Source organism: Scyliorhinus canicula, chromosome 23, assembly GCF_902713615.1.
Source record: "Scyliorhinus canicula chromosome 23, sScyCan1.1, whole genome shotgun sequence".
NCBI classification, from domain to species: Eukaryota; Metazoa; Chordata; class Chondrichthyes; order Carcharhiniformes; family Scyliorhinidae; genus Scyliorhinus; species Scyliorhinus canicula.
The window spans coordinates 22,678,578-22,750,287 of record NC_052168.1 but is presented as its reverse complement, the minus strand read 5'-3'; the positions used below and the strand labels follow the sequence as shown (position 1 = coordinate 22,750,287).

Sequence of the window (71,710 nt, the reverse complement as noted above, 5' to 3'; positions counted from 1 at the left end):
TACAATTACGCGGAGGGCCCTGTTACCGTTGCTCAGGAATCAGCACCGTGTCTGCTGCGAAATGAAAACAAAAATGAAAATCGCTTATTGTCACGTAGGCTTCAAATGAAGTTACTGTGAAAATCCCCTAGTCGCCACATTCCGGCGCCTGTTCGGGGAGGCTGGTACGGGAATCGAACCTTGCTGCTGGCCTGCTTAGTCTGCTTTAAAAGCCAGCGATTTAGCCCAGTGTGCTAAACCAGCCCCTTACCAGCCCCAACTGCTAACGAGTATTGAGGCATGGGGGTTTGGAAATCCCCTCTCCGATCCACTTGCCATGACAAAGCTATACTCGTCTTTAACATTCCTATTTTATTAAAATGGGGCTGGTTTAGCTCACTGGGCTAAATCGCAGGCCAGCAGCACGGTTCGATTCCCGTACCAGCCTCCCCGGACAGGCGCCGGAATGTGGCGACTAGGGGCTTTTCACAGTTAACTTCATCGAAGCCGACTCGTGACAATCAGCGATTTTCATTTCATGTATCTCGGTGAAATATTTTGGATGGTTAAGAGTTAATTTGTTTGTTTTTTTAACCTCCTGATTTTGCGAATGGGCGCAGACGGGAACGGCCTTAGATGTCAGCTGTGGGCTGGGAAAACTGGCCTCGCTGAACAGTACGAGTAAGTTTGGTTTATCGGTCTGGATGGGGCAGAGATTAGGATTGCGCCCTCAGTCCTGAGAGCAGAGAAATTCACTGGACACCTAAGCGGCCAACGAGGTCGCTCCCTCGCCCCGGGTTGCCAACCCTCTACGCTTGTCCTGGGTCCTTCTGGGATTAGAGACCAATCTACAGAACACGGCTGCCTGCAAAACCAGGAGAACAATCATCGGTGTATTTACATATATATCATGGCTCCGTTTCTCACCTTCAGTCTTCATCCCATTCTGTTCCGTGTGATTGGTGATTGATTGGTGTTTGTTGAGGGTGTCGGAATGCTGGGGCCACTAGCTTTTCCCGGTGGCTTCGGTGGAACAGCTTGGCTCATTAGATTGGATTGGATTTCATTAGATTTATTGTCACGTGTACCGAGGTACAGTGAAAAGTATTGTTCTACAGTCCAGACAGATCGTCCATACATTAAAAAAAACATAGGACGTACGATAAACACACAATGTAGACATCAGTAGAGACGTTGTGTGAAGAGATCAGTTCAGTCCATCAGAGGGTCATTCACGGGTCTGGTAACAGCGGGGAAGAAGGGGTTTTTGAATCTGTTAGTGCGTGTTCTCAGACTTTTATCCTGCCCGATGGAAGGAGTTGGAAGAGAGAATAACCCGGGTGGGAGGGGGTCTTTGATTATGCTGCCCGCTTTCCCCAGGCAGCGGGAGGTGTAGACAGAATCAATGGATGGGATTGTACTTCTCCCTTGTCTGTCACGCTGCGCGATCAGAATCTGTTCCTTTGGTTGGAGTATTGTCGGCCCAGAATGCTTCTGTTTTCTACTCTCTTTTCGAAATAAATTAGACGTGACTGTTTGATTGACAGTCAGGCTGAGAGACCTTTCCCTACCGGTGTGGGTATGTGGGCCAGTGGCCAGAGTGGGCCATGAGGCTGGAGCCAAGGGCTGCAGAACCATGATGCCTCGGGGGATGTAGAGTTCACGGCCTGTGCCTCGTCAAAAGCTGAAGGAAGCAAGGTTTCTCCTGGAATAAATGCTGCCCAGATTACAGTATATAAACTCTCCCAGCAGCCTCGCCCAACACTGGGTGGGTGAAGTAATTACAGAGAGAGGTTTGGGGAACAGAATGGATCTCTCACTCTGCCTTCCTTGCCAGAAACGAGGTGGCCAGGGACATCCATCACTTCCCCATTTTTATGTATATTAATAAAACTATTAAATATATTGCTCGCTAATATTCAATAAGTTAGTTAATAGATAAACCTGGTTCAGTTAAGTGTTTTTCTGCAACCATTTCTTACCTTAAAAACTTTCCAAGCAAGTTGCAAACTTTGGATATTATGTAATAAGTAATAGCTGCTTCAAACGCGTATTCTTTCAAATAATGTTATACTGTCAACAAGATTAAGTGGATGGTAAGGAAACTACTTAAACGATATATCATGAAGAAAAGAGGAATAAGACTAATCATTTTCAGTTCAGCTTAAGCACTGGTTTTAGTGTTTGGTTGCCGGTGAGAATGCACGCTTGAGTGAAATTAATAGGAGGCCTTGAATGTATTTGGGAATCCAAAGAACGTAGGGTTAAAAATGAGGAGCCGGCTCCTGGTGTCACCCGTGGCCTCTCGCCTCGGCCTCCTGTCCTTTCCAGCTTGGATGGTGGAGGTGAGGTTAAGATTTGGCCTTTTGCCGCGATGCCTCCTGCAGTCGGATAGCCTGCTGGCTCAGACGGGGGCATGCCGCCCAGGGCCCCGTGGAACCCCCAGCCCCCTCCCGTCTTCAGGAGGAACCTGTGACCGGGTACGAGAGGGGGGGGGTGCACAGGGTGACCTCGAGGAGAAAGAGGGCGGAGCGGCAAATTTTAAATGTATTCCCAGTGTTGAACAAAAAAATCTGATTAATTTATCGTGCATTAATAGTGCCAGTTCAGGTTTGTTCAGATTTGGTGGGTAGAATTAATTATAAAGGGTGATTAGAGAAACTGCGATTATGAGATTCGAACAAGCAAATCATGGGGGAACCTTTGGTGAATTGATAATCAAGGAGTATGAATTTAAGATCGTTACTAAATGAACAGAGAGATTAGGACAATGTTTTTCAGAAGGTTATTGAGATATGAATTGTCCTCCCACAATTGATTTCACAGCAGACGTGGAGAATTGTTACATTTGGAAGGATAAAGGGAGAGAGAAATGTGCCCCAGGGAGTCGGCAATGGCTCAAAGGGGCTATCCAAACTCCAAGGCCTTTGGAGGTTAAGTGAGGCAGGACCTCTGCCCCCCCCCCCCAGCAAATCTCAGACGCCTGGTTTGATCTCGATGCCAATAGGCGAGAGATGTGTGCGGTCGGGGAGTGGCGGAGATTAATTAGACAATGTCACTTCGAGCACCACTGGACATCCACAAACAAGCCAAAATCCAGTAAGAATTGCAGGGTTGTTCATCCAGACAGGGGGGGGGGGACTCATCAAGGAATCCCCCCCCCCCTCCCCACACCCCCAAACCAGCCAGCACTGAGGGGGCCCCCTCCCCCTCCCGAGTGCCAGCACCCCTTCCACCCACCCACTCGCCAACTCTGGGCAAAGGGGTTCCATCACCCACTGAGCCATTTCAGTGCTATTTTGGGGTTGAACGAAGCTGCCCACCGTCAAACCGGATGGGAGCGGGGAAAAGAGGGGGATTTATTTGCTTTTTTTAATTGTTCCATCCCTAAACTGATAGGTTCAACCTGCGAGAGAGAGAGAGTTCTGCTGTCGGAATCGGTGTCTGTCATCTGAACGACTGAGACCGTGGCAGCACCGTGTGCGTGGGTTTCCTCCGGGTGCTCCGGTTTCCTCCCACAGTCCAAAGATGTGCGGGTTAGGTGGATTGGCCATGCTAAATTGCCCTTAGTGTCCTAAAAAGTAAGGTTAAGGGGGGGTTGTTGGGTTACGGGTATAGGGTGGATACGTGGGTTTGAGTAGGGTGATCATTGCTCAGAACAACATCGAGGGCCGAAGGGCTGTTCTGTGCTGTACTGTTCTATGTTCTATGTCACGAGTAGGCTTCAATGAAGTTACTGTGAAAAGCCCCTAGTCGCCACATTCCGGCGCCTGTCCGGGGAGGCTGATACGGGAATCGAACCGTGCTGCTGGTCTGGTTTAAAAGCCAGCGATTTAGCCCGGTGAGCTAAACCAGCCCCTGAATGGGAGACCCCTTATTCTGGGATTCCCCCATGAAGGGAAACATTCTCCCAGCCTCTACCCCGTGGGGAGGCAGTGGTGTAGCAACGTTGCCGCTGGACTGATAATCCAAAGATGTGCGGGTTAGGTGGATTGGCCGCGATAAATTGCCCTTAGTGTCCAAAATTGCCCTTAGTGTTGGGTGGGGTTACTGGGTTATGGGGATAGGGTGGAGGTGTTGACCTCGGGTAGGGTGCTCTTTCCAAGAGCCGGTGCAGACTTGATGGGCCGAATGGCCTCCTTCTGCACTGTAAATTCTATATAAATCACCAAGTTAGGGATGGGGGGGGGGAGTTGAGAATGAAACAGGATCCGTACGAGGAACCCCTTTGTCATCCTTCAGCAATGCTCAGAACCTCTGGATTCCCATTTCAGTCACGGTTTGCTGATAATTAAGATCGTATTTACGATGTTTTTGAATATGTATAATTCATAGAAAGTACCATAGTGCAATAATGTGCTGGGAGGGGGCCATCTGAGAGTGGACAGGATGTTGACACGCTCTGCCCACTTTGAAACTATCTCGTTCCAATGGGACACTGGATGGTCGAACTCCATCCTAGATTGAGGAGGGTAAATAGCACTGACTCACTCCGGGGTCTGTGCTGATGCAGGCACTGCTTATGATGAAAGAAAATGTATAACCCACAAAATCATCGAGGATCAGTATTTCAAATAATCCGAACAGGATTGTGGAGGCCAGGTGTTTGTGAGCAGTGAACTGTAACCTTACTGGATGGGGTGGGTAAAGATTAAAGTGTTATTTATGTGTCCGTGCCTACAGAGAAACCTGCTTAAATGGTCACTAGGAGCCTAAACCACCCCTCGATCAACTGATGTACGTTGTTTGCCAAGCGCAGTGTTAGCCGAGATTCACACCGTTCAGGAGCAGGCCATTCGGCCCATTACCAACCCCACTGCTATTTAACCCAACACTGGGGTTTCTACTCTCTTTCGAGTATTTATGTAATTCCCCTTTTGGAACTTCACATCGATCCGCTTTCGGATTTTAATAACGCCTTCCCTTTTTTTTAAAAGAACCCACAAAATCTCTCTTCTCTGCTTCTTTCACTAACTCTAGCTGCGATGCTCGTCGGTTTGCCTAATCTCCTCCCTGCCAGGATTGTGGAGTTTCGCACATCCGGGGAGTTGGAATGTACTTTAGAAAGAAAGTTGGCGGCGCAGTGGGTTAGCACTGCCGCCCCACGCCGCCGAGGACCCGGGTTCGATCCCGGCTCTGGGTCACTGTCTGTGTGGAGTTTGCACATTCTCCCCGTGTCTGCGTGGGTTTCGCCCCCACAACCCAAAGATGTGCAGGGCAGGTGGATTGGCCACGCTAAATTGCCCCTTAATTGGAAAAACATAATTGGGTACTCTTAAATTTATTGAAAAAAAGAAAGGAGCAAATCTCTGTGGCCTGGGTGACTGGGCTGTTTTTTTTTAAATTTAGATTACCCAATTATTTTTTCCAATTAAGGGGGCAATTTAGCGTGGCCAATCCACCTACTCTGCACATTTTTGGGTTGTGGGGGCGAAACCCACGCAGACACGGGGAGAATGTGCAAACTCCACACAGACAGTGACCCAGAGCCGGGATCGAACCTGGGACCTCAGCGCCGTGAGGCGGATGTGCTAACCACTAGGCCACCGTGCTGCCCGACTGGGCCGTTTTTGCTCGACGTCCTCTGACTGGGTGGCTCAGCGAGTTGGCATCCTTCCATCTCAGCAAGGCCTGTTGGGAATGTAGGCCTCAGGCCTCCGAGCCTTGGTGAGGTCAGACGAGACCGTCTGTTGCAACTCCAGGTCTGCCAAACACGAGGCTGTCCCCTTGAAATAACCTCAGCTCTGGGTTAACCCTCCGGAGTAATGGGATTAATCCGATTACAAAGGGCACACTTTAAATTCAGACCCACAGGTGTCTATTTGATGCAGGTTTGACTGTACGTTCGTTGATTCCGCACGGTGTTATCTGTATTAATGGTCTAACTGTCGGGGCAATCCCTCGGAGACGCCCCTCTTTCAGTTCAATAAATGTGTTTCCTTTTCACATGACCTCAGATCTACTTGCCTGAAATCTCATCATCATTAAAATCACTCATTACTCGGTATTTCCTTTAAGACTGGAATGAGTTCTTTTATTTTTCATGATTGACTTCTCAATGTATATGAATATTCCCGAGATCAAGCTCATGGTTTACGGGGCAGCAGTGAGACCCCCGCTCTCCCCACACACAGACACACACACACCCAGGCTCCCAGATGGGTCGGAGACGTGGCAGCCAACAACAGGCACCTCAGTTCATCGGAGAAAGGGGCCGGATCCTCCCGATCCGGAGTCAGGATAGAGAGGTGGTCCGGAAAAAAGCCGACCTCTCCCTGGCCAACGTGCTCAGTGCTAAGACGTTAATCAAGGCTGGTGAAAGCTGAGGGTGGCACAGTGGTTAGCACTGCTGCCTCCCAGCGCCGGGGACCCGGGTTCAATTCCAGCCTCGGGTCACTGTCTGTGCGGGTTTCCTCCGGGTGCTCCGGTTTCCTCCCACAGTCACAAAGATGTGCGGGTTAGGTGGATTGGCCGTGATACATTGCCCTTTAATTGGGTTAAAAAAAAGAATTGGATACTTTTTTTTAAACGTTAAATTTAAAAGTCTTTCTGATAAGGAACCGTCCCAAAATACCTCACAAACACTTAAAAGGCAGAAATTGCAAACTCCACAAACGGTCACCTGAGGTCGGAATCGAGTCCCTGGCACCGTGAGGCAGCCGTGATAATAGCCATGCTAACCATCGTGCTGCCCGGGTCCCTGGCACCGTGAGGCAGCCGTGATAATAGCCATGCTAACCATCGTGCTGCCCGGGTCCCTGGCACCGTGAGGCAGCCGTGATAATAGCCATGCTAACCATCGTGCTGCCCGGGTCCCTGGCACCGTGAAGCAGCCGTGATAATAGCCATGCTAACCATCGTGCTGCCCGGGTCCCTGGCACCGTGAAGCAGCCGTGATAATAGCCATGCTAACCATCGTGCTGCCCGGGTCCCTGGCACCGTGAGGCAGCCGTGCTAACCACTGTGCCACCCTCCCGGTACTTTAAAAAGTACCTGAATCTGCACCTTAAGTGCTGTCAGCTACATGGAGCGGGTGCAGGAAGGTGGGATTATAATAATAATCTTTATTAGTGTCACAAGTAGGCTTACATTAACACTGCAATGAAGTTACTGTGAAAATCCCCTAGTCGCCACATTCCGGCGCCTGTTCGGGTACACAGAGGGAGAATTCAGAATGTCCAATTCACCTAACAGCACGTCCTTCGGGGCTAGTGGGAGGAAACCGGAACACCCGGAGGAAACCCACGCGGACACGGGAAGAACATGCAGACTCCGCACAGACAGTGACCCAGCCGGGAATGAGGTAACAGTGCTAACCACTATGCTGCTACACTGTCCTTCAGATGGGTCGAATGGCCTCCTGTGCTGTAACTTTTCTATGGTTCTATCCTATGAATGCTTGTGGGGGGGGGGAGAGCGCACGTGGAAATCAGCAGGTCAGGCAGACCTGCAGTGGGTTTCCCAGCATCGTGGCCAGCGGACAGCGTGAAATTGAATTGACACGTGCGCTCATCAAGGGGCTGGTTTAGCACGCTGGGCTAAATCGCTGGCTTTTAAAGCAGGCCAGCAGCGCGGTTCGATTCCCGTACCAGCCTCCCCAAACAGGCACCGGAATGTGGTGACTAGGGGCTTTTCGCAGTAACTTCATTTGAAGCCCACTCGTGACAATAAGCGATTTTCATTTCGTTTCTTAAGATTGAAACATGGCTCAATAGGTTATCCTCGGGTAAGAACTGTGACTGATAAAACGGAAATGTCGCCACAGATCCACTTTCCCCTTTGAGGGGGAGGCTAGCTGACCGAGGGGGGGCGGCGGGGGTTATAAATTTAGAGTGCCCAATTATTATTTTTTTCCCAATTAAGGGGCAATTTATTTTTCACTGTACCTCGGTACACATGACCATAAATAAAATCCAATCCACCTAACCTGCACATCTTTGGGTTGTGGGGGTGCAAACTCCACTGGGACGGTGAGCCAGGGCCGGGATTCGAACCCATGTCCTCAGTGTCGTAGGCAGCAATGCTAACCACTGTGCCACATGCCACCCCTGGGGGAACCACTGCACCTCGGGCGAGGGGCACGGTTGCGAAGGATGGATAACCTCGGCCTATGCAGGAATTGAACCCCCGCTGTCGGTGCTGCTTCGCATCACAAGCCAGCCATCCAGCCAGCTGAGCTAAACCAACTGATGGGATAGTGGCCGCACCAACGCAGAATGGAAATTCTGGAAATTCCAACTCGAGGCTGAATGTTGCAGTGAAAGAGCTGGTGCAGTGTCTGGATTGGCCAGCAGGTGGTGCCTCGGTTCACTGACCTCATCACGCCCGACAGCATTTCAGAATCGTTCAAAGCAGAAGCTGTAACTATTTTATTTTTTCTCCCTTCTCCCATCTTTCCCGACTCCATGCCGGGTGAATTGTTCCGTGGCCAGCAGCACGTCTTTGTCCGACCCTAACAATCAGCCAGAGGTCAGGGAAGTGAAGTGGTTGCCAGGGCTGTTTGACTACAGCAGGCATCACATTCAAGTTCTAACCCTGACACCTCCAACCCCCTCCACACACACACATTCGTCTCATGTTTTTTAAAATAAATTTAGAGTACCCAATTATTTTTTCCAATTAAGGGGCAATTTAGCGTGGCCAATCCACCTACTCTGCACATCTTTGGGTTGTGGGGGCGAAATCAACGCAGACACGGGGAGAATGTGCAAACTCTACACGGACAGTGACCCAGAGCCGGGATCGAACCTGGGACCTCGGCGCCGTGAGGCAACTGTGCTAACCGCTGCGCCGCCGTGCTGCCCATACGCGTTTCATGTTGATCACTGGGACGTAAACCCAGGCTGACCCAGGAGGGGCTGCGATTGTTCGTAGCGGGTTTGCCGCCAACCCAGGTAAGACCAGGAAATGAAACGCAGAGAGGGAATCACAGGCCAGAGTTTGTGTGAGTCAGTGCATGAACTTCCTGAGCTGACAAGCGGTATGTTTGCCATTTTATTTATTACTCCCATCAACCCACTCAAAGTCGGACCCCTGCGTGTGCGTGCGTGTATGTGCACGCGTGTGCGTGTGCATGCATGCGTGGACGTGGGTGTGCCTGCATGTGTGTGAACGCATGATAAAAGCGAGTGACTGCGGACTCTGGAATCTGAAACAAGAACAGAAAATGCTGAACAATCGCAGCAGGTCTGACACTGTGGAGATAGAACGGGAGCTAACGTTTGGAGTCTAGATAACTCTGTCAAAGTTCCAGTCACCCAGACTCCAGACGTTAGCTCCTGTTCTCTCCCGACCCTGTCAGACCTGCTGCGATTGTTCAGTATTTTCTGTTTTAGTTTTGAGTGTATGTATGTGCGTATATATGTGCGCGTGTGTGTCCACATACAAAATGCCCTTGGGCTGTGTTGGCGTGAGGGGCTGTCAGCCCCACATCTGCTCATTCCACTCAGCACCTGGGGCCACTGGAAGGGTTGGGTTTAATGTGCTGTTCACATGCACACATTGAGATTAACGCCTCGGTTGTTGAGATGGGAGAGAGAGGCTCACTGCGTTTACAGAACGTACAGTCCTTCAGCCTCAACCTACTGAACTACAACTGCTCATGGGGTTGCCAAGGTCATCACAGCAACAGGCATCCCGGGCCTTGGAGCTGAGGGTCACACAACCAGAGGCTCAGTGTCATTATTAGGAGGGGCTTGTCCCTGAGGAGGTTTGACTGCCAACTTGTCGACAAGTTTCGAAACCCAAGTGTTGAGTTGTAACATGTAAAATTAAACCCTCGGATATGTCCATACACGTTGACATTGTTACACCGTGATGGGTTGAAACCTTCCTTCCTCTTGTGCCGTTCTCGCGGGATGGAGGATGTTTTGCTTCCCCGCTGGGGTTCTGAGGCGGCTGATAAATCCAATGCACGATCTGCAGACTCTGCGGGGCAGGTCGATGGGTTTGTGCGCTTCCTCCAATCCCTCGACTTCTCTGCACATTCCCGACGGTGTCTCTGTGATGAACGGTATTAATAACTGCTGTAAACGGTACCTGACCTTTAATACCTTGCCCCTTTAAGAGGCTCGGAACCCTGGGGGACTCCGCCTCTGGCTACGCCCCCAGGAAACGGTATATAGGATAAGGCTCCATGTGGTGAGCACACTTCTCTCGGATGCTGTTCAGTTCTCTGTAGATTAAAGCCTTTTGATTACCGACCTCGCTCTCGCGTCGTAATTGAGGGTGCCTCAGTCTCCCAATGTGTTCACCCGACCTGCCCAAATGAGCGCCTGCCATTTTGGTCAGTCACAAGCCAGGAACTCCCTCGAGTCACCGGGGACACGCTCTGGAGCCCTGCGTTCAAATCCCACCATTGGCAGATGATGAAATTCAAATTTAATAAAATCTGGAAATTAACAACCCATCTGGTTCACTAATGTCCGTCAGGGAAGGAAATCTGCCATCCTTACCCGGTCTGGCCTACACGTGACTCCAGACCCACAGCAACATGGTTGACTTAAATGGTATGGGGCTGGTTTAGCACAGGGCTAAAGGGCTGGCTTTTAAAGCAGGCCAGCAGCGCGGGTTCAATTCCCGTACCGGCCTCCCTGAACAGGCGCTGGAATGTGGCGACTAGGGGCTTTTCACAGTAACTTCATTTGAAGCCTACTTGTGACAATAAGCGATTTTCAAATGGCCGAGTCAGCCATTCAGTCCAAGGGCTGAGATAATTTGGGGTGGGCAATAAATGCTGGCCCAGCTAGTGACGCCAATTTGTAAGAATGTTAAAAAGGCTGGCTTGGAAGAAGATGCTTTTATTGCCTCTGGGTTTTACAGAAGCTGCAAAGGCGCTGTTATCGGTACTTCGCCAGTGTTTGAAGGTTCCTGCTGTAGGTTGTGTCGTGTCGTTCACCCTGGGGGGTAACACGGATTGCACACGATGCAATTAACTGATCAGGGGTACAGCAAACGTGGGCGTTGGTTCAATATGAGTTTTATTGAACTCACGTAACGAAGCACACAGCTGCCTGTGGGTTGACTCTCTACTACTCCAAGTAAACTAAAGCTAACTACCTAAACCAGGCTAGCTCTGAGCCAGGTGTAGGAGGTGTTGAATGATTTGTACACCCTGACTGTCACTGTAGCTATCGCCAGTGGAAAGAGGCCGAGTGCTGATGCCTCGCGTGTTTGATAGGTGGAAGCCCAGGGGGGCTCTGGTGTCCCCTCTTGTGATTGGTCGTGTTCTGTTCTGCATCTTGATTGGCTCACCTGGGTGTCTGTCACTGCCTGCTTTTACCTCATGATGTGAATGGGCGCAGATTATGACAGGTTGCCCCCTTTCCCCATGAAGCATTTAGGGTGCAGGGTCACTACTGCCCAGTAAACCATAAGCTTCATCTGTGGTTTAAAATCCTGGTCCTCTGATACCCTTCCCACTTTGCTGAAGAGTGAGCTGCTACTTCCGAGGCCTGAATCATACGTCAGGGGCAACGGCGCATTCCTTTGCATGCTCAGAGAGATGGAGGGAGCCGCAGGTTCATCTCATTCGGCCTCCGGTATCCTGGTAGTTAGAGTTAGGGTTAGGGTTAGGGTTAGGGTTAGACGATACATCGATAAAGAAGTTATTGTCCAGTCAGAGCAACCAATCTCTCCCAAGTTAGTCTCAGATAATGTATCCAACGTTATCACTTTCTGAAAGGAATCTATCTCAATTACATTAACAAAAAATTTCTTCCCACCTATCCCTTGGGAGCCCGATCCACAGATACACCACTCATTCACTAAATCAAATGTTGGGCCCCAGCTGTGTCAGGGTTCGGTTTTAGCATAAAATCTCTTCCCAGTTTCTGCAGATCATTTGGAAGCGGATGCCACGGACTTCCGATGGAACGATGGAAATCTGAGGTGGGCTTAAACAGCAGATGTGCAGGAGTACAGATATCTCAGAGAGCTGTACAGATATGATAGGAATCCTACAGTGCAGAAGGAGGCCATTCAGCCCATCGATCCTGCACTGACCCTCAGAAAGAACACCCGACCGAGAACATAAGAGCTAGGAGCAGGAGTCGGCCATCTGGCCCCTCGAGCCTGCTCCGCCATTCAATGAGATCATGGCTGATCTTTTGTGGACTCAGCTCCACTTTCCGGCCCGAACACCATAACCCTTAATCCCTTTATTCTTCAAAAAATGATCTATCTTTATCTTAAAAACATTTCATAGAATTTTACAGTGCAGAAGAAGGCCATTCGGCCCATCGAGTCTGCACCGGCTCTTGGAAACAGCACCCTACCCAAGGTCAACACCTCCACCCTATCCCCATAACCCAGTAACCCCACCCAACACTAAGGGCATTTTGGACACTAAGGGTAATTTATCATGGCCAATCCACCTAACCTGCACTGTGGGAGGAAACCGGAGCACCCGGAGGAAACCCACGCACACATGGGGAGGATGTGCAGACTCCACACAGACAATGACCCAAGCCGGAATCGAACCTGGGACCCTGGAGCTGTGAAGCAATTGTGCTATCCACAATGCTACCGTGCTGCCCGAATGAAGGAGCCTCAACTGCTTCCCTGGGCAAGGAATTCCATAGATTCACAACCCTTTGGGTGAAGAAGTTCCTCCTAAACTCAGTCCTAAATCTACTTTCCCTTATTTTGAGGCTATGCCCCCTAGTTCTGCTTTCACCCGCCAGTGGAAACAACCTGCCCGCATCTATCCTATCTATTCCCTTCATAATTTTTTATCTTTCTATAAGATCCCCCCTCATCCTTCTAAATTCCAACGAGTACAGTCCCAGTCTACTCAACCTCTCCTCGTAATCCAGCCCCTTCAGCTCTGGGATTAACCTAGTGAATCTCCTCTGCACACCCTCCAGCGCCAGTACGTCCTTTCTCAGGTAAGGAGACCAAAACTGAACACAATACTCCACGTGTGGCCTCACTAACACCTGAAAATGAAATGAAAATCACTTATTGTCACGAGTAGGCTTCAAATGAAGTTACTGTGAAAAGCCCCTAGTCGCCACATTCCGGCGCCTGTTCAGGGAGGCTGTTACGGGAATCAAACCATGCTGCTGGCTTGCTTTGGTCTTCTTTCAAAGCCAGCGATTAGCCCCGTGAGCTAAACAGCACCTTATACAATTGCAGCATAACCTCCCTAGTCTTAAACTCTATCCCTCGAGCAATGAAGGACAACATTCCATTAGCCTTCTTAATCACCTGTTGCAACTGTAAACCAACTTTTTGCGACTCATGCACACTTAATTTTTCAAATTAAGGGGCAATTTAGCGTGGCCAATCCACCTAGCCTGCACATCTTTTGGGTTGTGGGGGCGAAACCCACGCAAACATGGGGAGAATGTGCAAACTCCACACGGACAGTGACCCAGAGCCGGGATTGAACACGGGTTCTCGGCGCCCTGAGGCAGCAGTGCTAACCACTGCGCCACCATGTTGCCCACATCGCTCACACTTTACTGTGAATCGGTCCTGGTGTCTTAATAAAAAGCAGGAAAGGTCAAGGGACGGTCAATTCCAGCGCCAGAGGCCTGGGGTCCCAACACAAAGTAAATTAAGCCATAATTTGTATAAAGTTTCTATGATGTTTGGCCCTTGACTGATCCAATGACTTACGGGCGACAGATTGGTAACTGTTTATTTATAACAAGAGAAATAAGACATGCGCTAATTATAATAGAATAATGGGCAGCTAATCGACTACTCCCCCCTTTTGCCATCCCACCCTCTACCCAAACGCACACAGGGGGAGGGGTAAAAGTATTCGGAATTAAGATATGGAATTGAAGATAAGTGTCCTTGCTTCGGATGTTGAAGTTGTTTTTTCAGTAGGCTGAACTTCCTGGAGCGATTGGATGACTGATGAGGATCTTCTGGCTGTAACATTCAGTCCGAATCCCCAGACTGTGGGATTCCCTCTGGGGAGTCACTTTAACTTTTATTAATCCGGGCCTGTATTTGTTTTTTTTTTAATTTTTAAAAATATATACGACAGATCGATATGGTTGTTCAACATCCAGTGACAGATGAATAAAATTTTCTCCAATATTGACAAGACATCAACTTAACATTGCCAGAAGGGATGCCACACCTGTTCGGTTCTTGCAATAAGTCTCAGTTCCTTAGGGCGGCGTGGTAGCACAGTGGTTAGCACAATTGCTTCACGGCTCCAGGGTCCCAGGTTCGATTCCCGGCTTGGGTCACTGTCTGTGCGGAGTCTGCACGTTCTCCCCGTGTGTGCGTGGGTTTCCTCCGGGTGCTCCGGTTTCCTCCCACAGTCCAAAGGTGTGCGGGTTAGGCTGCAGAGACCAAATTCAAAGAGACTGATACAACGGTCATCTATATTTCATAAGTCAAGTCCGACTACAGAGTTTCCTTGTCTGCTCGGCCAAAGGACCGGCAACCTGCTTTGTAATTCTTAATAACGGGACCATTAACAATCTCAGAAGCCCAAAGGAATGTATAGAACTTTGTCAAGGTGGAGAGGTGAGGGTCACGCGATTCAGAAAAAGGGCTCTGTCCTGGGTTTGAATCCGTAGGGCGGCACGGTAGCACAGCGGTTAACACTGTTGCTTCACATCTCCAGGATCCCAGGTTCGATTCCCAACTTGGATCAATGTCTGTGTGGAGAGGGCAGCACAGTGGTTAGCACTGCTGCCTCACGGCGCCGAGGACCCGGGTTCGAATCCCAGCCCTGGGTCACTGTCCGTGTGGTGTTTGCACATTCTCCCCGTGTCTGCGTGGGTTTCGCCCCCACGACCCAAACGATTTGCAGGATAGGTGGATTGGCCACGCTAAATTGCCCCTTAATTGGAAAAAAATAATTGGGTACCCTTAATTTTTTTTTAAATGTCTGTGTGGAGTCTGCATGTGGTTCCTCCGGGTGCTCCGGTTTCCTCCCACAAGTCCTGAAAGACGTGCTGTTAGGTGAATTGGACATTCTGAATTCTCCCTCTGTGTACCCGAACAGGTGCTGGAATGTGGCGACTAGGGGCTTTACACAGTAACTTGATTAATATACAGGCCTTTGCCCTGTATATCGTTATTTCTTGATTGATTAGTGTTAATGTAAGCCTACTTGTGACAATAAAGATTATTATTAATCTTTCTACTGGGACTTCTAAACTTTGATACTACCACCTACAAGATATTTCATCTCCACCTGCTTATCCCATATTGGAGGTTGTTGTGGGAAAATCAACCACTTCGGGAGTCAGACTTGCTGTGTTCAATCAGTGCAGTTTATTGTTACACGAAGCTTCGGGAGAAAGCGTACGTACCCCGCGGTACGATAGCCAACTGTTTGAATGGCAGTCATTCATTTTATACTTTGAGTTCACAATGAGTCCAGATACAAAACAATGATCACCTTGTTATCTTTAAACATTTTATAGATTGTGTATCAGTATTTGTAAGCGTTTTGCCATTTACACATGGTTATAGTTAAAGAGGTCAAACAGTTTTCAGGTAGAGGCAGGAAAGCAGTATCGATTGTCCCTTTGTTTTAGCAAATGGCCCAAGACATTTGTATTAGCATATCATTGTGTACACCTTGGCTGAAGTCAGCTTTATTCAAGTGGTGTCCTGCATTTATGTATTTCTTAATCTTCCTGTCTGGCTCCCTTTGTCCTGGATCTGTTCCTATCTGTCCCACTGGCACCCCGCTGGGCTCCAGGTATCAGTTATGTTTGCTTTATTCTCTGTGTCTCCATCTCGTGTGCCAGGCAGCCATCATCTGTGCCAAGAGCCCTTCTGAACCATTTCCCACTTCAGAGGTCACCTCAACTGGAAAAGTGAATTATCCAGCATCAGCCTTCAACCTGCCCACCTCTGTGAAGGAATACATCATTGGACTTTGACTCAGGACTTTGGGCTCTTTGCTCTGTGGCCTTTGCCCTGTATATCGTTATTTCTTTAGCTCTCTTTTATTGAATAACTGCACAGGGGGCTATATAGTGACACCCACTTCCTGTTTTTTGTGTGTGTGCAAATAAACTGACCCTCTCAGTTTGCCCTAACTCAAGTTTGCTATGGCGGTGTGAGGGGAAATCAGGGCTGTTTTAAATTAAACTCGGTCCTGTCCAGAACAATTCATTGGGAAAATAATTCATAATGCAGAATTCATTCCAAATCTAAAGCTGCTTATTTAAAGCTAGACAATAACTCCATTCCTTAAAACACTAGCTTCCCATCTCATTATTACACATTGCTTAATCAAAATGATCATTTGTTCCCAATTTTCTGCTTGCTGAAATGGAGTTTCAATTATTCCGAGCAGATTGTTACAGATGTTCAGTTGAAAAATTAAAATCGCTTATTGTCACGAGTAGGCTTCAATGAAGTTACTGTGAAAAGCCCCTAGTCGCCACATTCCGGCGCCTATCCGGGGAGGCTGGTACGGGAATCGAACCGTGCTGCTGGCCTGCTTGGTCTGCTTTAAAAGCCAGCGATTTAGCCTGGTGAGCTAAACCAGCCCCTAAAAGTTCACACCTGTCACTCCATGCCTCTGTTTTCAGTCTGCCCTCTGGCCACATTACACAGAAGATACCAGAACAGAAACAGAACATTTTGGCCTAAACTGTCCGATTGTTCATTTGAACTGTGGTTGATTGTGTGGGTCTGGTAACTGATCTGTGCTCACTGTGCTTGAGTAGTCAAGCCTGGGTGCTGACTTCGAGCACAGTAAACAAGCACCACAGAAGCTACTAGAGGCCGAGCTGTGGGCACGTGTGGAGACATTTTGTGATTTCCCCCCCCCCCCCTCCTTATTTTCCTACTTCTTCTCCAACCGTCCCCTACCCCTGGCACCTCCTAGTTCTGGTCTCCCCCATGAGTAGAAACGCCTTTCATGATAATTTTGTCCTCCCAATTCTGGCATCATTCCGGTAAATCTTTTTTCACATTTTCTCTAAGTTCTCTATTTAAAATTTTTTTTAGAGTGCCCAATTAATTTCTTCCAATTACGGGGCAATTTAGCGTGGCCAATCCACCTAACCTGCTCATCTTTGGGCCGTGGGGGCGAAACCCACGCAGACACGGGGAGAATGTGCAAACTCCACACGGACAGTGACCCAGAGCCGGGATCGAACCTGGGACCTCGGCGCCGTAAGGCTGCAGTGCTAACCACTGTGCCACCATGCTGCCCCTTCTCCAAGTCCTCTATATCCTTTTTATCGTATGCAGACCAGAAACTGTGCACAGTATTCCAAGTGTGAACTCGCCACACCAAACCTCCTTCGGCGGCATCTTCCAAACCCACGATCACTGCCATCTAGAAGGTCAGCAGTCACATCACCAGCAGGAGGCCCCCCTCCAAGTCACTCACCACCCTGACTTGTGGGCAGCAGGGTAGCATGGTGGTTAGCATAAATGCTACACAGCTCCAGGGTCCCAGGTTCGATTCCCCGCTGGGTCACTGTCTGTGCGGAGTCTGCACGTCCTCCCCGTGTGTGCGTGGGTTTCCTCCGGGTGCTCCGGTTTCCTCCCACAGTCCAAAGATGTGTGGGTTAGGTGGATTGGCCAGGCTAAATTGCCCGTAGTGTCCTAAAAAGTAAGGTTAAGGGGGGGGGGGGTTGGGTTACGGGTATAGGGTGGATACGTGGGTTTGAGTAGGGTGATCATGGCTCGGCACACCATCGAGGGCCGGAGGGCCTGTTCTGTGCTGTACTGTTCTATATCGGCCGTTCCTTCACTGTCGCTGGGTCAAAAACCTGGAACTCCCTCCCTAACAGCACTGTGGGTGTACCTACACCACACGGACTCAATAAGCGGGTTCAATAAGGTGGCTCACCCACCACCTTCTCCAGGGGCAACAAGCGATGGGCAACGGAGGCTGGTCTAGCCAGCGACGCCCACAAACTGTGAAAGAATTTTGGGAAGTGTCAGGTTTAAAAAACATGGAGTGTGATGTGAATCAGATTTACACTGCACAGTGACTCAGTCTGAGTCTATAAGCGTGGTTCAGATGTACTGACATCCAAGTGATCTTGGTACAGTGGTATTTCTATCTGCTTTGCCACTTCTTTGCCAGTGTTAATCAGCCTCTCCATTTGATTTCCTGTGACTGCAGATAACGCACTCCCCTGAGTCGAGGCTGAACAGATCAATCTCACGCTGTGACTCGGAGCTGTACTCGCCTGATGCTGCGGTACAGGAAGGAACCCTGCGTGGGTCACATTGTCGAACACGAGCTGGATGTACGACCAGCATTTTCATTAGCAACCGCCCACTGCACGAAGCAGTAATTGTGTTTGTAACACTCAGTGCGTGACACAAGAGCTATGCCTCACCCAGAGTGCCCCAGAGAGAGGCACAGGGTGGCACAGTGGTTAGCACTGCTGCCTCACAGTACCTGCCACCCGGGTTCGATATTCTATTCTCGAGCGACTGGACTGAAATGAAACCCGTCACAGGGATCTAACTAATTAAATCATCCCTAAATACATAATCTCCTAAATCAATCCAATTTAGTCCTAATGGTTTGAGAAATCATCTTCTATCATTACATTCATCTCTACAACCTACAAACTGAGTTATTGGCAGACACAAACTACACGCCATGACCATGGGCTGGGGCTGGTTTAGCACACTGGGCTAAATCGCTGGCTTTTAAAGCAGACCAAGGCAGGCCAGCAGCACGGGTTCGATTCCCGTAACAGCCTCCCCGAACAGGCGCCGGAATGTGGCGACTAGGGGCTTTTCACAGTAACTTCATTGAAGCCTGCTCGTGACAATAAGCGATTTTCATTTTCATTTCATGAGGTGGACACCAATTGAAACTGCGACAGAAATTTCTTGATCCGGAGAGTGGTTAGACTGTGGAACCCGCTTCTACATGGAGCGGGTGTGGTTATAATAATTCCTCATTTTTTAAAAAATAAATTTAGATTACCCAATTATTTTTTCCAATTAAGGGGCAATTTAGTGTGGCCAATCCGCCTACTCTGCACATTTTTGGGTTGTGGGGGTGAAACCCACGCAGACACGGGGAGAATGTGCAAACTCCACGCGGACAGTGACCCAGAGCCGGGATCGAACCTGGGACCTCAGCGCCGTGAGGCGGTTGTGCTAACCACTAGGCCACCGTGCTGCCCCTATAATAATCCCTCATAATCTTCATTCGTGTCACAAGTAGGCTTACATTAACACTGCAGTGAAGTTACTGTGAAAAGCCCCTAGTCGCCACATTCCGGCGCCTGTTCGGGTACACAGAGGGAGAATTCAGAATGTCCGATTCACCTCACAAGCACGTCTTTCGGGACTTGTGGGAGGAAACCGGAGCGCCCGGAGGAAACCCACGCAGACACGGAGAGAACGTGCAAACTCGGCACAGACAGAGACCCAAGCCGGGAATCGAACCCGGGTCCCTGTCGCTGTGAAGCAACAGTGCAGATGACATTCAAGGTAGAGTTGCAGGAAGAGCAGGGGTGGCACATTAGCGCTGCAGCCTCTTTTAAAAAGATGCAGCGTTTCTTTTAAAACATATCTGCAGCAGTCACACACACCAACCCAGGTTTTAAACCCTTACTGCGCCCAATACAGATAGGACCATGAAATTCATACATTCATCACACTGCCTCCTGCCGACGAGAAACACGCGGCGGGGAGGCTGGGGAATCCGGTCTGCTGCTTCCATTTAAAGCCGGATTCTCCCGCGTCCTGATATTCTCCGCCCTGAGGCAGCGTGAGACCGACGGGAATCACTCCTGGTTCCACCGCCAGTGACTGGAATTGATGTCCAAGCTGGGGGGGGGGGGGGGCTCGGAGGACATTGGGATCGCCCAGGTGGTCGGGGCCATGGCAGAGCAGGGCACCCTGGCAGGTGCCAACCTGATCATGCCAGGTTGGCACTGCCGAGGGATGGGGCCTGAAAGGGTCAAGGCGTGAAGGGGGTCATGAAGGAGGACCTGGCCCATAGAGGGGTGTCGCTCACCTGGACGGGAGAGGTGGGAGGGTATGAAAGGAGATGGATCAGGGTGGGGAGGAGACAAATTCCAGTGACCCTTGGGGGGGGGGGAGGGGTGCGGAGATATAAGGGGGTTGGTGCTCGCGTGGGCTCACTGACCCACTCTCGGTGAAGCTGGGCTTGCCCACTCCAAAACAGCTTCTAACTGTGGGTTAACCAGCTGGGGTTGGTTTAGCTCACTTGGCTAAATCGCTGGCTTTTAAAGCAGACCAAGCAGGCCAGCAGCACAGTTCGATTCCCGTACCAGCCTCCCCGGACAGGCGCCGGAATGTGGCGACTAGGGGCTTTTCACAGTAACTTCATTGAAGCCTACTCGTGACAATAAGCGATTTTCATTTTCATTTCATGAGGTGGACACCAATTGAAACTGCGACAGAAATTTCTTGATCCGGAGAGTGGTTAGACTGTGGAACCCGCTTCTACATGGAGCGGGTAAGGTTATAATAATCCCTCATTTTTAAAAAATAAATTTAGATTACCCAATTATTTTTTCCAATTAAGGGGCAATTTAGCGTGGCCAATCCACCTACTCTGCACATTTTTGGGTTGTGGGAGCGAAACCCACACAGACACGGGGAGAATGTGCAAACTCCACACGGACAGTGACCCAGAGCCGGGATCGAACCTGGGACCTCAGCGCCGTGAGGCGGTTGTGCTAACCACTAGGCCACCGTGCTGCCCCTATAATAATCCCTCATAATCTTCATTCGTGTCACAAGTAGGCTTACATTAACACTGCAGTGAAGTTACTGTGAAAAGCCCCTAGTCGCCACATTCCGGCACCTGTTCGGGTACACAGAGGGAGAATTCAGAATGTCCGATTCACCTCACAAGCACGTCTTTCGGGACTTGTGGGAGGAAACCGGAGCACCCGGAGGAAACCCACGCAGACACGGGGAGAACGTGCAAACTCGGCACAGACAGAGACCCAAGCTGGGAATCGAACCCGGGTCCCTTTCGCTGTGAAGCAACAGTGCAGATGACATTCAAGGTAGAGTTGCAGGAAGAGCAGGGGTGGCACATTAGCGCTGCTGCCTCTTTTAAAAAGATGCAGCGTTTCTTTTAAAACATGACTGCAGCAGTCACACACACCAACCCAGGTTTTAAACCCTTACTGCGCCCAATACAGATAGGACCATGAAATTCATACATTCATCGCACTGCCTCCTGCCGACGAGAAACACACGGCGGGGAGGCTGGGGAATCCGGTCTGCTGCTTCCATTTAAAGCCGGATTCTCCGCCCTGAGGCAGCGTGAGACCGACGGGAATCACTCCTGGTTCCACCGCCAGTGACTGGAATTGATGACCAAGCTGGGGGGGGGGGGGGGGGGGGGGGGGGGGGGTGGGGGGGGGGGGGAGGGGCTCGGAGGACATTGGGATCGCCCAGGTGGTCGGGGCCATGGCAGAGCAGGGCACCCTGGCAGGTGCCAACCTGATCATGCCAGGTTGGCACTGCCGAGGGATGGGGCCTGAAAGGGTCAAGGCGTGAAGGGGGTCATGAAGGAGGATCTGGCCCATAGAGGGGTGTCGCTCACCTGGACGGGAGAGGTGGGAGGGTATGAAAGGAGATGGATCAGGGTGGGGGGTGGGGGGTGGGGGGAGACAAATTCCAGTGACCCTTGGGGGGGGGTGCGGAGATATAAGGGGGTTGGTGCTAGCAAGGATAGGGGTGCTCACTGACCCACTCTCGGTGAAGCTGGGCTCCAAAACAGCTTCTAACTGTGGGTTAACCAGCTGGGGCTGGTTTAGCTCACTGGGCTAAATCGCTGGCTTTTAAAGCAGGCCAGCAGCACGGTTCGATTCCCGTACCAGCCTCCCCGGACAGGCGCCGGAATGTGGCGACTAGGGGCTTTTCACAGTATCTTCATTGAAGCCTACTCGTGACAATAAGCGATTTTCATTTCATTTCAATTGTATGAAACTACGGGATTGTTGTTAAATACCACCAGTTAACTAATGTCCCTTCGGGAAGGAAATCTGCCGTCCTTACCCGTTCTGGCCTACATGTGACTCCAGACCCACAGCGATGTGCAGACTCTTACATGCCCTCAGACATTGTGGGTGGACCGACACGAACGAGGACCACAATCGTTCAAGATGGTCACGTCGATTGAATGTTTGACAAAAATCTTTTGTTTTTTAATAGGGGGAGAAACAGTTCACATTAATGGAACGATTGAGAACAAGACGGCAGAGATTTAAGGTAATTGGCTAAAACAGCAGCGGAGACACAAGGAAAACTTTTCACACAGCGAGCGGTTAGGATCCGGAATGTTCTGTCTGAGAGTGAGACAGATTCACACAGCGAGTGGTTAGGATCCGGAATGTTCTGTCTGAGATTGAGAGAGATTCACACAGCGAGTGGTTAGGATCCGGAATATTCTGTCTGAGAGAGACAGATTCACACAGCGAGTGGTTAGGATCCGGAATGTTCTGTCTGAGACTGAGAGAGACAGATTCACACAGCGAGTGGTTAGGATCCGGAATGTTCTGTCTGAGAGTGAGAGAGACAGATTCACACAGCGAGTGGTTAGGATCCGGAATGTTCTGTCTGAGAGTGAGAGAGACAGATTCACACAGCGAGTGGTTAGGATCCGGAATATTCTGTCTGAGAGAGACAGATTCACACAGCGAGCGGTTAGGATCCGGAATGTTCTGTCTGAGACTGAGAGAGACAGATTCACACAGCGAGTGGTTAGGATCCGGAATGTTCTGTCTGAGAGTGAGAGAGACAGATTCACACAGCGAGTGGTTAGGATCCGGAATGTTCTGTCTGAGAGTGAGAGAGATTCACACAGCGAGTGGTTAGGATCCGGAATGTTCTGTCTGAGAGTGAGAGAGATTCACACAGCGAGTGGTTAGGATCCGGAATGTTCTGTCTGAGAGTGAGACAGATTCACACAGCGAGTGGTTAGGATCCGGAATGTTCTGCCTGAGAGAGAGAGACAGATTCACACAGCGAGTGGTTAGGATCCGGAATATTCTGTCTGAGAGAGACAGATTCACACAGCGAGTGGTTAGGATCCGGAATGTTCTGTCTGAGACTGAGAGAGACAGATTCACACAGCGAGTGGTTAGGATCCGGAATGTTCTGTCTGAGAGTGAGAGAGACAGATTCACACAGCGAGTGGTTAGGATCCGGAATGTTCTGTCTGAGAGTGAGAGAGATTCACACAGCGAGTGGTTAGGATCCGGAATGTTCTGTCTGAGAGTGAGAGAGATTCACACAGCGAGTGGTTAGGATCCGGAATGTTCTGTCTGAGAGTGAGACAGATTCACACAGCGAGTGGTTAGGATCCGGAATGTTCTGTCTGAGAGTGAGAGAGACAGATTCACACAGCGAGTGGTTAGGATCCGGAATGTTCTGTCTGAGAGTGAGAGAGATTCACACAGCGAGTGGTTAGGATCCGGAATGTTCTGTCTGAGACTGAGAGAGACAGATTCACACAGCGAGTGGTTAGGATCCGGAATGTTCTGTCTGAGAGTGAGAGAGATTCACACAGCGAGTGGTTAGGATCCGGAATGTTCTGTCTGAGAGTGAGAGAGATTCACACAGCGAGTGGTTAGGATCCGGAATGTTCTGTCTGAGAGTGAGAGAGATTCACACAGCGAGTGGTTAGGATCCGGAATGTTCTGTCTGAGAGTGAGACAGGTTCACACAGCGAGTGGTTAGGATCCGGAATGTTCTGTCTGAGTGGAGAGAGACAGATTCACACAGCGAGTGGTTAGGATCTGGAATGTTCTGTCTGAGAGAGAGACAGATTCACACAGCGAGTGGTTAGGATCCGGAATGTTCCGTCTGAAAGTGAGACAGATTCACACAGCGAGTGGTTAGGATCCGGAATGTTCCGCCTGAGAGTGAGAGACAGATTCACACAGCGAGTGGTTAGGATCCGGAATGTTGTGTCTGAGAGAGAGACAGATTCACACAGCGAGTGGTTAGGATCCGGAATGTTCTGTCTGAGAGAGAGACAGATTCACACAGCGAGTGGTTAGGATCCGGAATGTTCTGTCTGAGCGGAGAGAGACAGATTCACACAGCGAGTGGTTAGGATCCGGAATGTTCTGTCTGAGTGGAGAGAGACAGATTCACACAGCGAGTGGTTAGGATCCGGAATGTTCTGTCTGAGAGTGAGAGAGATTCACACAGCGAGTGGTTAGGATCCGGAATGTTCTGTCTGAGTGGAGAGAGACAGATTCACAGTGTGGAGTCTATACGTTCTCCCGGTATCTGCGTGGGTTTCCTCCGGGTGCTCCGGTTTCCTCCCATTGTCCAAAGATGTTTAAAGTGGAGATGAGGAAGAATTTCTTCTCTCAGTGGGGAGTGAATCTATGGTAGTCTTTACCGCAGAGAGCTGTCGAGGCTGGGTCGTTAAGTATGTTCAAGGCTGAGATAGATTTTTAATTCGTGAAGAAATTGAGTGTTGTGGGGATTATGGTGGGAAAGTTGCGTGTTATCATATCAGATACTTTTTAAAAAAATTTCAATTAAGGGCCAATTTATTTTTGTTTTATAAATTTAGAGTGCCCAATTCATTTTTTTTTCCCAATTAAGGGGCAATTTATCATGGCCAATCCACCTACCCTGCACATAGAACAATGAACAAAGAGAAGTACAGCACAGGAACAGGTCCTTCGGCCCTCCAAGCCCGTGCCGACCATGCTGCCCGTCTAAACTAAAATCTTCTACACTTCCGGGGTCCGTATCCCTCTATTCCCATCCTATTCCTGTATTTGTCAAGATGCCTCTTAAATGTCACTATCGTCCCTGCTTCCACCACCTCCTCCAGCAGCGAGTTCCAGGCACCCACTACCCTCTGTGTAAAAAACTTGCCTCGTACATCTCCTCTAAACCTTGCCCCTCGCACCTTAAACCTATGCCCCTTGTAATTGACTCCTCTACCCTGGGGAAAAGCCTCTGACTATCCACTCTGTCTATGCCCCTCATAATTTTGTAGACCTCTATCAGGTCGCCCCTCAACCTCCGTCGTTCCAGTGAGGACAAACCGAGTTTATCCAACCGCTCCTCATAGCTAATGCCCTCCATACCAGGCAACATCCTGGAATGTGCAAACTCTACATGGACAGTGACCCAGAGCCGGGATCGAACCTGGGACCTCAGCGCCGTGAGGCTGTTGTGCTAACCACTAGGCCACCGTGCTGCCCTAGATGTCTGTTTCTAACTTCCCTGCATCGAGTGCAGTCCACATCGATCCAACCTGCCTAACACATCAATGCCATCAGCCCCTGGGGACTTATCTACCGTAATATTTTTCAAGACGCCCAACACCTCGTCTTTTTGGATCTCAATGTGACCCAGGCAATCTACACACCCTTCTCCAGACTCAACATCCACCAATTCCTTCTCTTTGGTGAATACTGATGCAAAATATTCATTTAGTACTTTGCCCATTTCCTCTGGCTCCACACATAGATTCCCTCCCCTGCCCTTCAGTGGGCCAACCCTTTCCCTGGCTTACTCTCTTGCTTTTATGTACGTGTAAAAAGCCTTGGGATTTTCCTTAACCCTATTTGCCAATGACTTTTCATGACCCCTTCTAGCTCTCCTGACTCCTTGCTTAAGTTCCTTTCCTCCTTATATTCCACACAGGCTTCGTCTGTTCCCAGCCTTCTAGCCCTGACAAATGCCTCCTTTTTCTTTTGACGAGGCCTACAATATCTCTCGTTATCCAAGGTTCCCGAAATTTGCCGTATTTCCTTCTTCCGCACAGGAACATGCTGGTCCTGAATTCCTTTCAAGTGACATTTGAAAGCCTCCCACATGTCAGATGTTGATTTACCCTCAAACATCCGCCCCCAATCTAGGTTCTTCAGTTCCAGCCTAATATTGTTATAATTAGCTTTCCCCCAATTTAGCACATTCACCCTTGGACCACTCTTATCCTTGTCCACCAGCACTTTAAAACTTACTGAATTGTGATCACTGTTCCCGAAATGCTCCCCTACTGAAACTTCTGCCACCAGGCCGGGCTCATTCCCCAATACCAGGTCCAGTACAGCCCCTTCCCTAGTTGGACTGTCTACATATTGTTTTAAGAAGCCCTCCTGGATGCTTCTTACAATCTCTGCCCCGTCTAAGCCCCTAGCACTAAGTGAGTCCCAGTCAATATTGGGGAAGTTGAAGATTTTACTTGTTTCCAAAATCTGTATACCTATCTGCTTCTCTATCTCCCGCTGGCTGTTGGGAGGCCCGTAGTAAACGTCCAACATTGTGACTCCACCCTGCTTATTCCTGATCTCTACCCATATAGCCTCGCTGCCCTCTGAGGTGTCCTCTCGTAGGACAGCTGTGATATTCTCCCTAACCAGTAGCGCAACTCCGCCAACCCTTTTACCTCCCCCTTTATCCCGCCTGAAACATCTAAATCGTGGAACGTTTAGCTGCCAATCCTGTCCTTCCCTCAACCAGGTTTCTGTAGTGGCAAAAACATCATAGTTCCAAGTAGTAATCCAAGCTCTAAGTTCATCTGCCTTACCCGTAATACTTCTTGCGTTAAAACATATGCACATCAGGCCACCAGACCCTCTGTGTTTCACAACATCTCCCTGTCTGCTCTTCCTCAGAGCCACACTGGCCCTATTCCCTAGTTCTCCCTCAATGCTTTCACCTTCTGACCTATTGTTGCTCTGGTACCCACCCCCCTGCCATAGTAGTTCAAACCCTCCTGTGTGACACTGGCAAACCTCGCGGTGTTGTGTTGGTGAGACCCACACAGACACGGGGAGAATGTGCAAACTCCACACGGACAGTGACCCAGGGCCGGGATTCGAACCTGGGTCCTCAGCGCCACTGTCCCAGTGTGAACCACTGCGCCACTGTGCTGCCCTCATGTCCCATACTTTGGGCCGTTTTGAAGTGGGAACCAATGTGCAGAAACGCTGCCGCAGGAGGCCACTTGGCCCCTCGTTACTGTGCTGGCCCTCCCCCGAAGGGCTACTTCCCATGGCGGAATAAATAAAATGAGCCAGGAGCCAACTTGGTTGCACTATTGCAAAAGGTGCTTTGCAATTCCACCCTGCCCTCCCACCCCCATTGCAGCCAGCCCCCCCTGCAGCCCAGCCCCCCTGCAGCCCAGCCCCCCAGCAGCAATGCACCAAATGCAATCTCAGCCACTCAGTCCCAAAGTAGGTCAACCTCCTGCTCAGGCTGCACGTGTCCTGCCGCGTGACGTATCACGGCCCGCCCCCTGACGCGTCATCGCCCCGGCCCGCCCCTCCCCGCGCATGCGCACCACCGACGGCCGGCGACGTTATGCTAATGAGGCGTTATATAACCGCCGCCACTTATCAGAATGAGGGGGGCGGGCGGCGTTTCCAGAAACAATGAATAAATAAAACTCGGCACCCGAAGGGAATTCAAACCCGCCGACTGAAATAAAACAACAAAATAAAACAACTCTATCCACCCCACCTCCACTCTCTGGACCAATGGAAGCCCGCGCCGCTGCATAGATTATGGTAATTACCTTGGATTAATTATGTTAATATATCCCAAAGGGCCAATCAGGGTGCTGCATGCTGATTGAGTTGCTGAATATGCAATGAGGCGGACGGCCGACGCTGCCTGAGGTGAAATCCCGCCCGGTCCCCGATCCCCACAGCCAGCCGGCCCGGTCCGCACCGCACAGCCGGCCCGGTCCGCACAGCCGGCCGGGTCCCCACCGCACCGCCGGCAGGGTCCCCACCGCACAGCCGGCCCGGTCCGCACAGCCGGCCGGGTCCCCACCGCACCGCCGGCAGGGTCCCCACCGCACAGCCGGCCCGGTCCGCACCGCCGGCCGGGTCCCCACCGCACCGCCGGCCGGGTCCCCACCGCACCGCCGGCAGGGTCCCCACCGCACCGCCGGCCGGGTCCCCACTGCACAGCCGGCCCGGTCCGCACCGCCGGCCGGGTCCCCACCGCACCGCCGGCCGGGGTCGCTGACCGGCCGAGAGGGAGATGCACCGGAAGAAGCCGCTGGGCGCCGAGCGGGAGGCCGGGGCTTTGCCCCCCGCCGCCTTCCCGCGGGTCCTGAAGAATCTGATCGAGAACCCGCCGCAGAAGCTGCTGGAGACGCGGCAGAGGCCGGGTGAGGCTCAGTAACCAACCCCCCCCCCCCCCCCCCCATACCCCTCCCCCCCCCCAACCCCCCTACCCCCAATACCCCCTACCCCCAATACCCCCTACCCCCAATACCCCCTACCCCCAATACCCCCTACCCCAAATACCCCCTACCCCCAATACCCCCTACCCCCAATACCCCCTACCCCCAATACCCCCTACCCCCAATACCCCTACCCCCAATACCCCCAATACCCCTCTCCCATACCCCCACCCAATACCCATACCCCCTCTCCCCAATACCCATACCCCCTCTCCCCAATACCCATACCCCCTCTCCCCAATACCCATACCCCCTCTCCCCAATACCCATACCCCCTCTCCCCAATACCCATACCCCCTCTCCCCAATACCCATACCCCCTCTCCCCAATACCCATACCCCCTCTCCCCAATACCCATACCCCCTCTCCCCAATACCCATACCCCCTCTCCCCAATACCCATACCCCCTCTCCCCAATACCCATACCCCCTCTCCCCAATACCCATACCCCCTCCCCCCAATACCCATACCCCCTCTCCCCAATACCCATACCCCCTCTCCCCAATACCCATACCCCCTCTCCCCAATACCCATACCCCCAATACCCATACCCCCTCTCCCCAATACCCATACCCCCTCTCCCCAATACCCCCTCCCCCAATACCCCTCCCCCCAATACCCCTCCCCCCATACCCCCCAATACCCCTCCCCCCATACCCCCCAATACCCCTCCCCCATACCCCCCAATACTCCTCCCCCCAATACCCATACCCACCGATACCCCTCCCCCCCAATACCCAACCCCCCCCCCATACATCCCCCTCTTCCCCCCCCCCCCCATACATACCCCCCAATACTGGGCAGAGGCCGGGTGAGGCTCAGTACCCCCCAACCATATCTCTTCCCCCCCCCCATACATACCCCCCACCCCCATACCCCTCCCCCCCCCCCCAATACCCATACCCCCAATACTGGGCAGAGGCCGGGTAAGGCTCAGTACCCCCCCCAACACACACACACACACAATACCCCTCAACCAATACCCATACCCCTCCCCCCAATACCCCTCCCCCATACCCCCAATACCCCTCCCCATACCCCCAATACCCCTCCCCATACCCCCAATACCCCTCCCCATACCCCCCAATACCCCTCCCCATACCCCCCAATACCCCTCCCCATACCCCCAATACCCCTCCCCCCGCATACCCCCAATACCCCTCCCCCATACCTCCCAATACCCCTCTTTCCCATACCCCCAATACCCCTCCCCCCTCCCCACCAATACCCCTCCCCATTCCCCCATACCCCCCAAAACCCTCCCCCATACCCACCAATACCCCTCCCCCCCATACCCCCCAATACCCCTCCCCCCCATACCCCCCAATACCCCTCCTCCCAAATACCCCATACCCCCCAAAACCCTCCCCCCATATGCCCCAATACCCCTCCCCCCATACCCCCAATACCCCTCCTCCCAAATACCCCATACCCCCCCAATACCCCTCCCCAATACCCCCATACCCCTCCCCATACCCCCCAAACCCGGCAGAGCCAGGGTGAGGCTGAATACCCCCAACACCCCTGAATGCACGCCAGTAACCCCGACACCAATACCACCGCCAATACCACCCAAACCCAACACCCCCCCCTCCAGTAACCCCAAACACAACACCCCCCCAGTAACCCCAAACCCAACACCACCCCCCCCCCCCCCAAAACCCAACACCCACTCCCCCAATACCCCCCAAACCCAACATCCCCAAATGCAACACCTCCCCCAACGCAACAAAACCCCCCCCCCCCCCGGAAGCAACCCCCCCCAAACGCAACCCCCCCCCCAAACGCAACCCCCCCCCCCCCCAAAAAAACACCTGTCCTCTGACTGACCTCCCCTTAAAACCTGGTCTCTGGCCCACACTCCCATACTGTTTTTGGAGGGAGGGGGGCAATCCGTAACCAAATCAGACTCTCTGGCTCCGTGTCCTCCTCCTCTCCCCTTTCCTCTGGGTGAACTATATTATTTTGTTCCGGATGTGGTGAAACTGAACATGATGTGGTGCAAGGTGATTGTTGTGGGATAGGGTGGCACCGATGCTGCCAGTGCTGCTAAGCTGATGTCTGTAAAATACTCAATTATATTTGAGCTCTGTTTGGCTGATAAATGGTGTTGGGTTAGCTCGCGTTGGCTTGCTGCAGGAAACCGAGTTGGCTTAAATGTTTTTTTTTCATGATTGGGGGGGGATGTGACGCGTGGTGGGCCACAGGGATCAATGCTTGGATGGAGTTGTTTTGGTATCAAGACTGGTACAGGTTTGGTGGGCCGAAGGGCTTGTTCCTGTGCTGTATTGTTCTTTGATGGCACTGCAGGTGTGGTTGTAAAATTTGCAGGCGACAACATAAGACATCGGTGCAGAATTAGGGCAATCGGCTCTTCGAGTCTTCCACTCGGCCCATCGACACCAAGGTAGGTTGGAAAGTAAATTGTGAAGAGGACGTAAGGAGGCAACAAAGGGACAGGGATGGGTTAATTCAGTGGACAAAAGTCTGGCAAATGGAGAATCATGTGTGTAAATGTGAGATTGTCCATTTTGGTAGAATAGGATTAAAAAAGTATATCATCCAAATGGCGAGAGATGACCTGTAGAGGGACCCGTGTGGCCTATTTTATGAATGGCAACATTTTTTCTCTTGAGGGTCGTGACTCTTCCTCAAAAGGCAGTGGAAGCAGAGTCTTTAAATATTTATAAGGCCGAGCTGGATAGATTCTCGATTAGCAAGGAGGGGGTGAAAGGTGATTGGAATTTAGTTACAATCAGATCATGTGAAGCAAGGCTCCAATCGTTTGATTACTTCAAGGGCTGTTTTTGAGGTGGGGTGGGGGCGATAGAGAGAAACCGCCCAGTTTAAATTTCTCGAGAGCCACATTTGGGTTTCCAGAGGCGACTTTATGGGTTTCGGGGGCTCCTTTCCCCACTGAGAGCAAAATTGGAAGAAAAGGGGTCAGCAAGGCTGGGCACTGATGGAAGAACATTGTTTCCCTACTGAAAGATGTTGCAAAAACCCACTCCACAACCCCTTCTCTTCCCTCCCCCCCCCCCCCTCAACTGTAGCTCTCCCAAGCTCCTTTGCCACCATCTCACACATTTCCCCCTCTTGTCTGCTCCCCCCACCCCACCCCATCCTTTAATTTATAGGAATAAATCATGGCAGGACAGCTCCAAGACGTGGTCTGCTCCTCTTGCTCCATGTGGCAGGCTGGGGACAGTTCCAGTCTCCAGGGTCAGCATGTGTGCAGGAAATGTCTCCGGTTACAGCTCCTGGAAGCTTGAGTTTCAGAGCTGGAGCGTCGGCTGGAGACGCTGTGGAGCATCCGCGAGTCGGAGAGCATTGAGAGGAGGTCACACCGCAGGCTCAGACTCCGCCAGACAGAGCAAGAGAGCGAGGCAGGCAGTGCAGGAATTTTGGATACTGTTGAGGGGAATGGCCTCTCGGGGGGGGGGGGGGGGGGGGGGCACAACAGCCAAACTCGTGGCACCATGGTTGGTTCTGCTGCAGAGGGGAGGGGTAAGAAGTGTGACGGTGCAAAAGTCATAGGGGATTCAATTGTAAGGGGAATAGACAGGCGTATCTGTGGCCACAAACGAGACTCCAGGATGGTATGTTGCTTCCTTTGCTTGGGTCAAGGATGTCTCGGAGCGGGTACAGGACATTCGGGAGGGGGAGGATGAACAGCCAGTGATTGTGGTACACATCGATACAAACCACACAGGTTTAAAAAAAGGGATGAGGTCCTAAAAGCTGAATACAGGGAGCTAGGAAGGAAGTTAAGAAATTGGACCTCGAAGGTAGTGATCTCAGGATTATTACCGGTGCCCCGTGCTAATCAGAGTAGAAATGACAGGATATATAGGATGAATACGTGGCTGAAGGGATGGTGTTGGGGAGGGTTTCCGATTCCTGGGGCATTGGGACTGGTTCTGGGGGAGGTGGGACCTGTACAAACTGGACGGGTTACACCTGGGCAGGACTGGAACTGATGTCCTCGGCAGGGTGGGGGGCTATTTGCTAGAGCTGTTGGGGAGGGTTTAAACTAATGTGGCAGTGGGCTGGGAACTGATGTCGGAAGGTAGTAAAACAGGGACAGAAACAAAAGGCAGTAAGGGGGAAAGTGTAAGGCAGAGAAGCCATAGTCAAAAATCAAAAAGGGCGACAGTACAAGGAACAGTGACTGAGGGGAGCTCAGTAAATAGGCCCAGTAATACTAAAAGGAATAAAATGGGAAGTAAAATCATAAATGGAAAGCGACGCAGCAGGTTGTTACATGAAGATATGGGTTCAACGACAAGGAAAATTAGGAGAAACATTAAGAGGAAAAATAACTTGGGAGAGGTTACTGAGCAAGGTGTTAAGATTCAAAACCGAGTGGGCAGCACTGTGGGTTAGCCCTGCTGCCTCACAGGTCCCAGGTTCGATCCCGGTCTGGGTCACTGTCCGTGTGGAGTTTGCACATTCTCCCCGTGTTTGTGTGGGTCTCGCCCCCACAACACACAGATGTGCAGGGTAGGTGGATTGGCCATGCTAAATTGCCCCTTAATTGGAAAAAATGAATTTGGTACTCTAAATTTTTTTTTTTAAGATTCAAAACAAGAGGTAAAAGCCAACATAAGTGTACTTTACCTGAATGCTCGTAGTATTCGGAATAAGGTAAATGAGTTAATGGCGCAAATCATCGTGAATGACTGATTTAGTGGGCATTACTGAAACATGGTTAAAGAATGGTTACGACTGGGAGTTAAATATCCAAGGGTATCAAACTATTCGGAAGGACAGAGTGGATGGTAAGGGAGGTGGTGTAGCTCTGTTATTTAAGGATGACATCCGGGCAATAGTAAAGGATGACATTGGTGCTATGGAGGATAAGGTTGAATCCATTTGGGGAGTATTACGGGATTTGTATGGGCGCATGGGACTCCGAGGGTGAAAAGGGTGTTTTTGGAGCGGGGCAGGGATAGGGGGGAGCTGGCACTGCCCAATCTCTGTGGGTACTATTGGCTGCCAACGCAGCGATGGTGCGTAAGTGGGTAATGGAAGGGGCAGCATGGAAGAGGATGGAGATGGTGTCCTGTGTGGACACGAGCCTGGAGGCGCTGGTAACGGCGCTGTTGCAGCTCCCTCCACCGAGGTATACCACTAGCCCGGTGGTGGCGGCTACCCTCAAAATTTGGGGGCAATGGAGACGGCATGGGGAGGAGGTGGGGGGCTCAATGGAGTCCCCGATACGGGGGAACCACCGGTTTGTTCCAGGGAGCATCGATGGCGGATTTCTGGGCTGGCACAGGGTAGGTATTAGGAGGTTGAGGGACCTGTTTGTGGATGGAAGGTTTGCGATTAGAGGGGAGGTTTGGGCTCCCCCTGGGGAACATGTTTAGGTACATGCAGGTTAGGGCTTTTGCCAGGCGGCAGGTGGAGGGGTTCCCTCTGTTGCCCCCACGTTGGGTACGGGACAGGGTGCTCTCGGGGGTGTGGGTTGGAGGAGGGAGGATTTCGGACGTATACTGCGTAATGCAGGAGGTAGACGAGGCCTTGGTGGAGGAATTGAAGGGTAAATGGGAAGAGGAGCTGGGTGAGGAGATTGAGGAGGGGGCGTGGGCGGATGCCCTGGAGAGAGTGAATTCCTCCTCTTCCTGTGCGAGGCTTAGCCTCATACAGTTCAAGGTGCTGCACAGGGCCCACATGACTGGGACGAGGATGAGTAGGTTTTCGGGGGCGAAGACAGGTGTGCTAGGTGCTCGGGGAGCCCAGCGAACCACGCCCATATGTTTTGGGCGTGCCCAGCGCTGGGGGAGTTTTGGAAGGGGGTAGCAAGGACGGTGTCGAGGGTGGTGGGATCCAGGGTCAAGCCAGGCTGGGGACTCGCAATTTTTGGGGTGGCAGTGGAGCCGGGAGTGCAGGAGGCGAAAGAGGCCGGTGTTCTGGCCTTTGCGTCCCTAGTAGCCCGCCGGAGGATCTTGCTTCAATGGAAGGATGCGAGGCCTCCAAGCGTGGAGGCCTGGATCAATGATATGGCGGGGTTCATAAAATTGGAGAAGGTGAAATTTGCTCTGAGGGGATCAGTACAGGGGTTCTTTAGGCGGTGGCAGCCTTTCCTGGACTTCCTGGCGGAACGGTAGGGAAATAGGCCGGCAGCAGCAGCAACAACCCGGGGGGGGGGGGGGGGGGGTTTGTTTGGTGGGAGGGAGAATTGTGCCAATGGGTTTGTTGGATGTAGCGGGTGGTATCTCTTTCCTTTTTGTTGTTTGTTTTTTTTGTTTGTGTAGTTGGGTGGTTGTTCTTGGGTTTTTACCATGGTTGTTTTGTTAATATTGTTTTGTTTATATTTTGTGAAAATCTTAATAAAAATGATTTTTAAAAAAAAAGTTGAATCCATTTGGGTGGAAATCAGGAATGATAAGGTGAAAAAGTCACTGATAGAAGTAGTCTATCGGCCACCAAATAGTAACATTATGGTGGGGCAGGCAATAAACAAAGAAATAACTGATGCATGTAGAAATGGTACAGCAGTTATCGTGGGCGATTTTAATCTACATGTCGATTGGTTTAACCAGGTGGGTCAAGGCAGCCTTGAGGTGAGTTTATAGAATGTATCCGCGATAGTTTCCTAGAACAGTATGTAATGGAACCAACAAGGGAACAAGTGGTCCTAGATCTGGTCCTGTGTAATGAGACAGGATTGATTCATAATCTCATAGTTGGGGATGCTCTCGGAAGGAGCGATCACAATATGGTGGAATTTAAAATACAGATGGAGTGTGAGAAGGTAAAATCAAACACAAGTGTTTTGTGCTTAAACAAAGGAGATTACAATGGGATGAGAGAAGAACTAGCTAAGGTAGACTGGGAGCAAAGACTTTATGGTGGAACAGTTGAGGAACAGTGGAGGACTTTAAACTAGAGATTGGGGGGGAAGGGAAAGTCAGGGAACCAAGAGGTGAAGGAATCAGTGGGAAGCGTAGCTGCTTAGGATTACAAAAAATCATGAAAAGACAGAGCTCAGGAGAGGTTACGATAGTCCCCATCTCACAAAATATGACACAGTGTATGGAAAGGCTCAGTAAACCAAGGTCCACCACACTAAGAAAACAAAAAGGGACAGTCAATAGGGAATTAAAGGTGCTATATTTAAATGCCCGCAGTGTACGGAACAAGGTAGATGAGCTTGTGGCCCAGATTGTGACTGGCAGGTATGATGTGGTAGGCATCACAGAGACGTGGTTGCAGGGCGTTCAGGACTGGCAGTTAAACATCCAGGGATTTACAACCTATCGAAAAGACAGAGAGGTGGGTAGAGGGGGCGGGGTTGCCTTGTTAATTAGAAATGAAATTAAATCAATAGCACTAAACGACATAGGGTCAGACGATGTGGAGTCTGTGTGGGTAGAGTTGAGGAACCACAAAAGCAAAAAAACCATAATGGGAGTTATGTACAGGCCTCCTGACAGTGGTCAGGACCAGGGGCACAAAATGCACCACGAAATAGAAAGGGCATGTCAGAAAGGCAAGGTCACAGTGATCATGGGGGACTTCAATATGCAGGTGGACTGGGTAAATAATGTTGCCAGTGGACCCAAAGAAAGGGAATTCATTGAATGTTTACAGGATGGCTTTTTGGAACAGCTTGTGATGGAGCCCACGAGGGAACAGGCTATTCTGGACTTAGTGTTATGTAATGAGTTAGAATTGATAAAAGACCTTAAAGTAAGGGAACACTTAGGAAGCAGTGATCATAATATGGTAGAATTCAGTCTGCAATTTGAAAGAAAGAAGGTAGAATCAGATGTAAAGGTTTTACAGTTAAATAAAGGTAATTACAGGCGCATGAGGGAGGAACTGACGAAAATCGACTGGAAGCAGAACCTAGTGGGAAAGACAGTAGAACAGCAATGGCAGGAGTTTCTGGGAGTAATTGAGGACACAGTGCAGAGGTTCATCCCAAAGAAAAGAAAGGTTATCAGAGGGAGGATTAGGCAGCCATGGCTGACAAAGGAAGTCAGGGAATGCATCAAGGCAAAAGAGAGAGCCTATAATGTGGCAAAGAGTAGTGGGAAGTCAGAAGATTGGGAAGGCTACAAAAACAAACAGAGGATAACAAAGAGAGAAATAAGGAAGGAGAGGATCAAATATGAAGGTAGGCTAGCCAGTAACATTAGGAATGATAGTAAAAGTTTCTTTAAATACATTAAAAACAAACGGGAGGCAAAAGTAGACATTGGGCCGCTCCAAAATGACGCTGGTAATCTAGTGATGGGAGACAAGGAAATAGCTGAGGAACTTAATAAGTACTTTGCGTCAGTCTTCACAGTAGAAGACATGAGTAATATCCCAACAATTCAGGAAAGTCAGGGGGCAGAGTTGAATATGGTTGCCATCACAAAGGAGAAGGTGCTAGAGAAACTAAAAGGTCTGAAAATTGATAAATCTCCGGGCCCAGATGGGCTACATCCTAGAGTTCTAAAGGAGATAGCTGAAGAAATAGTGGAGGCGTTAGTTATGATCTTTCAAAAGTCACTGGAATCAGGGAAAGTCCCAGAGGATTGGAAAATCGCTTTTGTAACCCCCCTGTTCAAGAAGGGAACAAGAAAAAAGATGGAAAATTATAGGCCAATTAGCCTAACCTCGGTTGTTGGCAAAATTCTAGAATCCATCGTTAAGGATGAGATTTCTAAATTCTTGGAAGTGCAGGGTCGGATTAGGACAAGTCAGCATGGATTTAGTAAGGGGAGGTCGTGCCTGACAAACCTGTTGGAGTTCTTTGAAGAGATAACAAATAGGTTAGACCAAGGAGAGCCAATGGATGTTATCTATCTTGACTTCCAAAAGGCCTTTGACAAGGTGCCTCACGGGAGACTGCTGAGTAAAATAAGGGCCCATGGTATTCGAGGCAAGGTACTAACATGGATTGACGATTGGCTGTCAGACAGAAGGCAGAGAGTTGGGATAAAAGGTTATTTTTCGGAATGGCAACCGGTGACAAGTGGTGTCCCGCAGGGTTCAGTGTTGGGGCCACAGCTGTTCTCTTTATATATTAACGATCTAGATGACGGGACTGGGGGCATTCTGGCCAAGTTTGTCGATGATACAAAGATAGGTGGAGGGGCAGGTAGTATTGAGGAGGTGGGGAGGCTGCAGAAAGATTTAGACAGTTTAGGAGAATGGTCCAAGAAGTGGCTGATGAAATTCAACGTGGGCAAGTGCGAGGTCTTGCACTTTGGAAAAAAGAATAGAGGCATGGACTATTTTCTAAACGGTGACAAAATTCATAATGCTAAAGTGCAAAGGGACTTGGGAGTCCTAGTCCAGGATTCTCTAAAGGTAAACTTGCAGGTTGAGTCCGTAATTAAGAAAGCAAATGTAAGGTTGTCATTTATCTCAAGAGGCTTGGAATATAAAAGCAGGGATGTACTTCTGAGGCTTTATAAAGCACTAGTTAGGCCCCATTTAGAATACTGTGAGCAATTTTGGGCCCCATACCTCAGGAAGGACATACTGGCACTGGAGCGGGTCCAGCGGAGATTCACACGGATGATCCCAGGAATGGTAGGCCTAACATACGATGAACGTCTGAGGATCGTGGGATTATATTCATTGGAGTTTAGGAGGTTGAGGGGAGATCTAATAGAAACGTACAAGATAATGAATGGCTTGGATAGGATGGACGTAGGGAAGTTGTTTCCATTAGCAGGGGAGACTAGGACGCGGGGGCACAGCCTTAGAATAAAAGGGAGTCACTTTAGAACAGAGATGAGGAGAAATTTCTTCAGCCAGAGAGTGGTAGGTCTGTGGAATTCATTGCCACAGAGGGCGGTGGAGGCCGGGACATTGAGTGTCTTTAAGACAGAAATTGATAAATTCTTGATTTCTCGAGGAATTAAGGGCTATGGGGAGAGAGCGGGTAAATGGAGTTGAAATCAACCATGATTGCATGGTGGAGTGGACTCGATGGGCTGAATGGCCTTACTTCCACTCCTATGTCTTATGGTCTTATGGTCTAACCTTCCAAGCGATTTTTCACAGTGCTCAGCAAAGGTTTATACCAACGAAAAGGAAGGACGGTAGAAAGAGGGAAAATAGACCGAGGATATCTAAGGAAATAAGGGAGAGTATCAAATTGAAGGAAAAAGCATTCAAAGTGGCAAAGAATAGTGGGAGACTAGAGGACTGGGAATCCTTTAGGGGGCAACAGAAAGCTACTAAAACTATAAAGAAGAGTAAGATAGCTTGAGAGTAAACTTGCTCAGAATATAAAAACAGATAGTAAAAGTTTCTACAAATATATAAAACAAAAAAGAGTGGCTAAGGTAAATATTGGTCCTTTAGAGGATGAGAAGGGAGATTTAATAATGGGAGATGAGGAAATGGCTGAGGAACTGAACAGGTTTTTTGGGGCGATCTTCACAGTAGAAGACACATAACATACCAGTGACTGATAGAAATGAGGCTATGACAGGTGAGGATCTTGAGATGATTGTTATCACTAAGGAGGTAGTGATGGGCAAGCTAATGGGGTTAAAGGTAGACAAGTCTCCTGGTCCTGATGGAATGCATCTCGGTGCTAAAAGAGATGGCGAGGGAAATTGCAAATGAACTAGTGATAATTTACCAAAATTCACTAGACTCTGGGGTGGTCCCAGTGGATTGGAAATTATCAAACATGACACCACTGTTTAAAAAAGGAGGTAGGCAGAAAGCGGGTAATTATAGGCCGGTTTGATTAACTTCAGTAGTAGGGAAGATGCTGGAATCTATCATCAAGGAAGAAATAGCGAGGCATCTGGATGGAAATTGTCCCATTGGGGAGACGCAACATGGATTCATAAAGGGCCCAACTAATTTCGTGGAATTTTTTGTGGACATTACCAGTGCGGTAGATAATGGAGAACCAGTGGATGTGGTATATCTGGATTTCCAGAAAGCTTTTGACAAGGTGCCACACAAAAGATTGCTGCATAAGATAAAGATGCATGGCATTAAGGGTAAAGTAGTAGCATGGATAGAGGATTGGTTAATTAATAGAAAGCAAAGAGTGGGGATTAATGGGTGTTTCTCTGGTTGGCAATCAGTAGCTAGTGGTGTCCCTCAGGGATTAGTGTTGGCCCCACAATTGTTCACAATTTACATAGATGATGTGGAGTTGGGGACCAAGTGCAAAATGTCCAAGTTTGCAGACGACACGAAAGTGAGTGGTAAAGCAAAAAGTGCAGAGGATACTGGAAGTCTGCAGAGGGGTTTGGATAGGTTAAGGGAATGGGCTAGGGTCTGGCAGATGGAATATGATGTTGACAAATGTGAGGTTATCGATTTTGGTAGGAATAACAGCAAAAGGGATTATTATTTAATTGATAAAATATTAAAACATGCTGCTGTGCAGAGACCTGGGTGTGCTCGTCCATGAGTCGCAAAACATGAGTTGGTTTACAGATGCAGCAAGTGATTAAGAAGGCAAATGGAATTTTGTCCTTCATTGCTAGAGGGATGGAGTTTAAGACTAGGGAGGTTATGCTGCAATTGTATAAGGTGTTAGTGAGGCCACACCTGGAGTATTGTGTTCAGTTTTGGCCTCCTTACTTGAGAAAGGACGTACTGGCACTGGAGGGTGTGCAGAGGAGATTCACCAGGTTAATCCCAGAGCTGAAGGGGTTGGATTACGAGGAGAGGTTGAGTAGAGTGGGACTGTACTCATTGGAATTTAGAAGGATGAGGGGGGATCTTATAGAAACATAAAATTATGAAGGGAATAGATAGGATAGATGCGGGCAGGTTGTTTCCACTGGCGAGTGAAAGCAGAACTAGGGGGCATAGCCTCAAAATAAGGGGAAGTAGATTTAGGACTGAGTTTAGGAGGAACTTCTTCACCCAAAGGGTTGTGAATCTATGGAATTCCTTGCCAGTGAAGCAGTTGAGGCTCCTTCATTAAATGTTTCTAAGATAACGATAGTTTTTTGAAGAATAAAGGGATTAAGGGTTATCGGGCCGGAAAGTGGAGCTGAGTCCACGAACGATCAGCCATGATCTCATTGAATGGCTGAGCAGGCCCGAGGGGCCAGGTGGCCTACTCCTCCTAGTTCTTATGTTCACCCATCTCCATCCTCATCCGCCTTCCCCATTCCCCCCCTCCTCTCCCTCGCTGTTCCCCTCTGCTCCTTATACCTGTCTCCTCTCCTGTTTTCTTTTAGCTCCGTGATTCCCGCGTCCCTAAATGTCAGACCCATATGCTGCACTGGCCTTGACACCCTGTGTGCAACTCGCATAGAGAAGCCTAGTTGATAGAACCAAGGTCATTCTATAAGTAGAAAAAATTGGATGGAGCTACATGTGAAACAGCGAAAATGTAACCTGACCTGGTCTGCAGTCCACGCCTCGATACTTGGTTTCCAGCTGTCTACTTTGTCCTCTGGTCATCCAGCAGCTGGGTGACGCAATTGGTGACAGCGCTGTCGAAAGTATCATACATGGTGGCAGCGAGTGGCTAGAATAACTGCTCCTCGACCTCCAAGCACGTGTACTCTCCCTCCCTAACGTCCACCCTAGCAAAAGCAGGAGGGAGGGCACCTGCGATTGGGGGAGTGAGTATCGGTGAGAGAATCTATGATTGGAGGAGCAGCTCCTCACGGGTTCTGTCTTTCCTACCCTACGTCTCCAATCAGAGTACACCGGGGCAACCAATATTTCCATCTTTCATCTCCAGCTTTGATTTTTCACTATCTGCGTTTTTGAGGGCTGTGTTTGGCCACTGCCCCTGTATATTTTGAACCCTGGTGTGAAGTGACACCCCTTGGCAAGACTAATATGGAACCATAACTGGCATTGATTTGAGAATTATTGATGGGCAAAGGAACTTTGGTGCTCAGAAGTGGCATGCAGAGTTGGTTGGCAAGGCAACCCAGTTACTTGGGTTTTTAAATGGAGGAATAGAATTGAAAGGAAAGCGTTCAGGAAAGATGCAGAGGCCTTCTGTACGTTGCAGAGGAAGTTTACCAGGGCTGAGGAACAAGACCGTTCTCCTAAGGACACCAAAGCTACAGAGGTGAGCTACAAAATACTTCAAAAAGTGTTGATCCAGAAAAACGATCCTTTCTGGCAAGTGAGTAAAAGCTATTGGTCGTTGGAGCCTTGAGCTAATTAAGACCTGGTCAATAGGACATCTACACCAGAAACATTATTAAACATTTCACTGGGCATAAAAATCCAGTGTTGTATCAATTGGATACAAAATTGGCTTGGCGACCGAAGCCAAAGGGTGATTGTGGAGGGTTGTTTTTCGAACTGGAGGCCTGTGACCAGCGGTGTGCCTCAGGGATCGGTGCTGGGTCCACTGTTATTTGTTATTTATAATAATAATTTGGATGAGAATTTAGAAGGCATGGTTAGTAAGTTTGCAGATGACACCAACATTGGTGGCAGAGTGGACAGTGAAGAAGATTATACAAGATTGCAACAAGATCTTGATCAATTGGGCCAGTGATCCGATGAATGGCAGATGGAGTTTAATTTAGATAAATGTTGAGGTGATGCAGTTTGGTAGATCAAATCTGGGCAGGACCTACTCAGTTAATGGTAGGGAGTTGGGGACAATAGTGACCAGACTCCAGAAGTAATTCATTGACTGGGGAGGGCATTGAGACTTGAAAGGCACTCGACTCTTTCTTTACACAGCTTGGCATTAAATTCTGTGTCCCCCCCAAAGTGACATGGTGTCCCCCAAAGTGGTATTTTCCTACATTAACGGTGCTATATAAATGGACGTTATTAATATCCTGCAAACGGCTGCAGTAGATCCTTGCACATTCACACTGGTCGACCACTTAGGCAAGTGAAGGTGACTGTATAATCCTCCCCCCTACCAGATGAGGGGGGAGGAAGCTTGCTCCGCTCTTTCCATTCTGTTTTCCCCTCCCCCAGTACATCTTGGAATGTTCAGCTATGATCGCAGCAATATTGGGGCGGCACGGTGGTTAGCACTGCTGCCTCACAGCTCCTGGATCACAGGTTCAATTCCAGCCTTGGGTGACTGTGGGGTTTGCACTTTCTCCATGCGCCTGTGTGGGTTTCCTCCGGGTGCTCCGCTTTCCTCCCACTGTCCAAAGAAGTGTAGGTTAGGTGGATTGGCCATGATAAATTGGCCCTTAGTGACCCAAAGGCTAGGTGTACGGGGATAGGGTGGAAGCATGGCCGCCTTGTGCTCTTTCCAAGGTCCGGTACAGACTCGATGGGCCAAATAGTCTCCTTCTGCACTGTATGATTCTAATATTTAAGGAGGGTTTATGACATTGGTGCTGTGGTTGTTAATGAGAATGGAAAGTTTTTTTAAAAATTTAGAATACCCAATTCATTTTTTCCAATTAAGGGGCAATTTAGCATGGCCAATCCACCTAGCCTGCACATCTTTGGGTTGTGGGGGCGAAACCCACGCAAACACGGGGAGAATGTGCAAACTCCACACGGACAGTGACCCAGGGCCGGGATTCGAACCCGGGTCCTCGGCGCCGTGAGGGAGCAGCGCTAACCCGCTGTGCCACCGTGCTGCCCATGAGAATGGAAAGTTGATTCAGTATTGTGACAGCTGTGGTGGCAGCCACTCCTAATTTACTCTGCACCCTGGAGGGGAACCCATGGTGGGCTGGGTGTGTTGTAGGTAAGCTCATTACCATCGTCTCATACCCTTCCGTCAGGCCCTCCTCATGAAACACCAGAAGCAGCATGGTGGTTCGAGGTGGAACACTGACCAGGAATACTCCAGCTTTCATCTTGGTTTTCAGCTGATGTCAACGAGAGAGGCTGTAAAGCTGCTAATTCTCAAAGCAGTGATAGGCTTTTAGCTTAGTGCCTCATTCAAGCAAAGTAACACGATAAAGTACTCGCTTCAGCGATTATTACTCTTTAAATTAACCAACATACCAAGGGAGCAGAACAAGCAGCAGTTCACCTGTTGGGTTTCTGGCTGGGTGGAATTACCTCTTGGTGGTGTTGGGTGGGGGCGGGGGGGGGGGGGGGGGGGGGGGATAGAATAGTGGACTCCTGAAATAGTTTTGGTTGCCATACTGGGATAGGTGGTGAGAGAATTTCCCCTGATATTTGTTTTCCACCCTCCCAAATTGCCGGAGGTTTTTAATCTGTTTTGTTTGCTGCTCGTGTTGGGCCAGACTAAGGCAAGAAACGCAATTTTATTTATATATTTTTTTAAAAGACAAATTTCACGGTGCCGAGGTCCCAGGTTCGATCCTGGGCCTGGTCACTGTCTGTGTGGAGTCTCCCCGTGTTTGCATGGATTTCGCACCCACGATCCAAAAATGTGCAGGGTAGGTAATTGGCCATGCTAAATTGCCCCTTAATTGGAAAAAATTAATTGGGTACTCTAAATTTATTTTTAAAAGACCAACTTGGGGCAAAATAATTCCTTTCTAATCTCTATAATAATAATCTTTTATTAGTGTTACAAGTAGGCTTACAATAACACTGCAATGAAGTTACTGTGAATAGCCCCTAGTTGCCACATTCCGGCGCCTGTTCGGGTACACAGAGGGAGAATTCAGAATGTAAAATTCACCTAACAGCACGTCTTTCGGGACTTGTGGGAGGAAACCCTCGCAGACACGGGGTGAGCGTGCAGACTCCGCACAGACAGTGACCCAAGGCCAGGAATCGAACCTGGGACCCAAGGCCAGGAATCGAACCTGGGACCCTGGAGCTGTGAAGCAACATGCCATGCCGCCCACTGAGCAGCACTTAGCAATTGAAGCTAGATTTCCAATATTCAGTTGCTGTTGGCACGTATGCTGTTTTTCTCCCTTTTGGGGAATAGTGGGGGAAGGATTCCAAACTGATTACCAACCCGTTGAACAGCGTTGAAATGTGGCCGACCAGTCCTGGCTTTGGACTCAAACCCAGAGCTTGTGGTCCAGCGGTAGTGGAACTACCCTGCACCCCAAGGCCTCCTCACGACATTCCGTGACAAAGTAAATCATTCACTGGGCATCACTGGCTTAGCCAACATTTATTGCCCTTGAGAAGATGGTAGTGAGCCGCTGCCTTGAACCGCTGCAGTCCATGCGGGTAGCTACACCCACAGTGCTATGAGGGAGGGTATTCCAGAATTTTGACCCAGTGACAGTGAAGAAGCGGTGATATATTTCCAAGTCAGGGTGATGTGTAGCTTGGAAGGGAACTTGCAGGTGGCGGTGCGACCATATGTCTGCTGTCTTTGTCCTTTGAGGTGGTAGAGGTCACAGGTTTGGAAAGTACTGTCGATGGAGCCTTGGTGAGTTGCTGCAATGCATCTTGTAGGCGGTGCCACTGTGTGTCATTGGTGGAGGGAGTGAATGCCAATCAAGCGGAGCTGCTTTGTCCTGGATGGTGTTGAGCTTCTTGAGTGTTGGAGCTGCACTCACCCAGGCAAGTCCTCCTGACTTTGAGTCTTGTCGATAGTGGACAGGCTTTGGGGATGAGGGGAGTTGCTCTCCACTCTTAACGAATTAGAAAATTTCAATTAGCCACATCTCGACTGCCAATTTTCTCTGCGGTTAACGTCTAAAATCATAGCATGAATAAGGCACAGGAGGAGGCCATGTGGGCCATTGTGTCTATGCTGACCCTCTGCAGGAGCAGCTCACTTAGTGCCGGTCCCCAGTTTATTCCCTGTAGCCCTGAGGGTTTGAGATGACAATCCAATTCTTTTGTGAATGCCTCTATTGAATCTGTCTTTCACATGCTCTCGAGCAGCGTGTTCCAGACCCTAACCATTCACTGTAAAAAGGTTCCCCCTCTCATTTTGCCATTGTTTCTTTTCCCAATTATCTTAAATCTGTGACTCTTGTTCGCGCTCTGTGGTAGCACAGTGGTTAGCACAGTTGCTTCGCAGCTCCAGGTTCCCAGGTTGAAGTCCTGGCTTGGGTCATCGTCTGCGGAGTCTGCACGTTAGAATATAGAACAGTACAGCACAGAACAGGCCCTTTGGCCCTCGATGTTGTGCCGAGCAATGATCACCCCACTCAAACCCACGTCTCCACCCTATACCCGTAACCCGACAACTCCCCCCTTAACCTTAACGTTCTCCCCGTGTCTGCGTGGGTTTCCTCCGGGTGCTCCGGTTTCCTCCCACAGTCCAAAGATGTGCAGGTTGGGTGGATTGGCTACGCTAAATTGCCCAAAGGTTAGGTGGGGTTACTGGATTACATTGATAGAGTGGAGGTGTGGGCTTGGGTAGGGTGCTCTTTCCAAGGGCTAGTGCAGACTCGATGGGCCGAATGGCCTCCTCCTACACTATGATTCCACCAATAGGAACAGTCCCTATCTCTGTACTGACCCTTCATACTTTTGAATACCTCTATCAAGTCTCTTCGCAATCTTCACTTCAAGGCAAACCACCCCAGCTCCTCCTTTCTGTGTAACTGCACTCCACATCTTCGGAACCAGATCTCGGTCACGTAGTCCACTTGCTCACCTGAAGATTATCCTTAGACTTTGTCCCATAGAGTCCTTCCAGTGCACAATGTCGCTAACTGCACAGGCATTAAACCGGCTGTGAGAGTCAGCACCATCCTAATTTGGGTGTCACCATCCGGAGTGTCCGACATGACGAGGCACGCCAAAGGGGCTCCACTCTCAAATGACGCTGAAAATGTAACACTTGTTCAACAATGATTTCCAGTTTCACAAAGCGTTTGGCCAAGGCACCATTTGTGGTGCAGCATTGAAAGCCATGCAGTCTAACACATTCCCAGCTCCTGCTTTCAGCTACGGCGAGGTTGTCCATTCCTGCTGTTGGGTCTGTGACAGTGTGGAAAATCAGGCCAAAGCTCTTGCCGTCCAATTATCCTCGAAGCCTGCTGGCCACGAGGGTGGGATAGCAGAGGCAGATCAGCAGCCGCGGAGCTGGTCACTGCCTTCAGCATAGGAGAGGAGGCACATCTATTGTGGCATTCTGCCTCTCCAGGGCATCAGCCATTTAACTGGGGTGAGAAAAGTCTTCACTTTGAACCTTTTGCAACTCCACCCTGACGGGCTGTGATTGCTCAGTCATTGAGTATATTCAAGAGTGGGATCAGTGAATGGAATGTAGGATACTGAGCGAATCGAGGGATTTGGGAATGGCGTGGGAAGATGAATTTGAGCTAGAAGGTCAACACTGACCCTATTGAGTCATGGAGCAGGTTACAAATGGCCAACTCCTACCTCTAACTCTTGAATGTTCTTGTGTTGTACTCTGCCAGCAGTTGCTATGAAGACCACGAGGAACAGAAACCACAGTCAGTGGTTGGATTGTGTTCAAGACGACTGATTTGGGTTTGAGGTTTCAGCGTTTGTGCACAGTTCAGCTTCTTTTCCTTTGGCTGCTGGCTGCATTTGGATCAATTTATCCCCAGGCCATTCAAGACCGACAAAGAACTAGCAGCAAGTGTTTTCATCAGTACTACCACCTTTTTTGCCAAGTGGGAGACTGATCAGGGTAGGGTGGCATTGTGGCGCGAGTCCCATTTGACGAAGGTTCATGGCGAGGTGGTGGCATGGGAGGAGACTCGGACTAAATTGCCAGAGTGAGTAGAGGGAAATACAATCGACTATTAGTAAGAATCTCGGGTTTTATATTTCCGAAATCTGATAACCCGTGACAGGATTGTCTGGAAGTCTGTGCTTCCTCGCCCACTGGTTCATGGCCTCGTGCACAGGGAGAGAAAATGCAAAGCCCGAGACACGAGGAGGGACGTTGTCACACGGCGAGTGGTTAAGGTTTGGAATGTGTTGCCCAAGTGTGTGGGAGGCAGATTCGATCAAGCATGGCAAGAGGGAAGTGGATTATTATCTGAAAAAGAAGAACGTGCAGGGTTACCGGGAGAAGGGGGGGGGGGGGGGGGGGGGGGGGGGGAATGGCATGTGGTACATGTTTGGAGGGCTGGTGCAGACACAGTGGGCCGAATGGCCACCTGTGCTGTAACAATTCTGTGAAGTGCTACATTACTGATTGGGCAAGGGAGAGGCAGTAGCTCCTTGCGCGACCGTACAGAATTGGCACCGAGTGAAGAGCAGCTGGTCTTATCAAACCTGCCGCACGCACCCCTCATGGTGGCTGGAGCATCGTCACTGAAGGTTTCCCTGGGAGAGGCGAAAATCAACCAAGGGCGAGAAGGGAAAAGAAACACGTGGATAATTCCCCTCTTCCCCCCCTCGGGCGATGAAACCAGTCACTGCGACCACATGGGCCAAGTGTTGTCTTTGTTGCCGGGGAGGCGATGGTGTTGTGGTATTGTCACATGAACAAGCAGAGGCCCAGGGTAATGCTCTGGGGCCCCAGGTTTAATTCCCACCAGGACAGATGATGAAAGATGAGTGATTACCATGGAACCATTGATCTGCTTCACTAATGTCCTTTAGGGAAGGCAATCTACCACCCTTACCTGGTCTGGTCTACACGTGACTCCAGACCCACAGCAACTTCAAAATGCCCTAGGTTCAAGGGTAATTAGGGATAGGCCATAAATGCGGGCCCGGCCAGCGACTCCTACATCTTGTGAATAGCTGCCCCAGTTAGGAATCCGTCCAACTCTCTCTTGAAGGCAGAGCCAGCACCTGTCACACCTTCCAGAGCCTTCCAACCCTTTAGAAGCAGAAGAACTACCCCCAACCTCTGGAGGAGGAGGGTCCACATGAACTAATCTTCCTCCAAGTAGGGCCATGCTCCACTCATTATAAACACCTATATCAACATTTTCAAACATGAGCTTGAGCTAATATTGTTGTTATGTCCTTGCTCTGGGAATGTTGCTGGGTTAGTCCCACCTTGGTCTGTCCCTATGCGGACAAAGGTGTCAGTGTCGAAGCCACCAGGGTTCATGCTCCTGATCACCTATTCAGCAACGTTTGCTATTTTGTTGATGACCTGTATTGACAAATAGCTTGCTGCCTCTCGCTGTCTAGTCCTACATGTGCTGAGTGACCAGTCAGGGGCAGTACTGGGCAGCACTGTAGCACAGCGGTTGGCACTGCTGCCTCACCGCCAGGGACCCGTGTTCGATTCCGGACTTGGGTGACTATCAGTGCGGAGTCTGCATCCGTGTCTGCGTGGGTTTCCTCTGGGTGTTCCCGTTTCCTCCCAAGGCCGAAAGATGTGCAGGTTAGGTGGATTGGCCATGCTCGATGCGTGGGAGTGGGGATTTAGGATTGGGGAGTGGGCCTAGATAGGGTGCTCTTCCAGTGGATTGACACAGACTCGATGGGCCAAATGGCTTCGTAAGGCTTCTATGGTGTCGTGTGAGAATACCTTTAAAAAACGGGGGGTTATCAAATAGCTGTAGTGGATGTACCTTTAAGAAATAGGTGTTTATCAGTGATGTCAGAGTGGGTGGAGCTAGGCTGTCTGTCTGCTTTTACTTTCACTTGGGCTCACAGCTACAGGGTGTGTTTAGTTTCATTTTGGATTTGGAGAAGCTGCAGTTACAGCAAGATGTGTAGGAATCTCTGCAAGCTAAAGCATGTTCATTTGGTGATTTCAAAGTGGTAACTGTTCTCAGTAGTGAAGTTAAACCTGATGTCTTTCTGTAAAAAGGGTTCTTTTTGTCTTATGGATGTTGCAAGGAAAGATTAAGAGTTACTTATAGAGTACTGTATTCTTTGGGGGGATTTATTGGTGTTGATAGTTGTTAAGATGTTTCGTGTGGGTTTATAAAGTCTTAACTGGTTTCATAAATAAACAGTGTTTTAATTTAAAAGCACTGTAGATTTCTGTTGCATCACATCTGCAGAGTAGGCCCGTGTGCTCCCCATAACCACAGTCTATTAAAAGTTGTGGGTCAGGTGAACTCCCATGATACACTTTGGGGTTCTCTAAACCCTGGCCCATAAAAATGAATACTGTAGGAAAACCATGCTGTCAGACCAGTTTCCTCCCTCTTTGGGCTAGCAATTGAATCTTGGTGAGCAAGGGAACATTAAAATGCTATGTACTTTGAGAAATTAGGATCTTATAATCCAAACTGAAAACAAGTGTCTGCCTCAGTGATGTTTTCCCCTCTGCAGCTGACCCTTTCGATTTAGCCGAATACCTCAAGAGTACAACCAGATAGAGTGATTAGAAGATCCTAATTTCCCCCTCGCCAGCAGAACATTTTTCTCCCATTTGTCCTGTCCTTTTTATTAAAAGTAACAGTGTCAGCCTTTCTTGCAGTGCGTCTTCACCACAGAACTCTCGTACTCCAAATCGCAGCCTCCACCATTCCCACAGAGCTATTCAGCACTGACCTATTTTTGCGTCTTTATTTAGTTCATTAGCACATAAGAGATGGGAGCAGATTTTCGGCACTTCGAGACTGCTACGTCACTCCATAAGAGGGTGGCTGATTGTCTACCTGAGGCACACTCACTTTCCCATCCTATCCTCGTGCCCTTTTCATTCCCTTGGTATCCAAACATCTGCCAGCCTCTGACTTGGATGTACACAATGAATGAGCGCCTACAACTCCCTGGGGTAGAGACTTTCAAAGGGAAATGTTCTTGTTCCAAAATGGCCAACCCTTTTTATTGTGACGTTCAATTCTGGATCTCGCCCACCCAGCCCAGAGAAATATTCTCCAGCATCCAGGCTGGGCCGCAAGGGAGATGGTTGGATGATTCCGACGTCAATCACGTCTGGATCTCCCTCATTGACATGGTGTCCGTATTCGCTCTGCACTGGGGGGGAGGCAGGCGGGTGCGATGTGATGAAATTGGCCGCAGCTGCCCCGATGGTGCTGTGAGCTGCACCGCGTGCAGATTGGCAAAGACCTGGAATCGCACAGAGTTGTTTTTAGCCAGGGCAGCATCTGGGGCCACGTACAGCGGTTGCTGTTAAAGAATGCAACCAGTTAATCAGGATCTCTGCTTGCTCGGGAAAGCATCAGAATTGGGTGCTTGCATCTCGGACAACACCAGGGGGCATAGATTTACAGTAAGGAAGTTTAGAGGGGGTACGAGGAATACCTTTTTCACCCAGAGGGTGGTGGAGGCAGAGGCCCTCCTAATTCCTGCGTGCTTAGGAAGCCGAGGCAGACAAGGCTATGGGCCAAGTGCTGGAAAATGGGATTAGAATGGTGAGGTGGTGGTTTGGTGCTGACGCGATGGGCCTTTCTGTACTGTAACACAACATGATTGGATGTGATGGCGATGCTTCATGTGGACGAATAGCCTCCAGAAACTGCCAAGACAAGGTGCTAAAGGGCACTTAGTGTTTCTCAGCGATAGAGACCAAATGGAGGTTCTTTCCCTGTCCAAGGGTCTGTGTGGAGTTTGCACATTCTCCCCGTGTCTGCGTGGGTCTCACCCCCACAACCCAAAGATGTGCAGGGTAGGTGAATTGGCCACGATAAATTGCCCCTTAATTGGGGGGGGGGGGAGAATTGGGTACACTAAATGTAAAAGAAAAGGGACCACAATGGACACATGCTGACAGAAGAAAACCTGTTTTTAATTTTATTCAGGAAAGGACGAGGACAAGGAGAAGAATGTGGATGAAGCAGCCAGCAGCAACACAGCAGCATCTGCCTCCCTCATGCCAACCATCTGGGATAAGACTATTCCCTATGACGGCGAGACCTTTCACCTCGAGTACATGGATCTAGATGAATTCCTGTTGGAAAATGGCATTCCAGATGGCTCGAGCCAGTTCGCACTGCAGGACGGCCTCTTGCCAGTGGTGGAGCTGGAAGAGAAGGCCTTGTCTTCTACCCTGTCCTCTCCTCTTTCCAGGAGTATGACGTATTCTGAAGTGGACAGCGATGGTGGGTTCTGATTGATTGGATTGGCTTGAGGAGAGACTGAGTAGACTGGGACTATACTCATTGGAATTTAGAAGAATGAGGGGGGGGGGGGATCGTATAGAAATATATAAAATTATGAAGGGTATAGATAAGATAGAAGCGATGCTCTTATAATATAATCTTCCTTTTTCGTAGCTTGATCTCGGTGATGTAACTCCAAGCTTTGTTTTGGATTAAAACCATCCAATCAGAAGAAAATCTCTACAGGATGTGATGATTGGGGGCGGCATGGTGCAGTGGTTAGCGCTGCTGCCTCACGGCGCCGAGGACCCGGGTTCAATCCCGGCCCCGGGTCACAGTGCGATTGGAGTTTGCACATTCTCCCCATGTCGCGTGGGTCTACCCCCCACAACATAAAGATGTACCGGGAAGGTGGATTGGCCATGCTAAATTCCCCTTAATTGGGAAGAAAGAATTGGGTACTCTTTTATTAAAAAAAAAATTTTAAATTTTTTTTCAAAACTCTGACTGAGGAATGAATTGTTTTTTTTTCAGCCAAGTCTTGTGTTGTCCCTGAGCAGTTGTGGGTCTTGTTGAAATAAGTCGCTTTTAGTTACCTAAAATGTTTAGGTTACTCCAGTGTAAAATGAGAGAGGACAAAATAATTTGTCATCTTCTCCCCGTGCTTTGTTTCACGATTTAAAGGTGAGGGCAGCACGGTAGCATGGTGGTTAGCATAAATGCTTCATAGCTCCAGGGTCCCAGGTCCGATTCCCGGCTGGGTCACTGTCTGTGCGGAGTCTGCACGTCCTCCCCGTGTGTGCGTGGGTTTCCTCCGGGTGCTCCGGTTTCCTCCCACAGTCCAAAGATGTGCGGGTTAGGTGGATTGGCCATGCTAAATTGCCCGTAGTGTCCTAAAAAGTAAGGGTAAGAGGTGGGGTTGTTGGGTTACGGGTATAGGGTGGATACGTGGGTTTGAGTAGGGTGATCATTGCTTGGCACAACATCGAGGGCCGAAGGGCCTGTTCTGTGCTATATTGTTCTATGTTCTATAACAGATCTGTTCCTGTGCTCTCTCACATTCTAGAAGAAGATGAGAGGACGCCTGTACGGACCACTCCAAACTCTGACCTGGATGTGATTGATGTTCTGGTGAACTTTGACCCAGACCCCACGGACCTGGCGCTGTCCAGCGTTCCCGGGGGCGAGCTCTTCAATCCTCGGAAGCACAAGTTCAGCGACGAAGAGCTCAAACCACAGCCCATGATTAAGAAGGCGAGAAAGATCTACGTTCCGGCTGAGCAAAAGGTACCTGTCCACCAACCTCTCTGCTGCCCGCTGCCGTTAAAATGAAACTCTGCATTTGGCAGCCCTTGCTCCAGACCCATCACTTTGTCTTTCACCAGTTGATTCCTGGGAGGCAGAGGCTTTTGAGCTCTGTTGCTGAGCGGAACACACTGCTCTGCAACAACTTTTGTTCCGTTGGCTGACAAGGCGACCAGGCTTGATCAGCGCTTCTGTGTCACGTTATTTGATCTTAGTTTGGAATAATTCCCGTACCAGCCTCCCTGAACAGGCACCGCAATGTGGCGACTGGGGGCTTTTCACAGTAACTTCATTTGAAGCCTACCCGTGACAATAAGCGATTTTCATTTCATAATGTTTGGATGCTATTGTTGACCTCGGTGCATCCAGACCAAGGAGGGGGAATTGGTTGCAGACCGCATCAGGCCTGGTGTACATTCGATACCAATTTTAATAATCTGCCTATACTAAATGTCACAGCGCCAAGGACCCCAGCTTCGATTCTGGCTTTGGGTGACTGTGGAGTTTGCAAGTCTGGCGTGTGGCACGGTGACTGCCTCATGGCACAGAGGACTTGGGTTCGATCCTGGCCCCAGGTCATTGTCCGTGTGGAGTTTGCGCATTCTTCCCTTTCAAAGAACAATTCAGCACAGTAACAGGCCCTTCAGCCCTCCAAGCCTGTGCCGATCACGTGTCCTATCTTCTCCTGCACATCTCCACTGAACCTATTCATTTAAAAAATTTTTTTTATAAATTTAGATTACCCAATTATTTTTTCCAATTAAGGGACAATTTAGCGTGGCCAATCCACCTACTCTGCACATTTTTGGGTTGTGGGGGCGAAACCCACGCAGACACGGGGAGAATGTGCAAACTCCACACGGACAGTGACCCAGAGCCGGGATCGAACCTGGGACCTCAGCGCCGTGAGGCGGTTGTGCTAACCACTAGGCCACCGTGCTGCCCCACTGAACCTATTCAGACTCGATGGGCTGAATGGCCTCCTTCTGCAGTAGGATCCTATGGATCCTATGGATTCTTGATTGCATGCCTATAGAATGGTTAGCTACTGGAATCCTTGAAGCATTTGTGAAGTAGTACTTTCAGAAGAGGAAGTGGGAATATTGGGCAGAGGAGCTCTTTTACGTTCTTGAATCCTAGAATGATGCAGCACTGAAGGAGGCCACTTGGCCCGTCGTGCCTGTGCCAGATCTCTGAAAGAGCTATCCAATTAGCCCCTCTTCACTGGCTTTTCCCCAAAGCCCTATGTTGATCATGTAGACCCCACTCCAGAGGTCTGAGCACACAATCTAGGCTTTCACACAGTACTGTGTCTGTGCGGAGTCTGCACATCCTCCCCGTGTGTGCGTGGGTTTCGTCCGGGTGCCCCGGTTTCCTCCCACAGTCCAAAGATGTGCGGGTTACGTGGATTGTCCACAATAAATTGCCCTTTGTGTCCAAAATTGCCCTTAGTGTTGGGTGGGGTTACTGGATTGTAGGGATGGGGTGGAGGTGTTGACCTTGGGTGGGGTGCCATTTCCAGGGGCCGGTGCAGACTCGGTGGGCCGAATGGCCTCCTTCTGCACTGTAAATCCTATGATAATCTATGATTAATCTAGGACAAAGGTTCGGCACAACACCGTGGGCCGAAGGGCCTGTTCTGTGCTGTATTTTTCTATGTTCTGCTAAGGAATGTGACAGTATCGGAGGCATAGTCTTGCCGCTTGTGAGATCTTGCTGTGCATAGTTTGTTTAATAAACAAATCCAATTAAAGTTGAGTTTGGCCGACATGCAAATAATTAACGCCATTTTCCATCAGTTTGCTCAGTATTGCCCCTCTGCCTAGTCTGTTAGCGTTACTGATGCTTGGTCATAAAGTCTTGATGCACACACCAGCACCGTGCTTATCTTATCCATAAATAAAGACAAGAGAGAAATAAATGGTAAAAAAACAGTTAAAATGAAATGGGATGAAAACAAATGGGTCAAGGTGGGGTAGAGCTGATCATCTGAAGTTGTTGCATTCGACGTTGAGACCGGAAGGCTGTAGCGTGCCTAACCAGAAGATGAGATGTTGTTTCTCCAGTTTGTGTTGAGCTTCATTGGAACATTGCAACAGGCCAAGGACAGACATGTGGGCATGGGAGCAGGGTCTTGTGTTAAAATGGCAAGCAACGGGATGGTCAGGGTTCTGAATGCGCACAGACCGAAGGTGCTCAGCAAAGCGATAACCCAGTCTGCGTTTGGTCTCTCCGATATAGAGGAGACCACACTGGGAGCAGTGAATGCAATAGACCAGATTGGAAGAGATGCAAGAGAAACGCTGCTTAACCTGGAATGTTTAGGGGCCAGGGGCTGGTTTAGCTCACAGGGGCTGGTTTAGCTCACAGGGGCTGGTTTAGCTCACAGGGGCTGGTTTAGCTCACAGGGGCTGGTTTAGCTCACAGGGGCTGGTTTAGCTCACAGGGGCTGGTTTAGCTCACAGGGGCTGGTTTAGCTCACAGGGGCTGGTTTAGCTCACAGGGGCTGGTTTAGCTCACAGGGGCTGGTTTAGCTCACAGGGGCTGGTTTAGCTCACAGGGGCTGGTTTAGCTCACAGGGGCTGGTTTAGCTCACAGGGGCTGGTTTAGCTCACAGGGGCTGGTTTAAACCAGGGGCTGGTTTAGCTCACGGGCTGGTTTAGCTCACAGGGGCTGGTTTAGCTCACAGGGGCTGGTTTAGCTCACAGGGGCTGGTTTAGCTCACAGGGGCTGGTTTAGCTCACAGGGGCTGGTTTAGCTCACAGGGGCTGGTTTAGCTCACAGGGGCTGGTTTAGCTCACAGGGGCTGGTTTAGCTCACGGGCTGGTTTAGCTCACAGGGGCTGGTTTAGCTCACAGGGGCTGGTTTAGCTCACGGGCTGGTTTAGCTCACAAGGCTAAATCGCTGGCTTTTAAAGCAGGCCAGCAGCACGGTTCGATTCCCGTACCAGCCTCCCCGGACAGGCGCTGGAATGTGGCGACTAGGGGCTTTTCGCAGTAACTTCATTGAAGCCTACTCGTGACAATAAGCGATTTTCATTTCATTTCATTTCATGTGTGTTTCTCCTTGTGCTTTGGGTTTGCTAAAGGAAGAAGATCATAGAAAATCCCTACAGTGCAGAAGGAGGCCATTTGGTCCATTAGTCTGCACCAATCCTTCAAATGAACACTATCCTTGCCCACTCCCCCTATCCCTGTAACCCCATAACCTAACCTGCACATCCCAAGGTTGCAATTTAGCATAGCTGAGAGGTACCCTTTTGCGTTTTTTTTTTTTAACCCCACACTTTAATATTTATTTGCGGCGTTACACATTAAAAGCATTTGCCTCCTAACTGAACAACCACAGGTATTCCATCAGCGTCTTTTTATATCCCCTTTTGACCCAGCTGGAAAGAGGAACTAAGTGTCCTTTCTGAAAGAAACACAACTGATATGCTGTAAATGCTGGCACAGTCCTGTGGATTTAGCACAAGAGCGGACAAGTGGGTGAAATGCAGGCTGGCAATCAGACGGAGTCGGCACTGCTTTCTTAAGGGAGGGAGAACGTTTTAAAAAAAAAAAAAAAAAATCTGACAGTAACGGCCTTGGTGTGACGTCGCCCTGTAACATTAACGTCTGTACCTTTTCCCTCTAGGACGATCGATACTGGGCAAGGCGTAAGAAGAACAACGTTGCAGCGAAGCGGTCTCGAGATGCCCGCAGGCTGAAGGAGAATCAGATCACGGTGCGAGCAGCCTTCCTGGAGAAGGAAAACTCTGCCCTGAGGCTGGAGGTGCTGGAATTGCGAAAGGAGGTGGCACGGTACAAGACCATCATTTCCAAGTACCGAGCCTTGTAAGAGATCTTCAGCTCCGGGCAGTCTGAGGGTGGAGTGGGAAAGTGAATTGTTTAAAAAAAAAATATATATATATATATTATCCCTAAAGGGACTGTTACTTTCAAAAGAGCACAGCTAACTCTTCGTAGCCACCTGCCTCCTCGCCCCAAAAGACAAGTTAAACGGCTTTTAAATTGAACAGTCAGGAATATTTATCCTCATCTTTATATTAGTGTGAATAAATTGCAATAAATCTTCCTATTTGGATGAATAGAACATAGAACAGTACAGCACAGAACAGGCCCTTCGGCCCTCAATGTTGTGCCGAGCCATGATCACCCTATTCAAACCAACGTATCCACCCTACACCCGTAACCCAACAATCCCCCCCATTAACCTTGCACTACGGGCAATTTAGCATGGCCAATCCACCTAACCCGCACATCTTTGGACTGTGGGAGGAAACCGGAGCACCCGGAGGAAACCCACGCACACACGGGGAGGACGTGGAATCAGTCTGGTAAACCTGCGCTGCTCTCCCTCGAGAGCAAGAACATCCTTCCTCAGAAAAGGAGACGAAAACTGCTCACAATACTCCAGATCTGGCCTCACCAAGGCCCTGTAGAATGGCAGCAACACATCCCTGCTTCTATACTCTAAACCTCTCGCAATGAAGGCCAACATACCATTAGCCTTCTTTACCGCCTGCTGCACCTGCATGCTTACCTTCAGCGACTGGTGCACAAGGAGACCCAGGTCCCGCTGCACACTCCCCTCCCAATTTACAACCGTTCTGGTAGTAATCTGCCTTCCTGTTTTTGCTTCCAAACTGAACAACCTCACACTTATTCAAATTATACTGCATCTGCCATTGACTTGCCCAACCGTCCAGGTCATGCTATAGGATCCCTGCATCCTCGTCACAGTTCATTCTCCCGCCCAACTTGGTATCATCTGCAAACTTTGAGATGTTACATTTCGTTTCCAAGTGTGGCCTCACCAAGGCCGTCTAATTGCAGGAAGGCATCCCTACTCCTGTACTCTAATCCTCTCTCTATGAAAGCCAGCATACCATTTGACTTCTTTATTTCCTGCTGTACCTGCATGCTTGCCTTCAACAACTGGTATAGGAGGACACCCAGGTCTCGTTGCACATTCCCCTCTCTGAATTTATAGCCATTCAGATAATACTCTGCCTTCCCGTATTTGCTACCAACGTGGATAAACTCACATTGATCCAAATTAAACTGCACCCGGCATTCATTTGGCCACTCACTCACCTTGTTTCCCATCCATCCGTTGTTTCAGATATCTCCTAAGATTTTCAGTGTTCAAATAGTCGTTTGTTTAAGAAGGGCATCAGGGAACTACCTGTAGCCTGGGAACTACAGATCTGTGAGTCTAACGTTTGTGGTGAGTAAGTTGTTAGGATGTGTTCTGAGACCGGATCTACAGGCTTATAGAGGCAAGAACTGGTTAGGGAAAGTCAACATGGCTTTGTGAGTGGACAATCATATCTCTCAAATTTGATTGAGTTTTTTTTGAAGGGGTAAAGAAGGTGGTAGATGAGGGCAGTGTAGTCGAAGTTGTCTACATAGACTTTAGCAAGACCTTTGACAAGGTAGAGCATGGTAGGTTGTTGCATAAAGGATCTCACGGGATCCAGGGTGAGGTAGCTAATTTGATACAAAATTGGCTTGACGACCGAAGCCAGAGGGTGGTTGTGGAAGTTTGTTTCTCAAACTGGAGGCCTGTGATCAGCGGTGTGCCTCAGGATCGGTGCTGGGTCCACTGTTATTTGTTATATATAATAATGATTTGGATGAGCATTTGGGAGACATGGTTAGTAAGTTTGCAGATGGCACCAAGATTGGTGGCAAAGGGGTGGCACGTGGCGCAGAGGTCAGCACTGCTACCTCACGGCGTCGAGGATCCGGGTTCGATCCCAGCCCCGGGTCACTGTCCGTGGGGAGTTTGCACATTCTCCCCGTGTCTGCGTGGGTTTCACCCTCGCAACCCAAAGATGTGCAGGGTAGGTGGATTGGCCATGCTAAATTGCCCCTTATTGAAAAAAATAATTGGGTACTCTAAAATTAATTTTAAAAAATGATTGGTGGCAGAGTGGACAGTGAAGAAGGTTATCTAGGATTGCAACGGGATCTTGACCAATTGGGCCAGTGGGCTGATGAACGGCAGATGGAGTTTAATTTGGATAAATGGGAGGTGATGCATTTTGGTAGATCGAATCGGGGCAGGACCTACTCAGTTAATGGTAGGGAGTTGGGGATAGTTACAGAACAAAGAGATCGAGGGGTACAGCTTCATAGCTCCTCGAAGGTGGAGTCGCAGGTACTGCTGCCTCACGGCGCTGAGGACCTGGGATCGATCCCAGCTCTGGGTCACTGTCCGTGTGGAGTTTGCACATTCTCCCCATGTCTGAGTGGGTTTCACCCCCACAGCCCAAAGATGTGCAGGGTAGGTGGATTGGCCACGCTAAATTGCCCCTTAATTGGAAAAAATAATTGGGTAATCTAAATTTATTAAAAAAGAAGAAAGTGAAGTCACAGGTGGACAGGGTGGTGAGTGCAATGATTCGAAGCTTCTGTAGCATCTCTCTCTTTCAGTCTTCCTTGAACCACTGCTCTGGCTGTTCTCAATACCATGCCCCGCGCCATGTGCGTGATCCATCCACTCTCTCTTCAGCCGCACTGCCTCCATCTATCTAAAGCTGTCCTTTCATTTCATCCTTCTACTCGCCTGAACCAAATCTTTCTTTTTCTTTCCCTCTGCGCCCCTGGATTGTAAGCTTCAGCAACTCTGTCATACCAACGCATCCTTTTGATCCTTTTACCCCTTCACTTTCCTCAATCCCTTCTGCCAACCTCCCCTTTCACCGTGTTTTCAAGATCCTCTCTGACACTAAGCCCTCCCTCTCCTCCTCAGCAACGGGTGCTCTAAATTTATATATATTTAAAATATATTTTCTCATCCACTCAGGACAGACACTGTTGAAGTCCCTCTCTCCTGCAGGTCTGCTTCCCCCCCCCTCCAACTGTTCCCATCCCAGCACCCTGTCCCGTTCTCGCGCTCACCCTCCCATAGCCCCTTCTTCATGTGAGTGCAGGAATTGCCCTTTTACCTGCCCTCCGGCCTCCCTGCCCTCCGGCCTCCCTGCCCTCCGGCCTCCCTGCCCTCCGGCCTCCCTGCCCCCCGGCCTCCCTGCCCCCCGGCCTCCCTGCCCCCCGGCCTCCCTGCCCCCCGGCCTCCCTGCCCCCCGGCCTCCCTGCCCCCCGGCCTCCCTGCCCCCCGGCCTCCCTGCCCCCCGGCCTCCCTGCCCCCCGGCCTCCCTGCCCTCCGGCCTCCCTGCCCTCCGGCCTCCATCTCCCCCACTGTCCTAATGAAGCTCAACATAGAGTCCAACAATTTCAGATCCTTGCCACTGCTCCCATTTGTTCAGGCACCTCCCAGCTTTTGTTTCAGTTCCTGCCTTGTGCCAACGTCCCTTTTGTCATTTCGCCTCTCCTACCTTTGACCCTATCACAGACCCTCCCTGTTGTCCCTTCTTCCCCTCTCCTTTCTCTCCCACATCTCTGACCACCTGCAGTTCTGGTGAAAGGTCGTCGACCCGAAAGGTTTCTCTCTCCACAGATGCTGCCGAGTGTTTCCGCATTTTGGTTTGGGCGAGTTTGTTGATTGGGTGGGAGGAGGTTCCTGTGGATCATCAACACTGGCCTGGGCCAGGGGCTGATTGGCCGCATGTTGCGATCACAGCGCTTCATGGACCGCAGGAAAATCTCCGCGGCTAATTTACATCGGCAATTTTCATATAAAATGACTGCCTTCGTGTTAGCCATAGAAAAGGTTGACTTGGAATGCACGGGGAAGATGCTTTGTTGTGTGTTTGTGTGGCTCATAGTGGATGGTCAGGGATTTGATTGGAAATTTTGAGTGTCTTCATTAGGCTGGGAGTAGTTCAATCAGTCTTCTTAAAAGTTTTTGAAACTGTAATCCAAATTAGGGTGACATGAAAACCTGGTTCAGTCGTTTTTTTGGCATTGTGTGTCTGTGTGGGACATCCTCCTCCCTTGAGGGGGGGGGGGGGTGTGACCACCGTGCCAGGGTTACCCTGGGATTGGAAGATTAATCTCCACCACAGTGCGTAGAGCAAAACACTGGAGAAAAATCATAGGGACATTAAAACAAAATTGTATATTTTAATTCCAAATTTGGAGTTGTTGGGGTGGCTTCACTCGCACTCGGCATTAATGCGATTGGGCAGTAATCTGTTACCAATTGGTGTGGAGCACCATAGAGGATGGGTCTGTGGCAGGAGTGGGGAGGGGCTCTGTAAATGCAGGGGAGGGGGGCGGGGGGGGCAGGACAGGCATTTTGGACCTGCTGTGAGCTTTTAAGCGGCCAGTGGCAATTGTAAACTCGGTGGCTTGAAAAGCTGATTTAAGCCATGTGGTTATATTTAACGTGTTAAAAAGGGAAGATGGTGATATCACAATTCTCTTGTATTCCCTTCCTGTACGTTTTTCTTTGCTCAACCTTTAGCAGCTTTGCTCAAATGAAATGATATATATATATATATAGCTTGTATCTGGAACCTGTGTCCTCTCGCTGCCATGTAGTTCGATTTTTAAATGCATCTGTTATGTAAACCTTCAACACTGAAAGCATTTTATTCTAGGGATTTTGCAGAACAGAATCACCATGGTTCGCTGCCTCTTTGTTACTCGATGTTCAGAGTTTAAACCACGCTTAAAAGAGTGATCATTTTCAAACTTCAAGACTAGCGATGAGAATGGATTTGAGATATCTGGGCTGTCGTTCCTGGATCCTGCTCAGTTAGCTGCATCTCCATCAGGTAACTTGCTAAGCCCCCGGGGGGGGGGGGGGTGGGGGGGGGTGGGGGGGGGGGGGGGGGTTCTGTTCAGCAGCAGCCTGTGGACCCACCCACCCACCCCACCCAAAACCGAAATCCCACCCAAGGGGTATCAGGAAAGGCAGGACGTTGGGTGCACATTCAATAGGAGCTGAGGCTGGTCTCTACATGCCAGGATTAGGAAGTGGGGAAGGCTGCCTGTACCCCTCGCCTGTTCAGCCCTCTGCAAGTAAACTATGCTGGATTTGGGGTGAGTGTCTGTTATGGCTTTGAGGCTGCCCTGACATTGGATAACCCAGTGACGGTTGTATAGGCTACTGCACCCCGAACACAAGGCGACAAGCTCGGGAGAAAGGGTTAAGGACGCTATCGATACCACAATTGTACTTTGGCGCATTATCAAGATTCACGGGTTTTTGTTTTTTTGTCTGGATTTGACGATGTGGCTTAAACTGGACATGGCCTCTCGCAGAAGGAGCGGAGTTTTAAATGTTCTCTTTGGGCTCTTGTTTCGGGGGTGGGGGGGATGGCGGGGGGGGGGAGGGAGTTGATTGGCTGACTTGCACTCCCTGCTGGTGGCGAACGGTATTGTGAGGCTGTGGCTCCCTTCCTGACCCCAGGAAGGTTTGATGTGTGGGGGGGTCCCTGAGGGAGAGGGGGAAATACTTTTTAATATATCTAGGTCTTCGAAACTGATTCCGATCTGGTGACTGATGTGTGTGTTTTTAAACCCTGCCATCTCTCAAACATTATCTGTATAAAATGTACATTCTAGCTGTTATTAAATGTGTAAAGTTTTAAAAAGTCTATTTTTGATTCTGTTTGTTCTTTGTAGAACAATAAATGATTTAAAAACCTCTTTGTATTTCTTTGTATCGGTATTTATAAAATAATACATATTCACTGGGCTCTTTTTTTTTTATTCGTCTATTGGTTGTATCGCTGGTTAGGCCAGCGGTTAGTGCCCATCCCTAATTGCCCCTTCAGAAGGTGGTGGTAAGCCGCCACCTTGAACCGCTGCAGTCCCTGAGGTGTAGGTACATCCAGTATGCGTTTAGGGAGGGAGTTGCAGGATTTTAAAAAATATAAATTTAGAGTAGCCAATTATTTTTCTTTGCAATTTAAGGGGCAATTTAGCACGGCCAATCCACCTAACTAGCTCATAAGAACCAGGAGTAGGCGATCTGGCCCCTCAAGCCTGCTCTCCCATTCAATAAGATCATGGCTGATCTTTTGTGGACTCAGCTCCACTTTCCGGCCCGAACACCATAACCCTTAATCCCTTTATTCTTCAAAAAACTATCTATCTTTATCTTGGGTTACATAGAACATAGTACAGCACAGAACAGGCCCTTCGGACCTCGATGTTGTGCCGAGCAATGATCAAACCCACGTATCCACCCTATACCCGTAACCCAACAACTTCCCCCCCTTAACCTTACTATTAGGACACTACGGGCAATTTAGCATGGCCAATCCACCTAACCCGCACATCTTTGGACTGTGGGAGGAAACCGGAGCACCCGGAGGAAACCCACGCGCACACACGGGGAGGATGTGCAGACTCCGCACAGACAGTGACCCAGCCGGGAATCGAACCTGGGACCCTGGAGCTGTGAAACATTTATGCTAACCACCATGCTACCGTGCTGTTGTGAGGGTGAAACCCACACAGAAATGGGGAGAATGTGCAAAGTAGTCCCAGTCTACTCAACTTCTCCTCGTAATCCAACCCATTCAGCTCTGGGATTAACCTAGTGAATCTCCTCTGCACACCCTCCAGCGCCAGTACGTCCTTTCTCAGGTAAGGAGACCAAAACTGAACACAATACTCCAGGTGTGGCCTCACTAACACTCTCTGCTGCTCTTCACCTCTAGGTGGTCGAGGCTGCCCTTTTGTGAAGTTTTGTTAAAAGAAACTTTGCATTAATCAGGAGCCTGTTTTTAAAAATAAATTTAGAGTCCCCAAATCATTTTTTCCAATTAAGGTGCAATTTTTAGTGAGGCCAATCCACCTACCCTGCACATCTTTGGGTTGTGGGGGCGAAACCCACGCAGACACGGGGAGAATGTGCAAACTCCACACGGATAGTGACCCGGGGCCGGGACCGAACCTGGGATCTCGGCTCCGTGAGGCAGCAGGGCTAACGGGGGCAGCACGGTAGCATGGTGGTTAGCATAAATGCTTCACAGCTCCAGGGTCCCAGGTTCGATTCCCGGCTGGGTCACTGTCTGTGCGGAGTCTGCACGTCCTCCCCGTGTGTGCGTGGGTTTCCTCCGGGTGCTCCGGTTTCCTCCCACAGTCCAAAGATGTGCGGGTTAGGTGGATTGGCCATGCTAAATTGCCCATAGTGTCCTAAAAAGTAAGGTTAAGGGGTGGGGGGTTGTTGGGTTGCGGGTATAGGGTGGATACGTGGGTTTGAGTAGGGCGATCATGGCTCGGCACAACATCGAGGGCCGAAGGGCCTGTTCTGTGCTGTACTGTTCTATGTTCTATGTTCTATGTAACCCACTGCGCCACTTTGCTGCCATCTCGGGAGCTATTCTGGCGTCTGGGTGGTGTTCACCCATCGAAGCAGCCGGTGGGTAAGACATCCCCTTCACCGTCCTCTCGGTGATTGTATACATGCTATAATGACCATTGCTCCCTCATTTCAGTTTGCTGCCTGCTGAGATTGGACTGTAAATTGGAAATATTCCTCAATGATCATCACTAACGAAACGCGCAAGACCCACGTATACTGGGATCTGCAACCCTCTTTCCAATCCGGGAAAGCAAACAGCAGAGATGTTTAGTACAGAGTTAGCCTTGTTTAAGTGGCAAATTGTCTCTGAGCTTGTAACTGGGCTAGCTTGAGTTGTGTAATGGACAAGTTTGACATTTTCCTGATGCTTTTACAATCCCCATCTCGTGTTAAGCAAGCACAGTTCAACCAGGAAGAACCTGCTGTTTTTACTCCTTTTCCCCTGCTATTGACTTGTCCTGGATGATATAACGCTGTTGGGATTTACTGAAAACATTAACTGGTATCAATTGATGTTTAAGGGTCCAAAGGAAATCCTGTTTCACTGTCTAAGCCTTTTTTTTTTGTAAACTGGGCAATTGAGCCCAGTTACATACAAGTAGGGGCTGTTGTAGCTCACAAGGCTAAATCGCTGGCTTTTAAAGCAGACCAAGCAGGCCAGCAGCACGGTTTGATTCCCGTACCAGCCTCCCCGGACAGGCGCCGGAATGTGGCGACTAGGGGCTTTTCACAGTAACTTCATTGAAGCCTACTCGTGACAATAAGCGATTTTCATTTCATTTTTTTTTCGTTTTCATGTTACGTTTTTAAAAAATAAGTTATTTGTCAATAGCATCAAATAGGTGTTTATAATCTTTATTGTCACAAGTAGGCTTGCATTAACACTGCAATGAAGTTACTGTGAAAATCCTGTTATCGCCACATTCCGGCGCCTGTTCAGGTACACGGGCTGGCTGCGGAGGGCAGGTGGGGTCAGATGGTTCCCCAGAGGTGGGTCCTGTTGGGCCAGGCAGAGATCTCTGAGTGTGTGTGGTGTGTGCTCGCCCGAGTGTGGGCACCCGCAGGTCACAGCCCCTGCCTCGCCCAGCACCTCGCAGAAGGAACCAATGCTTGCAGGATGGGGGAGGATGAATCGGCTTGTCAGATGAACACTCGAACTCCACAGAAATTGACTCCTGCAGTTCCTCGATGGTCTGACTCGTGTGGTCCACCTGCTGGCAGATGCAGGAATTGCAGCTGAAGGCCAATCTGCAGCCAGGACTTTTTTTACCTCTCCGGGCAGAAGGAGACCATTCGACCCATCGAACTGACCCTTCGAAAGAGCACCCTACCTGATGCCCACTACCCCACCCTATCTCCGTAATCCCACCTAACCCGCACATCCCTGAACACTAAGGGGCAATTTAGCGTGGCCAATCGACCTAATCTTTGGACTGTTCGGAGGAAACCCACGCAGACACGGGGAGAAGGTACAGACTCCCCACCGACAGCCACCTGAGGATGTGCAGGTTAGGTGGGGTTTTGCAACCTTGATTCCAATTTGTCCCTGAGCTGAGTTCCTAACCCCTCCCTCATGGAGACTGCTTCCAGCTCTGTAACATTGTCCATGTCCTCCCACTGGGGAGTCCATGTCCTCCCACTGGGGACTCTGAGGCTGAATGAGCTGCAAACAGCATCCTGAGGGTAACGATTGAGCAGAAACTGAACTGGACCAACCACATAAACACTGTGGCTGCCAGGGCAGGTCAGAGGCTGGGAATCCTACAGCGAGTAACTCACCTCTTTCCTCCCCCCCCCCCCCCCCCCCCCCCCCCCCCCAGCCTGTCCACCATCTACAAGGCACAAGTCAGGAGTGTGATGGAATACTCTCCACTTGCCTGGATGAGCGCAGCTCCAACAACACTCCAGAAGCTCAACACCATCCAGGACAAAGCAGCCCCGCTTGATTGTTCCCCTTCCACAAACATTCACTCCCTCCGCCACCGATACACAGTGGCAGCCGTGTGTACCATCTACAAGATGCACTCCAGTAACTCACCAAGGCTCCTCAGGCAGCACCTTCCAAACCCACAACCTCTAGCACTTCGAAGGACAAGGGCAGCAGATACCCGGGAACCCCACCATCTGGAGGTTCCCCTCCAAGTCACTCACCGCCCCGACTTGGAAATATATCGGCCGTTCCTTCACTGTCGCTGGGTGAAAATCCCTCCCTAACAGCACTGTGGGTGTACCTACACCTCAGGGACTGCAGCGGGTTCAATAAGGCAGCTCACCACCACCTTCTCAAAGGCAATTAGGAATGGGCAATAAATGCTGGACTAGCCACATCCTGTAAACAAATTCAAAAAATTCCTCCTCCCTGCCTGTAACGCATGATCCATGTTCCTCCAACCCTCTTCACCCCTCACTCCCATCCCCTCAGCAATTGTGTCGTCAACTCCGGGTCAATTTTTACCTGTCTCTGAAATACCTTGGGATATTTTGTGGCCTTACCTGCCTGCTCGGGGTGGTGTACAAGATTGCCTGACATCGCGAAGGAGACAAAAGGTATCCCCGGTGCCCTGGCCAACATTCACCCCTCTAGCCGAAAGAAACAGATTATCGGGTGATTACCGCAGTTTTTGGGAGCACAAATAAGCTAATGTTTCCGACATTACAACATTTACTTCACTGGCTGTGGAACCCCTCATGAAAGACGCTATATAAATGCACGTCTGTTTGTATTTAATAGGAGGTGATAAGTGAGGGTGGAAATAAAACCTCTTTGATATTTTTCTCTTGGGCTTTTCGCTGCACGGTTTAAACATTTGGGGAAATATACCGATGCAAATGTTTGTGGACGGGTCCGCTTTGCCAGCCGTGCACGGGCGAGGAAACTGGACCCAAACGCTGAAGCTCACCTCGGCCGACGTGAAATTCATTTCCAAGATTATTTTGGCTCAAAACAGGCCCTCGTGTGACGGGAAAGCCGCCTTGTCAGCCTGCCATCGAAAGAATGTTGCCGCGTTCTAGCACAGAAACAGGCCATTCAGCCCAAACTCATCTTGTTGTGATCTTAACACCGCTTGCTTGCCTCTCCATTGCTCCCTTCTCAGTTGAAAAGCTGTCCCACTCAACTGTGAATAAATTCATTCCTACAATGTTCCCCTCTCCCTCGTATTCCCAACTCTTTTCCCTTGAAATTCATCTCGCCAATCTGTTCAGATGCACCGTAGTCAGCATTCTTTCTGGTTGTATCACAGCTTGGTATGGAGCCTACTCTGCCCAAGACCGCAGGAAACTACAAACGGTCGTGAATGTAGCCCAGTCCATCACGCAAACCAGCCTCCCAACCATTGATTCTATCTATAATTCCTGCTGCCTCGGAAAGGCAACCAGCATAATTAAGGACCCCACTCACCCCGGACATACTCTCTTCCACCTCCTTCCGTCAGGTAAAAGATGCCAAAGTTAGGGCAGCGCAGTGGTTAGACTGTTAGCCTTATGGCGCTAATGTCCCAGGTTCGATCCCGGCTCTGGGTCACTGTCCGTGTGGAGTTTGCACATTCACCCCGTGTCTGCGTGGGTTTCACCCCCACAACCCAAAAAGATGTGCAGGGTAGGTGGATTGGCCACACTAAATTTTCCCTTAATTGGAAAAAATGAATTGGATACTCTAAATTGATTTTTTTTTAAAGATACCAAAGTTTCAGGTCACGTACCGACCGCTCAAGAACAGCTTCTTCCCTACTGCCATCAGACTTGAATGGACCTACCTCGTATTAAGTTAATCTTTTCTGTACACCTTGCTATAACTGTAACATTATATTCTGCAGCCTCTCCTTCCCTATGTACGGTATGCATTGTTTGTACAGCATGCAATAAACAATACTTTTCACTGTATACTAATACATGTGACAATAATAAATCAAATCAAATCAAATATACTTTTCGACTCCTGTTTCAGCTCCGCACTCTGGGGTAAAAGTTTCTCCTGAATTCCTGACTGGAGTTATTGGAGACCACCCTGTATTTCTGCCCCTGTGGTTTGGTCTCTTGGTTGCTCAGTCGCAGGTCGAGAGGGGCAGTGCCAGGTCTGAAGCCTAACCTCTGGCGAGCGACTCCGCAGAGAGGATAGACGTTTACTATTGGCCTCGGCACCAGGCTGCTTGGGAATCTCCAACCCCTCTCCAATAGGGCTGGGCAAAGGCAAGACTGGGATTGGGTGTGAGGCCTCACCCAGTCGAATAGTCTGCCCGCTGACACTCCCTTGCGCAACAGTTTCCCTTATGAGGGGCTGGTGGAGCAGACCCCAGCCAGGATTGGATGTCTGTAGGAGGGGGGGGCGGTGGGGAAATGAGGGGAGGGAAACGTTGGCTGGTTGACAGGTGGTTGATGTTTGCATCAATATTGCAATGCGATGGTCAGAATCAGACGTCTGGAACTCTCGATTGGTACAAAACCGGCACAGGACCCTCCTGGAGCGAGGGAGCAAGAGCGGCCTCCATGTTTGTTGGCCGCTTGGACCCGGTATTGGTCCAGGTCTCCCCCCCCCCCCCCCCCCCCCCCCCTCACAAAGTTTGACAAGACACCATTCTCTGGCAGTAACTATTTAGAGTCATAGAGTACAGAAGAGGCCCCTCGGTCTGTCGAGTCTGCACAAACAAAACTATACTCAAATCTACATTAATCCCACTTGGCCCATAGCCTTGAATGTTCTGACATTTTACATGCTCATCCACAATTGTTAGTAGAGTTAGGTGGATTGGCCATACTAAATTACCCTTAGTGTCCAGAAAAGATCAGGTGGGGTTACGGGGATAGAGTAGAGGGCTTAAGTAGGGTGCTCTATCCAAGGGCCGGCGCAGACTCAATGGGCCGAATGGCCTCCTTTTGCCCTGTAAATTCTACAGGGCCGAGATAACAGACTGGATAACTGGAATCCACTAACCCTCCCTTGCGATTGACCAGGTTAATCTGATGTTTGAGGGCCAGTAACCAGGCTACCCCTAGTCAGCATGGTTTATTAATCCGCGAGGATTGAGTGGCTGCTCGTTCTCAGGTAACCCTGCAAGGCAATAGCTTAACTAAAATGGAGGTTAGGGGGGGGGCGACGATGGCGTGGTGGTAATATTGCTGGATTAATAATCTGGAGGTCCAGATTAATCGTGGGTTCAAATCCAATGATGGTAGCCAGCTATAAACTAGAAATGTTGATCGTGGAATCATATTTTTTTTTAAACGGTGAACTAACGTCCTTTAGGGAAGGAAATCTGCCGTCCTTACCTGGTCTGGCCTACATGTGACTCACTCGATGGGCTGAGTGGCCTAATTCTGCTCCTATGCCTTATGGTCTTATGGGGTTGACTCTTGACTGCCCCCTTCTGGAATGATTGAGCAAATCTGTCAGTTCAAGGGCAATTAGGTTTGGGCCAGAAATGATGCCCACCCTCGACAGAATAAATAAAAATATGAAGGAAACATGGTTTATGCACAGCAAGCTCCCACCATCAACAACATGATAATGGCCAAGCAATCCATTTCCATCGTGGTTGAGTGATAAATATTGGCCAAGGCACCAGGGACAGCTTCCATTACTTTAATGTAGTGTACCCAGCTCAGAGCAGATGGGGCCTTTAGCATCCCATCTGGGAGGCAGCGTCCCTCGGCAGTGCAGCACTCCCTCGGGTTTTCGCCTGGCTATCTAGGGGGGCGCTCAAACCCTCACCTTCCGACCGCGAGGTAAGAGCGCGGAGTCACAGCTGAATCCTTGCCTCTCCGTGTAAATTCCCTGAGATTTACTCCGGAGATTCAAAGAAAAACCACAGAATTGTTTAACAGAGCGGGTTACATTGCAGAAGGAGGCCATTCGGCCCTTTATGTCTCTGCCGGCCCTCCGTGGGCGGACGCCATTCCGCCCGCCACCCTCTCCCCGTAACCCGCTACATTCTTCCTTCTTAGACAATAACCCAGTTCCCCATCAAGCACCTCGATGGAACCTGCCCCCACCGCACTCTGGGGCAGCGAATTCCTCATCATAACTGTGGTAGTAACTACTGCTGTATATAATAGGGTATGTATGGTAAGGCCCTGTACTACAGGTATGGGGGTAGTCCCTGCCTGCTGGCTCCGCTCAGTAGGCGGAGTATAAATATGTGTGCTCCCCATACAGCAGCCATTTCGCCAGCTGCTGTGGGAGGCCACACATCTTAGTGTAATAAAGCCTCAGTTGTATCCAACTCTCGTCTTTGTGCAATTGATCGTGCATCAGTAACCACTCGCTGGGGAGGAAACATTCGTCCCCGTCTCGTCGCTGCTTTATTTTTGCCGATCACCTGAAAACGTTCACGAACCTCCCCACCAATGGGAGCGGTTTCTCCGTCTCCACTCTGTCCAGACCCGTCGTGAGTTTGTCCAGCTCGGTCAGATCTCCTCTCGTCCTTCTCTACCCCACTCAGAACCGGCCCGGCCTCTCCAATCTAACCACGTCAACGTGTAGAATGGCGGAGATGGAGAACGGGACAAACAGCCTTCCTTTTTATAGGCTTTCGTCCTGTTTTTAATTTCCTGGATCTGTGCCAACCCGTGGAAACGGTGGAGGCTTTGAACCTCCGGGTTTGAGTCCAGCGACAGGACATTTTGGTCTCCACACTATGGGAAGGATCTGATTCCATTGGAGAGGATGCAGAGGAGATTCACCAGCATGTTGCCTGGGCTGCAGCGTTTCAGCTATGAAGTGAGGCTGGTTAGGCTGGGGCTGTTTCCCAAGAGCAGCAAAGGCTGAGGGAGGGGGGGCTGATTGAGGTGTACAAAATGATGAGGGGCATCAATAGGAAGAACTTTTCCCCTCAGTGGAGGGATCAGTCTAAAGATGTGCAGGTTAGGTGGATTGGCCATGTTAAATTGCCCTTAGTGTCCAAAAAGGTTACTTGGGGTTACTGGGTTATGGAGATAGGGTGTTGCTGTGGACTTAATAAGGGTGGCATTTCCAAGGGCCGGTGCAGACTCGATGGGCCCAATGGCCTCCTGCACTGTAAATTCTATGATTCTATGAATAACCAGTGGGCATAGATTTAAGGTTAGGAGCAGGAGATTTAGAGGGGATATAGAATTATCATATTATCATAGAATTTACAGTGCAGAAGGAGGCCATTCAGCCCATCGAGTCTGCGCCAGCTCTTGGAAAGAGCACCCTACCCGAGGTCAACACCTCCACCCTATCCCCATAACCCAGTAACCCCACCCAACACTAAGGGCAATTTTGGACATTAAGGGCAATTTATCATGGCCCATCCACCTAACCTGCACATCTGTGGGAGGAAACCGGAGCACCCGGAGGAAACCCACGCACACACAGGGAGAACGTGCAAACTCCGCACAGTGACCCAAGCCGGAATCGAACCTGGGACCCTGGAGCTGTGAAGCGGTTGTGCTATCCACAATGCTACCGTGCTGCCAAAGGAGACAAATGGAATTTTGTCCTTCATTGCTAGAGGGATGGAGTTTAAGACTAGGGAGGTTATGCTGCAATTGTATAAGGTGTTAGTGAGGCCACACCTGGAGTATTGTGTTCAGTTTTGGTCTCCTTCCCTGAGAAAGGACGTACTGGCGCTGGAGGGTGTGCAGAGGAGATTCACTAGGTTAATCCCAGAGCTGAAGGGGTTGGATTACAAGGAGAGGTTGAGTAGACTGGGACTGTACTCGTTGGAATTTAGAAGGATGCGGGGGGATATAATAGAAACATATTAAATTATTATTTTTTTCCTACTTGTTTTTAAAATTTAGAGTACCCAATTCATTTATCCCAATTTAGCGTGGCCAATCCACCTACCCTGCACACCTTTGGGTTGTGGGGGTGAAACCCACGCAAACACGGGGAGAATGTGCAAACTTCCCATGGACAGTGACCCAGAGCCAGGATCGAACCTGGGACCTTGGCGCCGTGAGGCAGCAATGCTAACCACTGTGCCACCGTGCTGCCCTGGAAACACATAAAATTATGACGGGAATAGATAGGATAGATGCGGGCAGGTTGTTTCCACTGGAGGGTGACAGCAGAACTAGGGGGCATCGCCTCAAAATAAGGGGAAGTAGATTTAGGACTGAGTTTAGGAGGAACTTCTTCACCCAAAGGGTTGTGAATCTATGGAATTCCTTGCCCAGTGAAGCAGTTTGAGGCTCCTTCATTAAATGTTTTCAAGATAAAGGTGGATAGTTTTTTGAAGAATAAAGGGATTAAGAGTTATGGTGTTCGGGCCGGAAAGTGGAGCTGAGTCCACAAAAGATCAGCCATGATCTCATTGAATTGCGGAGCAGGCTCGAGGGGCCAGATGGC

At 49.8% G+C, this 71,710-nt stretch overlaps 1 protein-coding gene across 1 annotated transcript; it reads left to right on the top strand.

The window, feature by feature from the left end:
* Positions 1–27,698: 27,698 nt before the first annotated feature.
* On the top strand, positions 27,699–60,897 carry tefa (TEF transcription factor, PAR bZIP family member a). Its single transcript, XM_038783583.1, has 5 exons — positions 27,699–28,042; positions 50,560–50,859; positions 51,926–52,146; positions 55,801–56,000; positions 60,677–60,897. Exons 1-5 carry the CDS (start codon positions 27,913–27,915, stop codon positions 60,738–60,740), a joined length of 915 nt encoding a protein of 304 aa, XP_038639511.1. The 5' UTR covers positions 27,699–27,912; the 3' UTR covers positions 60,741–60,897.
* Positions 60,898–71,710: the final 10,813 nt, after the last annotated feature.

What these genes read in the sequence shown, in the direction of transcription:
- tefa (XM_038783583.1), top strand. Translation starts at nt 27,913, where the DNA reads ATGCACCGGAAGAAGCCGCTGGGCGCCGAGCGGGAGGCCGGGGCTTTG. An exon ending in TTCTGAAGTGGACAGCGATG is followed by an intron (nt 50,860 to 51,925) that starts GTGGGTTCTGAT and finishes CTCACATTCTAG; the next exon opens with AAGAAGATGAGAGGACGCCT. An exon ending in ACGTTCCGGCTGAGCAAAAG is followed by an intron (nt 52,147 to 55,800) that starts GTACCTGTCCAC and finishes TTTTCCCTCTAG; the next exon opens with GACGATCGATACTGGGCAAG.